This window comes from Oncorhynchus mykiss, chromosome 29, assembly GCF_057628025.1.
Source record: "Oncorhynchus mykiss isolate SJ-2025 chromosome 29, ASM5762802v1, whole genome shotgun sequence".
Lineage (NCBI taxonomy): Eukaryota > Metazoa > Chordata > Actinopteri > Salmoniformes > Salmonidae > Oncorhynchus > Oncorhynchus mykiss.
Genome location: NC_143050.1, coordinates 31,199,781 through 31,271,869, shown reverse-complemented (window position 1 = coordinate 31,271,869; position 72,089 = coordinate 31,199,781). Strand labels below are relative to the sequence as shown.

Sequence of the window (72,089 nt, the reverse complement as noted above, 5' to 3'; positions counted from 1 at the left end):
TACTGTACGTGATTATGTGGGGCTGCTGTTCAGATATGAGCACTCGACATGACGTTGACGTTTCTGGGTATGTCTCACCTGTAACAATAATAATAATAATAATAATGATAATAATGATAATCATATTCTAAAAAATAATATAACAATAACACACATCTGTCAATCAACCAAATTTATTTCTTAAAATCCCTTTTTTGCATCAGCAGTTGTCACAAAGTGTTTTTACAGAGAACCAGTGTCATGTCTTTTCATGAGAGAGAGAGAGAGAGAGAGAGAGAGAGAGAGAGAGAGAGAGAGAGAGAGAGAGAGGGAGAGAGAATCTATTACATAAAGTTATCACAGATGCACACTATGCAACACAGTATATTAATAATTCCCTAAAAATTGGATGTAATTGTCCCTCCTTTTGTTGCAATACAAAACGTTGAAATGTTGTTAAATATTTGTTACTTTGGTATATATTGAGAGATGTAGTAGAGAGAGAGTCATATTACACAATTAAATAATAGATCATCACTCACACACACACAGATATGGCTTCATAGTTGTTCAAAGTTTCTCATCCTTGTTTGATCATAGTTTATCATAGTTTCTAATTATCGTTTCTAATCATAGTTTCTAGTCTGAGAGGTTTGATACAATAAGAGGGTCAAATAGACTGTTTTACAAACAGTATGAAAATAAACAATGGCTACTGTTCAATGGATAAATAAATAGCCTTCCTTTTTTTGAAAACATACAGGTCAAAGAAAACAATTAAGACACATCAGTCTTAAATAATATATATCTATATACAAACATCACATTGAATATTCAACTCCCCTTCAAAAATCTCCATAAGGAAGAAAGAATTCCCAGATGATCTTTTAACTGTTCTGTCTTCATGCTGTTCTGAGCTGATGGCTGTTGGAGAGGGGAGGGGCAGTTGAGTGAGCTGGGGCCTTTTATGGCCCTGCCTCTGGGAGCCTGTCAGCTTGTGACATGATGAGAGAGTGAAAGAGGGCCGACCTGTAAGATATTTTGTGCTACAAACATACTTCTATTTGAAGAGGTTTTTGACCATTCAGGGATCTACTATCAAACAGTCATGAAATCATAAAAAAATGAATGTCTACACTAAAGGCCAAGGTAAACTTTTTTTATTAACATAATTGGTGAAGCAAAGGGAAATTCTATATTGATCTGGGAGAATCTAAAAAAGTTAACAGGGAAAGACCATAGTAACACTGCAAAAAGACTAGAAATCATGGTGAATAACAATCTAACACAGGATGCAGCCGGAATAGCAATAGCCTTCAATTCCTACTTTATTGACTCTGTCAGGGCACTGACACAGAACCCCTCCACTTGTTTCTTGGGCTCAGTGCTAGTAAATGATGCTCATCCTGTCTTCATCATTAGGGAGGTTTCTGAGTCAAAGGTGAACAAGGTGATTAGCTCACTAAAGAACTCTAAAGCCAAAGATGTGTTTGGGCTGGACTCTACCTTTCTTAAAAACTACAAAGAGTCACTCATTGGCCCCATTACTAAGGTCCCCAACACATCTATTGGTCTCGTGGTGTTTCCAAGGGTATGGAAGTCGGCCAAAATAACGGCCATCTTTAAATCGGGCGACCGTGCTGACGTGAGTAACTACAAGCCCATTAGTATACTACCTGTGGTGTCAAAGGTTGTTGAAAAGTGTGTAGCAGAACAACTGATTGCCCACCTCAACAACAGCCCCTTCACATTACACTCCATACAGTTTGGCTTCAGAGCGAAACACTCCACAGAAACAGCTAACTGCTTTCTTCTGGAAAATGTGAAGTCCGAGATGGACAAAGGGTGAGTTGTTGGGGCTGTGTTTCTGGACCTAAGGAAGACTTTTGATACTGTTAACCATGATGTTCTCATCACAAAATTGATCACATTCAACTTTTCCCCCAATGCCTTGAGATGGATGAAATCATACCTTGAAGGCAGAACTCAGTGTGTCAGAGTGAGCAATGAGCTGTCGCCCACTCTTAGCTATGATGTGGGCGTGTCCCAAGGGTCAATACTGAGGCCCCTCCTGTTCATCCTGTACATTAATGATCTGCCTTCTGTCTGTACTGGGTCTGAAGTTCAAATGTATGCAGATGATACAGTGATATATGTGCATGCAAAGAGCAAACAACAAGCTGCACAAGAACTCACTACTGTAATGGTCCAGGTTACAAAGTGGCTCAGTGACTCGTGTTTGCATCTCAATGTGAAAAAAACTGTTTGCATGTTCTTCACAAAGAGGGCAACAGATGCTTCTGAGCCAGATGTCTATGTGTCAGGGGAGAAGCTCCAGGTGGTATCTGATTTTAAGTACCTTGGCATCATACTTGATTCCAACCTCTCTTTTAAAAAGCATGTGAAAAAGGTCATTCAGATAACCAAATTCAACCTAGCTAATTTCCGATTTATACGAAATTGTTTGACTACAGAGGTAGCAAAACTGTACTTCAAATCTATGATACTCCCCTCCCCCACTTAACATATTGCTTGACTAGTTGGGCCCAAGCTTGCTGTACAACATTAAAACCTATTCAGTCTGTCTACAAACTGGCTCTCAAAGTGCTTGATAGGAAGCCCAATAGCCATCATCACTGTTACATCCTCAGAAAGCATGAGCTCCTGAGTTGGGAAATCTTGTGCAAAACACAGACGCATGTCTTGTATTCAAGATCCTAAATGGCCTGGCTCTCCCTCCACTCAGTATTTTTGTTAAACAGAAAACCCAAACATATGGCAGCAGATCCACAAGGTCTGCCATGAGAGGTGACTGTATAGTTCCCTTAAGGAAAAGCACCTTTAGTAAATCTGCTTCTCTGTGAGAGCTTCCCATGTCTGGAATACACTGCCATCAGACACACATAACTGCACCACATATCACACTTTCACAAAATGCATGAAGACATGGCTAAAGGTCAATCAGATTTGTGAACATAATCCCTAGCTGTGTATTGCTGCTTTCCATGTTGTCTCTTGTCTGTAGCTTGTGAGGTGTGGAAACACTGTTGCTTTTATGAATTTTGTATGTTGCTCTGTCTGTATGCTATGTCTTGCTTGTCCTATGTTGCTCTGCGTGTGCTCACTGCTCAATGATTGTCTATATTGTAATTGTTTTTAATAACCTGCCCAGGGACTGAGGTTGAAAATTAGCCGGCTGGCTAAAACCGGCACTTTTACTGAAACGTTGATTAATTCAAAGAATGTGAATTTGGTCATGAAGATATTTTGTGACAAAAGTTACATGCTTGAAAATAAAGATGCTTAAAAGATTTGACATTTTGGAGAGATTTTTGTACACTATAAGGGCTTCTTAGATCCTTGTTAATAAGTGTCTATAAAGATGGATTGGTATGAGATATCTGCTCCATTTTTGGGGCACATGTTGACAAGACGTTGGGGAATCACTGGAGGGGAATATTGACCAACTGAGCATCTCAGTGTACATCTCAATAGGCATTTTGTTACATTTCAGTCTTCTGTGATGTATTTAAAGTGGCATATTAGGTTGTAAACTAAAAAATGAATACATTTACACTATATCTGACATGTGACTGGTGTCTTCTTTGAGGTGTACACTTTTGTTTCACAGTATATTTTTTAAAGACTACCAAGCAACACTCTGTGTGCCCCAGATTTAGCCCACTGCAGTAATAGGTTATTAAGGGGGGGGGGGGGGGGGGGGGGGTTATAATGAATCTGTTTAAGTCATAAGTAAAGGGCCCATCTTAAAGAGTACAATTACCCTTTCAAAAAGAGGGTGGTGTGATTGACTGAGACAGACCCACCCCAGGACAACTCATAACTGTTTTCAAACATTTGTTTGACTCTTCATACTGGTTTATGGACATTTGTTTGACTCTTCAAATGGACATTTGTTTGACTCTTCATACTGGTTTATGGACATTTGTTTGACTCTTCATATGGACATTTGTTTGACTCTTCATACTGGTTTATGGACATTTGTTTGACTCTTCATACTGGTATATGGACATTTGTTTGACTCTTCATACTGGTTTATGGACATTTGTTTGACTCTTCATATGGACATTTGTTTGACTCTTCATACTGGTTTATGGACATTTGTTTGACTCTTCATATGGACATTTATTTGACTCTTCATACTGGTTTATGGACATTTGTTTGACTCTAAAAACTGGTATATGGACATTTGTTTGACTCTTCATATGGACATTTGTTTGACTCTTCATATGGACATTTGTTTGACTCTTCATATGGACATTTGTTTGACTCTTCATACTGGTTTATGGACATTTGTTTGACTCTTCATACTGGTTTATGGACATTTGTTTGACTCTAAAAACTGGTATATGGACATTTGTTTGACTCTTCATATGGACATTTCTTTGACTCTTCATATGGACATTTCTTTGACTCTTCATATGGACATTTCTTTGACTCTTCATATGGACATTTGTTTGACTCTTCATATGGACATTTGTTTGACTCTTCATATGGACATTTGTTTGACTCTTCATATGGACATTTGTTTGACTCTTCATATGGACATTTGTTTGACTCTTCATACGGACATTTGTTTGACTCTTCATATGGACATTTGTTTGACTCTTCATATGGACATTTGTTTGACTCTTCATACTGGTTTATGGACATTTGTTTGACTCTAAAAACTGGTATATGGACATTTGTTTGACTCTTCATATGGACATTTGTTTGACTCTTCATATGGACATTTGTTTGACCCTTCATATGGACATTTGTTTGACTGTTCATATGGACATTTGTTTGACTCTTCATATGGACATTTGTTTGACTCTAAAAACTGGTTTATGGACATTTGTTTGACTCTTCATATGGACATTTGTTTGACTCTTCATATGGACATTTGTTTGACTCTAAAAACTGGTATATGGACATTTGTTTGACTCTTCATACTGGTTTATGGACATTTGTTTGACTCTTCATATGGACATTTGTTTGACTCTTCATATGGACATTTGTTTGACTCTTCATACTGGTTTATGGACATTTGTTTGACTCTTCATATGGACATTTGTTTGACTCTTCATATGGACATTTGTTTGACTCTAAAAACTGGTATATGGACATTTGTTTGACTCTAAAAACTGGTATATGGACATTTGTTTGACCCTTCATATGGACATTTGTTTGACTCTAAAAACTGGTTTATGGACATTTGTTTGACTCTTCATATGGACATTTGTTTGACTCTTCATATGGACATTTGTTTGACTCTTCATATGGACATTTGTTTGACTCTTCATATGGACATTTGTTTGACTCTAAAAACTGGTTTATGGACATTTGTTTGACTCTTCATATGGACATTTGTTTGACTCTTCATATGGACATTTGTTTGACTCTAAAAACTGGTATATGGACATTTGTTTGACTCTTCATATGGACATTTGTTTGACTCTTCATATGGACATTTGTTTGACTCTTCATACTGGTTTATGGACATTTGTTTGACTCTTCATATGGACATTTGTTTGACTCTTCATATGGACATTTGTTTGACTCTTCATATGGACATTTGTTTGACTCTTCATATGAACATTTGTTTGACTCTTCATACTGGTTTATGGACATTTGTTTGACTCTAAAAACTGCTTGTACAAGCACAAGCACACACACACACACACACACACACAATACATACACATGGATTTAGTACTGTAGATATGTGGCCAGGTGCCACAGAAAGGACTTAGGAAAATTGCAATTGGCTCAGAACAGGGCAGCACGCTGGCCCTTGGATGTACACAGAGAGCTAATATTAATAATATGCATGTCAATCTCTCCTGGCGGAAAGTGGAGGAGACATTGACTTCATCACTACTTTTATTTATGAGAGGTATACACATTAAGTAACTGATGCAAGCAGTAAAATTTGATTTAAAAAACAAAAAAAAAGATTAAAAAACACCTTTTTTAACAGCGAAGACTGTGAAGCAACACAAACATTGGCACAGACACACACACACACACACACACACACACACACACACACACACACACACACACACACACACACACACACACACACACACACACACACACACACACAGGGGATCCATAATAAATACAAATACAAATAGGACAAGTCTAACAGTTACTTACAGTGCCTTGCGAAAGTATTCCGCCCCCTTGAACTTTGCGACCTTTTGCCACATTTCAGGCTTCAAACATAAAGATATAAAACTGTATTTTTTTGTGAAGAATCAACAACAAGTGGGACACAATCATGAAGTGGAACGACATTTATTGGATATTTCAAACTTTTTTAACAAATCAAAAACTGAAAAATTGGGCGTGCAAAATTATTCAGCCCCTTTACTTTCAGTGCAGCAAACTCTCTCCAGAAGTTCAGTGAGGATCTCTGAATGATCCAATGTTGACCTAAATGACTAATGATGATAAATACAATCCACCTGTGTGTAATCAAGTCTCCGTATAAATGCACCTCCACTGTGATAGAGCATCATGAAGAACAAGGAACACACCAGGCAGGTCCGAGATACTGTTGTGAAGAAGTTTAAAGCCGGATTTGGATACAAAAAGATTTCCCAAGCTTTAAACATCCCAAGGAGCACTGTGCAAGCGATAATATTGAAATGGAAGGAGTATCAGACCACTGCAAATCTACCAAGACCTGGCCGTCCCTCTAAACTTTCAGCTCATACAAGGAGAAGACTGATCAGAGATGCAGCCAAGAGGCCCATGATCACTCTGGATGAACTGCAGAGATCTACAGCTGAGGTGGGAGACTGTCCATAGGACAACAATCAGTCGTATATTGCACAAATTTGGCCTTTATGGAAGAGTGGCAAGAAGAAAGCCATTTCTTAAAGATATCCATAAAAAGTGTCATTTAAAGTTTGCCACAAACCACCTGGGAGACACACCAAACATGTGGAAGAAGGTGCTCTGGTCAGATGAAACCAAAATTGAACTTTTTGGCAACAATGCAAAACGTTATGTTTGGCGTAAAAGCAACACAGCTGAACACACCACTGTCAAACATGATGGTGGCAGCATCATGGTTTGGGCCTGCTTTTCTTCAGCAGGGACAGGGAAGATGGTTAAAATTGATGGGAAGATGGATGGAGCCAAATACAGGACCATTCTGGAAGAAAACCTGATGGAGTCTGCAAAAGACCTGAGACTGGGACGGAGATTTGTCTTCCAACAAGACAATGATCCAAAACATAAAGCAAAATCTACAATGGAATGGTTCAAAAATAAACATATCCAGGTGTTAGAATGGCCAAGTCAAAGTCCAGACCTGAATCCAATCAAGAATCTGTGGAAAGAACTGAAAACTGCTGTTCACAAATGCTCTCCATCCAACCTCACTGAGCTCGAGCTGTTTTGCAAGGAGGAATGGGAAAAAATGTCAGTCTCTCGATGTGCAAAACTGATAGAGACATACCCCAAGCGACTTACAGCTGTAATCGCAGCAAAAGGTGGCGCTACAAAGTATTAACTTAAGGGGGCTGAATAATTTTGCACGCCCAATTTTTCAGTTTTTGATTTGTTAAAAAAGTTTGAAATATCCAATAAATGTCGTTCCACTTCATGATTGTGTCCCACTTGTTGTTGATTCTTCACAAAAAAATACAGTTTTATATCTTTATGTTTGAAGCCTGAAATGTGGCAAAAGGTCGCAAAGTTCAAGGGGGCCGAATACTTTCGCAAGGCACTGTATATTCAGGCAGACCTACCTGGAAAATACTACTCCATTTCACAAGCTCCCTTAGCATCAGCTCTGTAAGTTCACCACAGAAATTCCCATCTGTTTAAAATTGTCGAACTCAGGCCTCCCCATTCCCTATATAAATTCCCAAATTTCTCAAATGCATCACATCTTCTTTCAGTTCAACAAGGTTACTACACCAATCACCACATACTTTTGTATATATAATGTACTTCGTATCGCTCATTTATTCAAGTATTTCCATTATTTTGGCAGTTACCTGTAGCTTGTATTACAAGCCTTGTAATAATAATGCATGCCTTTGTAAAAGTCATCTTGTTGACATTGTCTCACCAACACAACTTGACAGCTTTGAAGTGACTGGGCCAAAGAATGTCTATAATGTTGACAAGATATTCGAGTTGAAATACATGTCCTCAAAGATTGAAGACACGTGGGAGGTGAGATCAGGTAGGACCATTCTAGCCAATGAGAGGGCAGATAAGCGGGTGCACAACAGTCCATAGAGATAGATAGAGGACTCATCTTTGTATCTGTGACATTAGCGTCTGTGACAGCATAGCGTCTGTGACAGCATGGGCTGCACTGAGGCTATCTCCATTTTAAAGTAGTCAATTTTCTTCTTCTTCATTGGCTGATTACTCCCAACTCATAGGAATCCCCATCCACTTTAAAATGTGTTACATCCATTTTAAACATATTGCTGGTTTCAGAGGATTCAAGCACTGTTAAGGACAACAAACCCAATCAACAAAACAAACCAAAGCCAAGTTGGAGAAGCGGTATCAACGATGGCATCAAACCATCCCCAAGCAAGGAGAGTCGCCTGGAGAGTCGGGAGAGGTTTACAGATATGGATGCTGACTTGTTGAAATCCATCAATGAAAGGCTTGTCAAACTTGATATCTTGGATATACTACGAGAGGACATCAATTAATTATGTGCTAGTCTCAAATTCAGCCAATGTCAGATTGATGATATAAGGAAAGAGAACAATGCGCTGAAAGGTACTGTAGACTCTTCATAGCAAGGTGGAGGTGGTGCAAAGGGAGAACAAACAACAAAGAAACCTTGCTTAATGTACAGTGTCGCTCAATGCGGAACAATCTAATATTCTCAGGGGTACCGGAGAATGACAACAGCAGAGGCTGTGAGGATACTGTCCGAACCTTTATGTCAACTCAACTAAAACTGCCCACTGATGTTGTGCGTAATGCCACTTTCTCCAGAGTCCATAGAATAGGCAAGGCCTCTGGAAATAGGCCACGGGCTATTATTGCATGTTTTGATCAATTTAAGCAAAAGGAAATGACGAAGAACATGGGGAGAGAACTCAGAAACACTGATTTTGGAATGAATGATCACTTCCCCACCGAGATTAATGATCCCATCATGAAGGAAAAGCGTTGCCTGAATCAACGAGTCTCCTTTACATCAACGGGCAACTGTATCGGGACTCTAGAGTAACTCCCTGGCTATGTTAATCCAACTGTATCGGGACTCTAGAGTAACTCCCTGGCTATGTTAATCCAACTGTATCGGGACTCTAGAGTAACTCCCTGGCTATTTTAATCCAACTGTATCGGGACTCTAGAGTAACTCCCTGGCTATTTTAATCCAACTGTATCGGGACTCTAGAGTAACTCCCTGGCTATGTTAATCCAACTGTATCGGGACTCTAGAGTAACTCCGTGGCTATCCAACTGTATCGGGACTCTAGAGTAACTCCCTGGCTATGTTAATCCAACTGTATCGGGACTCTAGAGTAACTCCGTGGCTATGTTAATCCAACTGTATCGGGACTCTAGAGTAACTCCGTGGCTATGTTAATCCAACTGTATCGGGACTCTAGAGTAACTCCCTGGCTATGTTAATCCAACTGTATCGGGACTCTAGAGTAACTCCGTGGCTATGTTAATCCAACTGTTTCGGGACTCTAGAGTAACTCCCTGGCTATGTTAATCCAACTGTATCGGGACTCTAGAGTAACTCCGTAGCTATGTTAATTTAATGTTAAAATCTGAGTTTGTGTTGTAGTGTAGTGAGAAGGGACAGGAATCATAGATATAGTCTACTGAGAAGGGACAGGAATCATGGATATAGTCTACTGGGAAGGGACAGGAATCATGGATATAGTCTACTGAGAAGCGACAGGAATCATGGATATAGTCTACTGAGAAGGGACAGGAATCATGGATATAGTCTACTGAGAAGGGACAGGAATCATGGATATAGTCTACTGGGAAGGGACAGGAATCATGGATATAGTCTACTGAGAAGGGACAGGAATCATAGATATAGTCTACTGAGAAGGGACAGGAATCATGGATATAGTCTACTGAGAAGGGACAGAAATCATAGATATAGTCTACTGAGAAGGGACAGGAATCATGGATATAGTCTACTGAGAAGGGACAGAAATCATAGATATAGTCTACTGAGAAGAGACAGAAATCATGGATATAGTCTACTGAGAAGCGACAGGAATCATAGATATAGTCTACTGAGAAGGGACAGGAATGGGAATGGTGGTGGTGTCGCACTGTACATTCAGAATCACATACCTTTTAAGAGGAGGGATGACCTTAATGTACGTCAAATAGAGGCACTATGGGCTCAAGTACATCTGCCTCACCAGGCACCCATATTGGTAGGATGTGTGTATAGACCTCCTAGCTCTAAGGTGTCATATCTGGATGATTTATGCACTGGGTTTGACCAGGCAACAGATAGTAACATAGATTTATTTACCTTGGGTGATTTTAATGTAAATTGGAAAGATCATAATAATTATAATTCATGATTCAAATAGAATTCAATTAATGAGATTTGCTGAGAGTTGTGGTTTGAAGTGAATGGTTAATGATACTACTAGATCATCAACTAAGTTAGGTCACAGTTCGAACAAATGCATTGATCTGATCTTCTGTAATATACCTTTGCAATGCTTAAAAGCCAGATCAATGCCAGTGGGCTGGACAGACCATAATATTGTGACCATAACCATGAACACCAAGGTTCCAAAGAAACCCCCAAGGATTGTGGTCAAGAGAAATTTCAAAACATTTAATCATGAGCTATTTCTAAATTATTTGGCTGCTGTACCCTGGGAGCTGATTAATCTAGAGGATGATTTAAATCATGCTACAGAATGTTTTATTGATTTGCTCACTGAGGTAATGGACCATCATACACCACTAAGAAAGAGTACAGTTGGGGCCTCCCGGGTGGCGCAGTGGTCTAGGGCACTGCATCACATCGTGCTAGCTGTGCCACCAGAGACTCTGGGTTTGAGCCCAGGCAATCATTTTGCAGATTTTTTTTAACAAAGAAAATGAATTTACTGAGTGATAATGTGAACAGCAATTCTTTCAAACAAGCTATTGTTCAATGGATTGATGATCATATTATGAGCAAAAAAAAACTGCTCTTTTAGTCTACAAATGCTGTCAGTAGAGGTGGTGTTAAACCTATTGAAGTCATTACCCAATGGTAAATCTACAGGTTATGATCTTATGGATAATGTTTCACATCGCTATGCTGCTCCCAGATAGCAGCTCCACTGAAATACATATTTAATTGGTCACTGGAAAAGGGGACATTTGCAAATGCATGGAAGCATGCTAAACTGTGTCCAATCCCGAAAGACAGCAAAGAACCCATTACTCCTGCCAGTAGTCAACCAATTAATCTAATACCTTCACTCAGTAAGATATTGGAGGGTATTGTGAGTAGACAAATATGGGAGTACATGGAAAAGAATGATCTGATTACAGCCAATCAGCATGATTATCGCAAAAACCATTCCACTACCACTGCATTGGTTGACATGACTGGCCAGAGGCTCAATACTATGGATAATGGCAGGTTTGTGGGTGTACTATTTTTAGATTAGAGTGCAGCAGTTGATTTAGTGGATCACGTTGACAAAATTATTGCATTATGGGTTTAAGAAGGCAGCATTGAATTGGGTAGAGTCGTATCTAACTGACAGGAAACAGTTCACCTAAAGTGGGGCAAAAATGTATTTAGTCAGCCACCAATTGTGCAAGTTCTCCCACTTAAAAAGGTGAGAGAGGCCTGTAATTTTCATCATAGGTACACTTCAACTATGACAGACAAAATGAGAAAAAAAATCCAGAAAATCACATTGTAGGATTTTTAATGAATTTATTTGCAAATTATGGAGGAAAATAAGTATTTGGTCAATAACAAAAGTTTATCTCAATACTTTGTTATATACCCTTTGTTGGCAATGACAGAGGTCAAACGTTTTCTGTAAGTCTTCACAAGGTTTTCACACACTGTTGCTGGTATTTTGACCCATTCCTCCATGCAGATCTCCTCTAGAGCAGTGATGTTTTGGGGCTGTTGCTGGGCAACACGGACTTTCAACTCCCTCACAAAGATTTTCTATGGGGTTGAGATCTGGAGACTAGCTAGGCCACTCCAAGACCTTGAAATGCTTCTTACGAATCCACTCCTTTGTTGCCCGGGCTGTGTGTTTGGGATCATTGTCATGCTGAAAGACCCAGCCACGTTTCATCTTCAATGCCCTTGCTGATGGAAGGAGGTTTTCACTCAAAATCTAACGATACATGGCCCCATTCATTCTTTCCTTTACACTGATCAGTCGTCCTGGTCCCTTTGCAGAAAAACAGCCCCAAATCAAGATGTTTCCACCCCCATGCTTCACAGTAGGTATGGTGTTCTTTGGATGCAACTCAGCATTCTTTGTCCTCCAAACACGACGAGATGAGTTTTTACCAAAAAGTTATATTTTGGTTTCATCTGCCCATATGACATTCTCCCAATCATCTTCTGGATAATCCAAATGCTCTCTAGCAAACTTCAGACGGGCCTGGACATGTACTGGCTTAAGCAGGGGGACAAGTCTGGCACTGCAGGATTTGAGTCCCTGGCAGCATAGTGTGTTACTGATGGTAGGCTTTGTTACTTTGGTCCCAGCTCTCTGCAGGTCATTCACTAGGTCCCCCCGTGGGGTTCTGGGATTTTTGCTCACCGTTCCTGTGATCATTTTGATCCCACGAGGTGAGATCTTGCGTGGAGCCCCAGATCGAGGGAGATTATCAGTGGTCTTGTATGTCTTCCATTTCCTAATAATTGCTCCCACAGTTGATTTCTTCCAACCAAGCTGCTTACCTATTACAGATTCAGTCTTCCCAGCCTGGTGCAGGTCTACAATTTTGTTTCTGGTGTCCTTTGACAGCTCTTTGGTCTTGGCCATAGTGGAGTTTGGAGTGTAACTGTTTGAGGTTGTGGTCAGGTGTCTTTTATACTGATAACAAATTCAAACAGGTGCCATTAATACAGGTAACGAGTGGAGGACAAAGGAGCCTCTTAAAGAAGTTACAGGTCTGTGAGAGCCAGAAATCTTGCTTGTTTGTAGGTGATCAAATAGTTATTTTCCACCATAATTTGCAAATAAATTCAATAAAAATCCTACAATGTGATTTTCTGGATTTTTTTTTTCTCATTTAGTTGAAGTGTACCTATGATGAAAATTACAGGCATCTCTCATCTTTTTAAGTGGGAGAACTTGCACAATTGGTGGCTGACTAAATACTTTTTTGCCCCACTGTATATCCATGGGTTGTTTTCTTCCTCTCATGCTTTAGACTGTGGAATTCTGCAGGGTAGCTGCCTTGGGCCACTTCTTTACTTAATATATATACCAACAACCTTCCTTATGCCTTATCTGAAACTCAAGCTACTATATTTGCAGATGATACTACAATTTATACAACAAGACAATCCCTTCAACAGGTACAGAAAGCTCTACAAGTAGATCTAGAAAATATCAGGGAGTGGGTTTGCTAGAACAAACTTGTTGTGAACTAAGAAAACCAAGGTTAAGCTGGTCTGTTCCATCAGGAAAAGACCAACAAAGCATGGGATACAATTATGTATGGGGAAAGGAAAGGGAAAGGGGGATACCTAGTCAGTTGTACAACTGAATGCCTTCAACTAAAATGTGTCTTCCAAATTTATCCCAACCCCTCTGAATCAGAGAAGGGCGGGCTGCCTTAATCGGGGATTACAAATTGAGGAAGTGGCAGAAACCAAACTACTACGGGTGCAGCTACACAGCTGCTTATCATGGTTGTCTCAAATAACTCATCTATGTAAAGAAAAATATTAAAACTGCATGCATGATCAGAAGGATAGTTCAATGTTTATCGGAAAAGATTCTTAAGCAAATGACCCAAGCATTAATTGAGAGTCAGGGGAACTACTGTTCTGTTTTCTGTGGACATGCATCAGCAAGTCAAATTAGGAGGTTGCAGATCGCACAGAACAAAGCAGCAAGGATTGTTTTAATGTGGTTCTTCTGTTGTAGTCATGCTCACTGCTCATTGAATAATGGCACCGGAGGGGATGGCTTCCGTTTTACCGGGCTCCTAACCAACTGTGCTATTTTTGTATATATTTTTTTGCATTTTTTGTAACTCATTTTGTACATAATGTTGCAAGTACCATTGCTACTACCGTCTCTTATGAACGAAAAGAGCTTCTGGACATCAGAACAGCGATTACTCACCTGGAACTGGACGAAGATTTTTTCTTTAATGAGTCCGACACGAAGGATATACTGCTTCCCGGAGACCAGGCCAAAATCCCCATCATTCGCGTGAAGAAAAGACCGAAAAACTGGGTCCACCCCGGGTGCTGTAAGGGAATTCTGCCCTATGTGCACACAAGTGACCACAGGAAACTTCTTTGATCAGAGGTTAATTTGTTTAATAAGGATTGCAAACCGGATTGCCACCCAGAGTTTACACTTACAGTCATTTGCAAGTAACACAGCACAAAAGATGGGGTTTTCCCTTTTCATCCCCTACTGAGGATCACCCCACCCAGGGTTATGTACCTTAAATGTAATACCATATAAGCTCATAATTAATAGTTGCTAATACAAAGATGTCTCTGCTAGGCGGAGTTCAGCTTATTGTTAATGGCAGTTAGTTTCCCAATCCTTCGTCCTTCTATTGCTATCATGTGCTAGCAGAAGTAAGACTGGAACATAGTATCAACAGGAACTGAAAGTATAGCTTCAACACACAGACATCTGACTTTTTGTACAGTTGACATCTTCGTGCACTTACAAAGTCTCTACCACGTATTCTTAATCTCAAGCTAAAGCAAAACATTAATCATTGTACTTTTGTAATTACAGGTGTTCCTGTATTGTACCGATATTATAAAATTCCTTTCAGTGCTTTGTGAGAATTTGTCGGCAAGTGAGCAAACCACCAACCCCCTCTGTATTATTGGCCAACGCGCAATCATAGGAAAACTGGATGATCTACGATTGAGACTATCCTACCAACGGGACATTCAAAACTGTAATATCTTATGTTTCACCGAGCCGTGGCCGAAAGACGACATGGATAATATAGAGCTGGCTGGCTTGTCCGTGTTTCGGCAGGACAGTACAGCTACATCTGGTAAGACGAGGGGTGGGGGTGTGAGTCTATTTGTCAATAACTGCTGGTGCGTGATGTGTAATATTAAAGAAGTCTTGAGGTATTGCTCGCCTGAGGTAAAATACCTCATGATAAGGTGAAGACCACACTATCTACCAAGAGAGTTCACATCTATATTATTCGTAGCCGTCTATTTACCACCACAAACCGATGCTGGCACTAATACGGCACTCAACGAGCTGTATAAGGCCATAAGCAAACAACAAAATGCTCATCCAGAAGCAGCGCTCCTAGTGTCCGGGGACTTTAATACAGGCAAACTTAAATCTGTTTTAACCTACTTTCTACCAGCATGTCACATGTGCAACCAGATTTTTAAAAACTCTAGACCACCTTTACTCCACACACAGAGATGCATACACAGCTCTCTATCACCCTCCATTTGGCAAATCTGACCATAATTCTATCCTCCTGATTCCTGCTTACAACAAAAACTAAAGCAGGAAGTACCAGTGACTCACTCAATACAGAAGTGGTCAGACGATGCGGATGCAACCCTACGGACTGTTTTGCTAGCACAGAATGGAATATGTTCCGGGATTCATCCAATGGCATTGAGGAGTATAGCACCTCAGTCACCAGCCTCATCAATAAGTGTATCGACGACGTCGTCCCCACAGCGACCATTTGTACATTTCCCAACCAGAAGCCATGGATTACAGGCAACATCCGCACCAAGGTAAAGGCTAGAGCTTTCGCTTTCAAGGAGTGGAACACTAATCCGGAATCTTATAAGACATCACACTATGCCCTCAGACGAACCATCAAACAGGCAAAGTGTCAGTACAGGACTAAAAATGAATCCTACTACATCGGCTCTGATGCTCGTCAGATGTGGCAGGGCTTGAAAACTATTACGGACTACAAAGGGAAACACAGCCGCGAGCTGCCCAGTGACACAAGCCTACCAGACGAGCTAAATGCCTTTTATGCGGCAAGCAACACTGAAGCATACATGAGAGCACCAACTGTTCTGGATGACTATGTGATCACGCTCTCTGTAGCCGATGTGAGAAAGACCTTTAAACAGGTCAACATTCACAAGAGAGAGAGAGAGAGAGAGACTGATATAGGTAGTGAGGAGAGACCTTGTTGTATGGTTGCATCTATCTCCACCAAGCTCCAGTAAATCAGATGACAAGCCAAATAACTAAACAAAATAGTACCTATATTTAGGATTATTGTATCAGTTTGCCTACTTCACATTCATGTCTGTATATGACAATTTATTGGATTAAAAGTATGCATGCCGTTTTGTGAAAATGGCTATGACAAATTACATGGTATACATGTGCATTTATTGCTAGCTAAGATATTATTTATATTCTGGCACAATGTCTCATCTCACTAACAATTGCTAAGGTGAACAACAAATTCCACTATTGTGGCTAATCTGTATTGTGACTAGCTTCACATAGATGACTTATCCCATCATAACAACATGCTTCTCCTTATTTTGACTGTAGTTAAGCTAGCTGCGAACTTAGATACCTGTGATTTTTGAGACCTAATTTTGAGACCTATGTGTTAATTGTAGGGGTGCCCATGGGGCTGAGGATAAGAAATGTCCCATGCGAGAGAGGTACGTTGAGGTTTCCAGGGTTAGAGCTGTCATATGCTGAGGCAGTGAAGAAAGTAGAGGAAGATGGGTCAAGGCCAACAAGTGATATATGTTTCAGTAAGATTTGATTTTTAGCATTTATAGCAATAGTTATCAACTGACCTGCAGGGATGGAATGTACGTTGCAGAAAATTGGGGTCGTGGTGGCAGCTGCAGAGAGGTATTTGGTGGTGCGAGACATCAGACGAGTTACAGGGTGTGTTAAGTGGTGGTGTCCCATCCTTTCAGGTTGTTGGTCTGAGGTAGGACAAAATACATTTAAATAGTGGAGTAGGGTGTTGTTATTTTTTATAAGATGTTATTTAAAAAAAAATGTGAGTGTTTGATGGTAGGGTATTTTCAAGCAAAGTATAAGGGAGTTGTACTCCAGTCTAGTAGGTGGCGGTAATGCAAAATGTATTGGATGTCAACCGACGTTAAACCTCGTCGAAGAAGAATACGGCTTATTTTGGGTGGAGTAAAACATCTCGCTTCGCCTCTTCCTCTCTGACAGTGCTCGTGTAAACAGGAAGTACATAGCCAACTGAGAATATAAACACAACTCTGATAGGATGAGTGCACATAACGATAGCCAATTGGAATGAATTACACTGTGCGTAGATCTGACGGCAACAGCAGGGATTGACTAGTGATGTAAATGGGTGGGGTTGGGCAGCCAGGAGGAATAGGTTATTTTTTTTTTTTTCTCAACTGAATCATATGGCTAGCTATGTTGGACGAGAAAGAGAGAAATAGCAAGTCAAGAAAGTTCTAAAGTAAGTTTCCAGCTCCTACATTTCATGAGCTTTATCTTTATGTGATTAGACTTTGTGTGGCTTCGATTGATTGTGACTGTTTCCAACGTTAACCAGCGTTTCTGCTTACTAGTAACGTCAGCCAGGTAACGTAAGCTAGTACATGAACAGTCTATGCATGTCTTCTTGTACACACTAGCGTGCACGTAATAATCGTAATATTTATTGTAGCTAAGTCAAACGCAAATCAGCTAACTAGCTAGCGTCTCGCTTGAAGTTGCCTGGATATTGACTGGGACGTCAAACGTTCAGCCTGCTGACAGAACTTCTAACTTACCTCTTAACGTTACTAGAGGCTCTAGCCCTTGATCATGACTCTCAGTTCCATGATATCTCCCACTCTTTCAGTCCATCAAATTTCCATAACTCCCTCCCCAGGCTCCGGGGCCTGAGAGGGTGGTAATTGTACGTGACCGGTTGGAAAAAGTAATACCCAATTGTTGGGTAGAAGTAAAGATACCTTAATAGAAAATGACTCGAGTGAAAGTCATCCAGTAAAATACTACTTCAGTAAAATTCAAAAAGTGTTTTGTTTTAAATATACTTAAGTATCAAAAGTATAAAACAAATCCCTGATATTAAGCAAACCAGACGCAACCATTCTTGTTTTCTGTAGGAATGTATAGTAAAGTAAAAGTTGTCAAACATATAAAAAGTAGAGTACAGATACCCCTCAAAAAACACTTTAAGATATTTTTACTTAAGTACTTTACGCCTCTTCTCATGCCAGTACATCGTGTAAATCCTTTCCCCCAAAATCCTTCAGTCCCAGGAACCGCTCTGCCACTTCCACAATAACATACATCCTTCTGGACCTCTGCTCCACCTTAGCAGTGCCATTGACCACCATTGCCATAAAAAAAAACACAAATTCCACCTTCACATGCAACATCTCTGGGTCCTTCTGGTGAGAGCCTGCCCGTGGAGAATGCCTACCGACCACCGTGGACTCTTCAGGGCCACTCAATCCCTAAACCTGTCTCACTGCTGCTGTATATGAGATGATCTGATTAATCCTGACACTAGCCACCTCATCTTCCTTCACCCTCGTCGGGCACTCCAAAGATGTCGCTTCATGGTGCCCACCACAATTGCAACACTTCACTTTCTCCTCACTTCTACAATACATTATAATTCACATATCCCAACTTCACCTGGGTAGGGAGGGGCTCCGCTTTAAAAACAAAAGAACAGACCGACATTTCACTTTCGCTCCATTAACCACTCGATTCAACCGACTTGCATCAATCACTCCAAGAATATGTTTAGTCTGTGCAACATCGACTTCCCACGAGATGCCAGATATTACCACCTTGAAGTGCGCCCTGTTCCGAAGAGACACGGGCAAACCTCTCGAATCGGGTGAGATGCAGCACACACGGATCCTCAGAAGTACATAAAACAAGCCTGCCTTGTGATTATCATAGCCTTTACTTTACCCAGCACTCTCTCCACCAGTTTGGATATCTCAAATTAATTCTTCAAGATTGGTAATCCAATCAACTGCACATCATCAACAAACTGTACTCCTACAAGATACGAAGGAACATTCTCAGCGCTGTACTCTACTTTGCTGTTTTCCATTTTCTGTTGTCATATTTTCCTTAATTCTACCGCCATTAGATTCAAGATCCTCAACAGCTTCTGCTTCCGTCGTCATTTTTCTCCTCCCAAAAACAAAAGGTTAAATTGATACACACCTTTTTAGGGTTCGTGTTCCCACAAGGCCATATCTTCATGTTACAGCACATGTTTACGGAAAACAGACGGAACACCTGTTTGAATGAGCTATTTGCGTCTAACACCTGTGAGTAAACGGAAGACGGACACCATAAACATATTGTCTCTGAATAATACTGTCGGCTGCAACGGTGTTAAAACAGTAAACTGCATTTTGCATTTGTGAAATCATTTTGATTGATATGAAAGTAGAGAGATTTATGTTTTTAGAACCGTACCGCAATTGAGAATCGATTCACATTTAGATGGAGTATTTGGCAATTTAGACTTCCAGAGCCAATTCACCTTTAAACACAACATGTAAGGTCCTTGGACTATAAGGAGTAACGTTGGCCCAATAATGGACTAAATCAGTCTAATTTACCTCTAGTCGAGAATACCTGGTTAAATTGTGCTTGGGAGCATTTTTAAACTCTCCATTTTTGACGTTGGAAAAAATAAGATGTCATTCCTGTGAAAATGTGTGTGCTACATTTTACGTTCATATATATTTTGACATATTTGATGATCTTAGCTATAATGCGTTAATTCCCCTATGGTCAGACAAAACGTGAATAGAAACCGCAAATGTCTTGGTAACAGGAAATATGCCTATTTCCATGACACAGTTTTAAAAAGTAATTTTTGACTGACCACATGCTTAAACTTAAACTTAAAAGTTACATATCACAACTTCCATTTGAAATGTTTTGGCGATCAGAGCAGCGTTGAGGGAGTCTTATTTGAGTCAGAAAAGTATGTTCATATGACAAGGATAATGTACAAAACCTTGCAGAGAGCATTTCCAACTGAAATCACTTAGAAAAAAATAGAAACTATCTGAACCATGACTTTAAAAGAACACGAAAAAAAAAAAAAAAGCACACGATGGAGGGAAAGTTGGAGCTTAACTAACAAAATGACAGTTAACAAAAATGTATGATTAATCCAGTATAAACTAATGTTTAGAATTGATTATGAGACAAAATTCACAGATTCTACAGCACAACGGCAGAGTCATGTCTTAAATGTAAAACTAATGATGACTCCAATAATCCATGCTTTCTTGGAATGTCCAAAAGTTATGGACGCGAGCTAGAAAGTTGACTGTCAGAAGTATTACAATGTAAAGCTACTTTGAATCTGTTTGTCTGCATATTTCAAGACATACTAAATGGGGGTTTGGCGAGATACCCAATGGGTTCGATGATTCTCTTCTCATTATTAACACAATGGAAAAATCAAATTGAATATTGAAATAGCATGGGCGACCGAGGAAAAACAAATTGGAACAATTTAAGGCCAAGTGGCAAACAACAATGCAATCACAAAGGATGGGGGTGTGAGCATGCGGGTCTGGGCAAATGAGCTGTACAGCGCCTTCACAAAGTCTTCACACCCCTTGGCTTATTCCACATTTGGTTGTTACAGCCTGAATTCAAAATGGATTAAATATATATTTTGTTCTCAACCATCTATACACAATACCCCATAATGATAAGGTGAAAAGATTTTTTAAAGATTTTTTTTGCTAATTTATTAAAAATAAAACAAATGAATTTACATAACTATTTACACCCCTGAGTCAGTACTTTGTAGAACACCTTTAGCAGTGATTTACAGAGTCTTTCTGGGTAAGTCTCTAGGAGATTTGCACACCTGGATTGTGCAACATTTGTCCATTCTGTTCTTTTCAACATTCTTTATTTCGTTGTTGATCATTGCTAGACAACTGTTGTCAGGTCATAGATTTTCAAGTAGATTTAAGTCAACTGTAACTCAGCCACTCAGGAACATTCACTGTCTTGTTGGTAAGCAACTCCAGTGAAGATTTGGCCTTCCGTTTTAGGTTATTGTCCTGCTGAAAGGTGAATTTCATCTCCCAGTTTATGGTGGAAAGCAGACTGAACCAGGTTTACCTCTAGGATTTTCCCTGTGCTCAGCTCCATTCCATGTATTTTTTATCCTAAAAAAACTCCCAATTCCTTAACGATTACAAGCATACCCATAACATGATGCAGCCACCATCAAGCTTGAAAATATGGAGTTGTGGTACTCAGTAATGTTTGGGGAAAATCCAATACAACACATCACATAACACTTTGTATTCAGGACAAAAAGTGAACTGCTTTGCCACATTTTTTGCAGTATTACTTTTGCAAGCAATATGCAATGTTTTGGAATATATTTATTATGTACAGGCTTTCTTCTTTTCATTCTGTCATTTAGGTTAGTATTGTGGAGTAACTACAATGTTGATCCATCCTCAGTTTTCTCCTTTCACAGCCACTAAACTTGAACTGTTTTAAAGTCACCATTGGCCTCATGTTGAGATCCCTGAGCAAGTTTCCTTCCTCTCTGGTAACTAAGTTAGGAAGGCCACCTGTATCTTTGTAGTGACTGGGTGTATTGATACACCATCCAATGTGTAATGAAACACCATCCAACGTGTAATGAATAACTTCACCATGCTCAAAGGGATATTCTGTGTCAATTTTATTTGTTTTTCTACCCATCTACCAATAGGTGCTCTTCTTTGCCATGCACTGTAAAACCTCCATGGTCTTTGTGGTTGAATCTGTGTTTGAAATTCAGTGCTCGACTGCCAGACCTTACAGATGTGTGTGGGGTACAGAGATGAGATATTGCACACAGAATGAGTCCATGCAATTTACTATGTGACTTGTTACGCACATTTTTAATCCTCAATTTATTTTTGGCTTGCCATAACAAAGAGGTTGAATCCTTATTGACTCAAGACATTTCAGCTTTGGATTTTTTATTAATTTGTAGTAAGAAAAATATTCCACTTTGTCATTATGGGCTAGTGTATGTAGCCCAGTGACAAAGAAATCTGTATTGAATCTATTTTAAATTGCTGTAACACAACAAAATGTGGAAAAAGTCAAGATGTGTGTGAATACTTTCTGAAGGCTCTGTAGTCGTTTGTGTGAGTCTGCAAGTTGATGTTTGTACAGGACCAGTCAAAAGTTTGGACACATCTACTCATTCCAGGGTTTTTCTTTATTTTTTTCTATATTGTAATAATAGTGAAGACATCAACGCTATGAAATAACACCATGTTGTTACCAAAAAAGTGTTAAACAAATCAAAATATTTTAAATTTGAGATTCTTCAAAGTAGCCACCCTTTGCCTTGATGACAGCTCTGCACACTCTTGGCAATGTCTCAACCATCTTTCCTTAATTCATTTGAGCCAATCTGTTGTGTTGTGATGACAAGGTAGGGGTGGTATACAGAAGTTATCCCTATTTGGTTAAATACCAAATCTGTGTTATGGCAAGAACTGCTCAAATAAGCAAAGAGAAACGATAGTCCGTCATTAATTTAAGACATGAAGGTCCGTCAATCCGGAACATTTCAAGAACTTTGAAAGTTTCTTCAAGTGCAGTTGCAAAAACCAAGAACTGGCTCTCATGAGGACTGCCACAGGAAAGGAAGACCCAGAGTTACCTCTGCTGCAGAGGATAAGTTCATTAGAGTTAACTGCACCTCAGATTGCAGCCCAAATAAATGCTTCAGACTTCAAGTAACAGACACATCTCAACATCAATTGTTCAGAGGAGACTGCGTGAATCAGGCCTTCATGTTCGAATTGCTGCAAAGAGACCACTACTAAAGGACACCAATAATAAGAAGAGACTTGTTTGGGCCAAGAAACACGAGCAATGGACATTAGACCGGTGGAAATCTGTCCTTTGGTCTGATGAGTCCAAATGTGAGATTTTTGGTTGCAACCGCCGTGTCTTTGTGAGACGCAGAGTAGGTGAACGGATGATCTCTGCATGTGTGGTTCCCACCGTGAAGCATGGAGGAGGAGGTGTGATGGTGTGGGGGTGCTTTGCTGGTGACACGGTCAGTGATTTATTTAGAATTCAAGGTACACTTAACCAGCATGGCTACCACAGCATTCTGCAGCGACACACCATCCCATCCGGTTTGGGCTTAGTGGGACTATCATTTATTTTTCAACAGGACAATGACCCAGCACACATCCAGCCTGTATAAGGGCTATTTGTTCAAGGAGAGTGATGGAGTGCTGCATCAGGCGACCTGGTCTCCACAATCACCCAACCTTGACTCAATTGAGATTGTTTGGGATGGGTTGGACCGCAGAGTGAATGAAAAGCAGCCAACGAGTGCTCAGCATATGTGGGAACTACTTCCAAACTTTTGGGGAAAAAAGCATTCCAGGTAACACTTTTTTTTGTTGGTTACTACAGTCGTGACCAAACGTTTTGAGAATGACACAAATATACATTTTCACAAAGTCTGCTGCCTCAGTGTCTTGAGATATTTTTGTCAGATGTTACTATGGAATACTGAAGTATAATTACAGGAATTTCATAAGTGTCAAAGGCTTTTATTGACAATTACATGAAGTTGATGCAAAGAGTCAATATTTGCAGTATTGACCCTTCTTTGTCAAGACCTCTGCAATCTGTATTGGCATGCTGTCAATTAACTTCTGGGCCACATTCTGACTGATGGCAGCCCATTCTTGCATAATCAATGCTTGGAGTTTCAGAATTTGTGAGTTTTTGTTTGTCCACCCGCCTCTTGAGGATTGACCACAAGTTCTCAATGGGATTAAGATCTGGGGAGTTTCCTGGCCATGGACCCAAAATATCAATGTTTTGTTCCCCGAGCCACTTATTTATCACTTTTGCCTTATGGCAAGGTGCTCCATCATGCTGGAAAAGGCATTGTTCGTCACCAAACTGTTCCTGGATGGTTGGGAGAAGTTGCTCTCAGAGGATGTGGTGGTACCATTCTTTATTCATGGCTGTGTTCTTAGGCAAAATTGTGCGTGAGCCCACTCCCTTGACTGAGAAACAACCCCACACATGAATGGTCTCAGGATGCTTTACTGTTGGCATGACGCAGGACTGATGGTAGCGCTCACCTTATCTTCTCCGGACAAGTTTCTTTCCAGATGCCCCAAACAATCGGAAAGGGGATTCATCAGAGAAAATTACTAACCCCAGTCCTCAGCCGTCCAATCCCTGTACCTTTTGAAAAATATCAGTCTGTCCCTGATGTTTTCCTGGAGGCAAGTGGCTTCTTTGCTGCCCTTCTTGACATCAGGCCATCCTCCAAAAGTATTCTCCTCACTGTGCGTGCAGATGCACTCACACCTGCCTGCTGCCATTCCTGAGCAAGCTCTGTACTTGTGGTGCCCCGATCCCGCAGCTGAATCGACTTTAGGAGACGGTCCTGGCGCTTGCTGGACTTTCTTGGGCACCCTGAAGCCTTCTTCACAACAATTGAACCGCTCTCCTTGAAGTTCTTGATGATCCGATAAATGATTGATTTAGGTGCAATCTTACTGGCAGCAATATCCTTGCCTGTGAAGCTCTTTTTGTGCAAAGCAATGATGACATCACATGTTTCCTTGCAGGTAACCATGGATGACAGAGGAAGAACAATGATTCCAAGCACCACCCTCCTTTTGAAGCTTCCAGTCTGTTATTCGAACTCAATCAGCATGACCGAGTGATCTCCAGCCTTGTCCTCGTCAACACTCACACCTGTGTTAACGAGAGAATCACTGACATGATGTCAGCTGGTCCTTTCGTGGCAGGGATGAAATGCAGCAGAAATGTTTTTGGGGGGATTCAGTTCATTTGCATGGCAAAGAGGGACTTTGCAATTAATTGCAATTCATCTGATCACTCTTCATAACATTCTGGAGTATATGCAAATTGCCATCATACAAACTGAGGCAGCAGACTTAGAACATTTATACTTGCGTCATTTTCAAAACTTTTAGCCATGACTGTACATGTTGTCTTCAATATTATTCTACAATGTAGAAAATAGTAAAAATAAAGATACACCCTGGAATGAGTAGGTGTGTCCTTTAAATATTATTAAAAAAATAATAATTTTCTGATACAAGACAGAATTCATTGTTCCTTCAATGATGGCAAGTCGTCCAGGTCCTGAGGCAGCAAAGCATCTCCAAAGCATCACACTACCACCGTTGGTATGAAGTGCAGTGTTTGTTCCCTTTATCTAATATTACGTTTTGGTTGAAGATCTGATAACATTCGGTGTCCAAAATATGTAAAAATATAGGCTCAGAAAGGGGCAAATACTTGTTTGCGGCACTTTATCACATTGTACACCAGATAATCTGTAGCTGGAATGTGCGAGCTACTTTAGCAACTTTCTCCATCCCTGCTTTTCTCACCCCATTTTTGTGTGTGTGTGCTTGTGTGCGGTGTGTGTGTGTGTGTGTGTGTGTGTGTGTAGGAATGGGCGGCGAAGAGGATACTGATGACCAGTGCAGTTGGACCAGTGCGTTGAGTCACAATCTCAACGATGACATGTCAGGACTGAAAACGGTATCTTAAGTCCAGCAAATGCCATGTTCTATTACATCATTTATTTTTCAAACACTCCTATCATAATATTGATTCCTGTGTGTGTGTGTGTGTGGGGGGGGGAGGAGGGGGTTACTGGATCTATAAATCTTTGCATTTGTCTGCACTCTACATCAATTATTTATGACTTTGTTTGACTGTTTCTCCACAGTACTTAGCAGGAAAGGTGCCCAGCAGGGAGGATATCAGGGCACGTGTCCAGCAGTTTGTGGAGGAGAGGATGCAGACTACCATGGTACAGAGATCCACTAAGTTTTATGAACGTGAATGTGTACTTAGCTAGGGTGTATTTATTGTCGCACACCTTAGCAAAACGTTTTCACCGCAGCAAATCTTTTTGCAACAGCATACCATTTTTTGTTAGACAAATTCAGTTTGGTCCCTCCCTCTTTCGCTCCGTTAGCTTCTGTTTACCTCCGATCGGTTCTGATGCTTCCTAGTGAGTACACCCGGGTGTATTCACTAGGACGCTAACTGGACGTACCTGATCTTGTCCAATAGAAACTTGTTTACATTGCGGCAAAAAAAATGTCATTTGTGAAACGTTTTGGTACTGTTTGCTATGGTGTGCATGCACTAGTGAATACACCCCAGATAAACTTCTATTTCCATGCGTGCAAAACGTTTTAATAAAGCAGAAAACCTAACATAATAACCATAGTAAAGTCTCTGGCCTTCTGAAAGTACATCCTACATCAACAATGTCTAGTAAAGTCTCTGGCCTTCTGAAAGTAACTCCTACATCAACAATGTCTAGTAAAGTCTCTGGCCTTCTGAAAGTAACTCCTACATCAACAATGTATAGTAAAGTCTCTGGCCTTCTGAAAGTACATCCTACATCAACAATGTCTAGTAAAGTCTCTGGCCTTCTGAAAGTAACTCCTACATCAACAATGTCTAGTAAAGTCTCTGGCCTTCTGAAAGTAAATCCTACATCAACAATGTCTAGTAAAGTCTCTGGCCTTCTGAAAGTAACTCCTACATCAACAATGTCTAGTAAAGTCTCTGGCCTTCTGAAAGTAACTCCTACATCAACAATGTCTAGTAAAGTCTCTGGCCTTCTGAAAGTAACTCCTACATCAACAATGTCTAGTAAAGTCTCTGGCCTTCTGAAAGTACATCCTACATCAACAATGTCTAGTAAAGTCTCTGGCCTTCTGAAAGTAACTCCTACATCAACAATGTCTAGTAAAGTCTCTGGCCTTCTGAAAGTAACTCCTACATCAACAATGTCTAGTAAAGTCTCTGGCCTTCTGAAAGTAACTCCTACATCAACAATGTCTAGTAAAGTCTCTGGCCTTCTGAAAGTAACTCCTACATCAACAATGTCTAGTAAAGTCTCTGGCCTTCTGAAAGTAAATCCTACATCAACAATGTCTAGTAAAGTCTCTGGCCTTCTGAAAGTACATCCTACATCAACAATGTCTAGTAAAGTCTCTGGCCTTCTGAAAGTAAATCCTACATCAACAATGTCTAGTAAAGTCTCTGGCCTTCTGAAAGTAACTCCTACATCAACAATGTCTAGTAAAGTCTCTGGCCTTCTGAAAGTAAATCCTACATCAACAATGTCTAGTAAAGTCTCTGGCCTTCTGAAAGTAACTCCTACATCAACAATGTCTAGTAAAGTCTCTGGCCTTCTGAAAGTAACTCCTACATCAACAATGTCTAGTAAAGTCTCTGGCCTTCTGAAAGTAACTCCTACATCAACAATGTCTAGTAAAGTCTCTGGCCTTCTGAAAGTAACTCCTACATCAACAATGTCTAGTAAAGTCTCTGGCCTTCTGAAAGTAACTCCTACATCAACAATGTCTAGTAAAGTCTCTGGCCTTCTGAAAGTAACTCCTACATCAACAATGTCTAGTAAAGTCTCTGGCCTTCTGAAAGTAACTCCTACATCAACAATGTCTAGTAAAGTCTCTGGCCTTCTGAAAGTAACTCCTACATCAACAATGTCTAGTAAAGTCTCTGGCCTTCTGAAAGTACATCCTACATCAACAATGTCTAGTAAAGCCTCCTTAGGCACCAAGAATAAACAAAAAGAGGAAGGAGGCCTTTGATGTAGCCCCCCCACCTCCCCCTTTGGTCTCTACATGACTTCTTGATCGGACTTCAGTGATCATGTTTGTTGTTGTTAGAATGTTCTGTGGTTCCCAGTGCCTGTGTCTGACACCAAACTAGCCATAGAATATAATAGAACACTGTAATTGAATGGATCTTTATGGTAATAACTTTGTTTTGTTGTCCAGTTGACTGGCGTGCTGATCGGGGCTGTGGTGGCAGTTTCTCTCATTGGCATCGTGGTGCTCTTCCTCTATAGAAGATACAAGCTGGCCAGTGAGTCATCCATCCTCTTCCTCCCCACTTCATGGGACAAACATGAGGGGCAAGGAAACAGTTGATATTAAACTTTGACATTAAAGTAATTAAACACATTTGGTGGCAAATGACAAAGTATAACCACATCGGCATAATAATAGGAAATAATAACGGGACTTATGAATTGGACCTGAACAGAGAAGTCCTATGTTTTACGGGACAGCGTTCATTGTTCATTCGTTGTATGCTCAGTAGCCACTGTTGCACAAGTGCTGTTATCTTTGTTGATAGCATGTTGTTGTGTCTATTCGAAGGTGGACAGCAGGCTGTTCCCCGCTATCGCTTCAGGAAGAGAGACAAGGTGCTCTTCTACGGCCGGAAGATTATGAGGAAGGTTAGTCATTATTGTTCTGTGTTCCAAATGGCACCCTAGTCCCTTTTATAGTGCCACTACTTTTGACCAGGGACCATAGGGATCTTTGAGCGTTAAGGCTAAGAAGTTTGGTTAGGACCCGGGTTTGAATTCCGGCCAGGGGTATCACCTGAATTTGCGACAATACTACTTTTACCTGGGAAAATGGAAGTGATTCTTCCCCAAGTCACTCAGCTCTCTGCCATGCATTACGTATCAGGGCCCATATTCATGTGAACATTTAATACACTTTTTAAATAAGGCTGTAACGTAACAGAATGTGGAAAAAGTCGAGGGGCCTGAATACTTTCCGAATGCACTGTATATATTGACACCCTCGCACTTTTATTAAATAATGATTTATTCTAAAATCAGGTAGATAATAAAAAAAAAAAAACTTTTGGTCACTGTTACAGCTATTGCAGAACCAATTGTATTTTTGTCAACTTAAGTTTACAATTTTAATTAGGAAAATAAAGACAAAGGGCATGTGCAAAATGATTGGCACCCCGTACCTAATATTTTGTTGTACAGCCTTAGGCCAAGAGAACTGTCAACAAGTACTTATTGTTGCTGTCAATGAGCTTGCTGCTTTCTACTGGCAAATTGGCCCAATCTTCTGCAGCAAACTGCTCTGTTTGAGGTGTCCCACCACCTGCTGCTGTTTTCATGTTTCATAACTGCTGTTATGGATGTGATTCAGGTCTGGCCTCTTTGCTGGCCACTCCAGAACATTCCAGGGTGCTTTTGATGTGTATTTGGGGGTCTTTGTCCTGCTGGAAGACCCACAACCTTCATCAGAGGCACCGGTTTGAATCCCGAGTCGACAAGGTGAAAAATCAGTTAATGTGCCTTCTGAGCAAGGCACTTTTTTATTTATTTTATTTAACCAGGAAAAGCTCATTGAGACCCAGAGTCTCTTTTTCAAGGGAGACCTGGCCAAGAAGGCAGCAACAATCAATACATTACAGAAATAAAACATACAACAACATGATCCACCCTAAAAAAAAAAAGCATTTGCACTCCTCTGTAACAGTCTCTCCCATCAATATTTAAAATCATTCAGTGGCACTAACATATATACTGTAGATGGATTGTAGACTATTCCATGCCTCTGGTGCACAAGAAGAGAAGGCAGTCTTGCCTAATACTGTGAATGTCCTGGGGACTATAAGTAGCAACCACCTAGCAGACCGGGTATGGTAACTGCTGGTGGTGAAGGAGACCAGACTACAGCGATAAAGAGGGAATTTACCTAAAAGGGCTTTGTAGATGAACACATACCAATGTATCTTTCTGCGCATATAAAGTGAGGTCCAACCATTTGGTACAAGGTGCAATGGTGGGTGAGTGACTTGGCATTTGTTTATCATGCATCCTTGCTCTTTATTACAGAGTCCAGTCTCTTAACCATAATTGCTCCATGACAAATGAGCACCACAAAGTGCAAGGGGTGACAAAACTGTGTCTTCTGATGATAAGAAATGTCAGTTACATGTTTCCCCACTAGGGGGCAGAGCGAATTAGCATTTTGTGCTTTTGGGAACTCATTCCTTCCTTCATTCCTTCCTTCCTTCCTTCCTTTGTTGTCTCTCTCTCTGTCACTCATAGGTCCAGACCCTTTCCTCAACTCCATCTTCTACCTCGGTGTCCAAGATGCGCCCTCGGAAGAGACCCAAAGTCCTGAGTATAGCTCGCAGGTACCATCTCTACTCAAAACTACCGATCAGGAAGGGTGCACTAGTCTCTGCTATTTAATGTGTTTGTGTTCTAGGATCCTGCGTATCCGTAAGGAGCCCCCTACTCTGCAGCCCAAGGAACCCCCTCCCTCCCTGCTGGAGGCGGACCTGACTGAGTTTGATGTTCAGAACTCCAACCTGCCCTCAGAGGTCCTCTACATGCTCAAAAACGTCCGGTAATCACAACCACACACGCACACACGCGAACACCAGTAGCATTGTGTGTGTGTTCTGTGTCACTCTTTGCTGTCTCCCTCTGTTCTCAGGGTGCTGGGCCACTTTGAAAAGCCTCTGTTCCTGGAGCTGTGTCGTCACATGGTCTTTGTGGAGCTGCAGGAGGGGGAGGGGCTGTTCCGGCCGGGCGACGACGACGACAGCATCTACGTTGTCCAGGATGGACGTCTGGAACTCTGCATCCACGAGAACGTAAGACTGGGCTAGAATACACAATGAAACCTACTGTAGACGAGCTCAGCGCCAGCTAAGTCAATATCAGACTTATTTTTATAAGTTATTCTTTGCACCTAGGGGAACTTATCTTTCTGGACAAAAATTTGACCAACTGGGGACATTTTGTTAAGTTTAGAATTAAGTTTAGGGTTAGATTTGGGGTTAGGAGCTAGGGTTAAAGTTAGGTTTTTGGGTTAGGGTTAGGTGCAGTGAAAATAGGATTTTGAATGAGACTGATTTGTGTGTCCCCACAAGGTTAGTTATCCGTGTGTGTGTGTGTGTGTGTGTGTACAGGATGGCACAGAGCCGGTTGTGAAGGACGTGCTCCCGGGGGACAGTGTCCACAGCCTGCTCAGTATTCTGGACATCATCACCGTGAGTTTACTGTGGTCTTATAGGGCACCTTATTCCCAGAAGTGGTGCACCATACAAGGAATTAGCTGTCATTTGGGACGCGTCCTATGTCTTCCCTCCATCTGACACGTGTCACACCCCGCCTCTGTCCTCCTCACCTCTGGCTTATCCTCTCCATCCATCTCTCCCTCCTCCCCGTCCTGTCCTCCATCCATCCATCTCTCTGCCTTTTGTCTCTTCACTACTGTACCTCTATTCATCTGTTCATGTTTCCCCTTCTCTTTTCAGACATCACTCCTCCTTCCTGTTTTTCTGATTTCACCTCCTCCCCTGTCTCTTTTGTCCTCTCTCTCTCCCCCTCCCTGTGTGATTGGTTGGTTCCTGTGTTCCTCAGGGTTACCCCGCCCCCTATAAGACTGTGTCAGCGCGGGCTGCGTCTCGCTCCACTATCCTGCGTCTGCCCGCCTCAGCCTTCCAGTCTGTGTTTGAGAAGTACCCCGAGACTCTGGTGCGCGTCATTCAGGTACGGCCCCAACCTCAGCCCACTCCCGAACACACTTCAAACAAACAACCCCCCCCCCCCTAATGGCAAGGGCTGCATCCCAAACTCCACATTATTCCCTATTGGCCTGTTTGGGACACACCCAAGGGTGAATACTCTGCCTAACCTGAGTTGAAAGTACACCCTGATTGTTCTGGAGAGGTATCACAGGCATTGTTGTGTAGTGGTGTTTGTTTGTGTTCCAGATAATCATGGTGCGACTCCAGAGAGTGACTTTCCTGGCGTTACATAATTACCTGGGCCTAACCACAGAGCTCTTCAACCCGGTAACACACACACACACATTAAGGCCAGCATCATAACGCTATCCTCCCTGCGGAATCATAAAGCTCAGTGAAAATGAATAACATGGATCCCAAGCCTCTATAAATAACATAAAGGGCAGTAACACTGATGGAAGAGCAACGGCAAGAGGGTTTAAAAGTTATGTCACTCAGACCCTCCCTGACCCAATCTTCTCCAACAGCCACATTATTCTACAGTGGAATTCTGTCATACAGATTGGATTTTCTCTAGTATTCATTCTATTGTTCACCCACCTCATATTGCATTCTCTTTATAGCCAATCAAACATGCATCCAAGGCCACATTTGTTGTGTTATTAGTGAAATGCATGATTAGGTTGATATGGGGTGAATAGTTAATGCAATATTTTGCCTCTTTGATTGACAGGAGCGTCAGGCAGTCCCCTTGGTGGCGGTTGCTGGGGTGATAGAGGGGAGTCCGGGCAGGATCCCACGCAGACCCCACTTTCAGGAGGACCCAGTCTTTGCCCCCACACCTGCACTCGCAGAAACCTCCTCGGACACAGAAGCCGGAAAAGAGAGCCTGTCCAACACCTTTAGGAAGACTCGCTCTATCTCTATGCCCACTGACGGCACAGGTAGGCTTGTCCCCTGCCCAGTGCTGCAACTACACTCACTTGGGACTTCACACGTACACTATGCCCATCAATACCTCTCTCTGCTCAGCAGGGGTGACGGGGATCGACCTGAACATGGCGTACGAGCGAGCCAGAGTCACCATAGACGAGCGCCCCTCCAGCCCTGTCATTTATAAGGTGAGCCCCCTTTTCTCCCTCTGCCTATGGGCCCTGGTCAAAAGTAGTGCACTAAATATGGAATAGGTTGCCATATGGGACGCAGGTCACTGTCAGACCTCTGCCTCACTCATGTCTGAACCCCCTCCCCCTCCCTCTCTCCCCTCACCTTCCTCCAGTCCATCCTGAAGAAGAGTGTGACCATGCAGCACACGCCCTCTGCCGTGTTCCACTATACGGACAGCGGGGGGCGCTCCGACACCGTCCACCCCAGCAAGGTCAGCTCCATCTTTCAGGCTGCCAAGAAAGACCTGCTGGGCATCATCCAGCTGCAGGTGAGATGTTTCGGACCGGGAGTACCATATAGATCTATAGTATATTGTTAAATACACGGAAATATAATTACTAGACATTCCAATGTGAGTCATTCCAGTGTGACGGGTGGATCGGTGGCCGCATGTATTCTATTTCTCACTGTAATGCTCTCCATAGAGGTAGAATAACTAGAACAGTCGTCACCTTTCAAGTCATTCTTCTGTCCATGTGTGGATCGGCGGCCATATGCCGTTCTACATCTATGGAGAGCACCACTGTGAGACGGTACCGAGTGTGTTCCCGGGAACTTAGCTTCCTCTTGCGGCCTCACGTTCTCTCTCGTCAATGTCTGAATCCCTAGCAGTCTCTCACCTTAATCCTGCTGTACCATAATCTCTCCCTCTCTGTCAGGACCCTGGTCTGTTGGAGGGCAGGGTGACTCTGCACCAGGTCAAAGCAGGCTCTGTGGTGGCCAGACAGGGAGACCAGGTCAGAGCACCATACTGTCTGCTTTACTTCATCAACCTGGTTCTCCTCTTTGGTCATACCTATCCACACCGGGGTTCAAATACTATTTGGAAGCATTCCTTTGTCTGTGCTTGATTGAACTTCCATAGCTCAATGGACCAATGGAATAATCCGAACACTGGGGAAATTTACAACATTTCCTCCCCACTGTTGCACTGACGCAATTCCACAAAATGCGCAACATGTATAGCAGAAAAAATTAAATGGGACATTATACAAACAGGTTGTCTCATTAATGTATTTAGCACACAAATTCGCCATATATTCAAAGCACACGCATAATTGACACTGGATTGGACAATCGACTGCACACGAAAACTGAATGCCGTTTTAGAGTTCTCGTCAGAACTGAAAATAAACCGAATGCCGTCTCGTCAGAACTGAAATTTCTATCCCCTTCTGACCCACAAATGAAAGCCCAGACGTGGTCCAACATCACAGAAATGAAAGAGCTGCGGGCGGCAGCGACGTGAGGAGAAGAGGAAACAACCATTGTGCCTAGGAAAGGCGCAGAGACAAACTCTTTAGTTAGGATCAACTGAATGAGGAAAATATTGGAATTAAGTAGGCTAATGCAATTTTAGTAATTTATCAAATTCTGGCTTCTACTGAAACTCCCAAAGTCATATCCAACCGAAAAAGCAATAGTCGTGTGTGTGTGTGTGTGTGGTCACCTAGGTTATCATTTCAGCACTGTTTTGATTGTGATCGCGCTGTTTTGAGACAAGCGCAGGGGACCCGTCTAGATAAATCAATCAATATCAAATTTGTGTTTAGCACTGAATCTCCATTTGGATATTTGGTAACAATTAGGCTGGGAAAATGTTTGCTAAGTTAAGGTGAGTGCTAATGATCATCTTTACTCTTGTTTGCTCATATACAGTTGAAGTCAGAAGTTTGCATACACTTAGGTTGGAGTCATTAAAACTCGTTTTTCAACCACTCCACAAATTTATTATTAACAAACTATAGTTGTGGCAAGTCGGTTAGGACATCTACTTTGTGCATGGCACAACAAATGTTTTTTTCCAACAATTGTTTACAGACAGATTATTTAACTTATAATTCACTATATCACAATTCCAGTGGGTCAGAAGTTTACATACACTGAGTTGACTGTGCCTTTAAACAGCTTGGAAAATTCCAGAAAATGATCATGTTCTCAGAAACTTCTGATAGGCTAATTGACATAATTTGAGTCAATTGGAGGTGTACCTCTGGATGCATTTCAAGGCCTAGCTTCAAACTCAGTGGTCCTTTGCTTGATATCATGGGAAAATCAAAAGAAATCAGCCAAGACCTCAGAAAAACAATTGTAGACCTCCACAAGTCTGGTTCATCCTTGGGAGCAATTTCCAAACGCCTGAAGGTACCACGTTCATCTGTACAAACAATAGTACTCAAGTATAAACACCATGGAACCGCGCAGCCGTCATACCGCTCAGGAAGGCGACGCGTTCTGTCTCCTAGAGATGAACGTACTTTGGTGCGAAAAGTGCAAGTCAATCCCAGAAAAACAGCAAAGGACCTTGTGAAGATGCTGGAGGAAACGGGTACAAAGTATCTATATCCACAGTAAAACGAGTTCAATATCGACGTAACCTGAAAGGCCGCTCAGCAAGGAAGAAGCCCCTGCTCCAAAACCACCATTAAAAAAAGCCAGACTACAGTTTGCAACTGCACATGGGGACCAAGATTGTACTTTTTAGAGAAATGTCCTCTGGTCTGATGAAACAAAAATAGAACTGTTTGGCCATAATGACCATCCCAACCTTGAAGCACGGGGGTGGCAGCTCATGTTGTGAGGGTGCTTTGCTGCAGGAGGGACTGGTTCACTTCACAAAATAGATGGCATTATGTGGATATATTGAAGCAACATCTCAAGACATCAGTCAGGATGTTAAAGCTTGGTCGCAAATGGTTCTTCCAAATGGACAATGACCCCAAGCATACTTCCAAAGTTGTGGCAAAATGGCTTAAGGACAACAAAGTCAAGGTTTTGGAGTGGCCATCACGAATCCCATAGAAAGTTTGTGAGCAGAACTGAAAAGGCGTGTGCGAGCAAGGAGGCCTACAAACCTGACTCTGTTACACCAGCTCTGTCAGGAGTAATGGGCCAAAATACACCCAACTTATTGTGGGAAGCTTGTGGAAGGCTACCCAAAACGTTTGACCCAAGTTAAATAATTTAAAGGCAATGCTACCAAATACTAATTGAGTGTATGTAAACTTCTGACCCAATGCGAATGTGATGAAAGAAATAAAAGCTGAAATAAATCATTCTCTCTACTATTATTCTGACATTTCACATTCTTAAAAAAAGTGGTGATCCTAACTGAGCTAAAATGGGGAATTTTTACTAGGATTAAATGCCAGGAATTGTGAAAACTGAGTTCAAATGTATTTGGCTAAAGTGTATGTAAACTTCCGACTTCAACTGTATTAGCTGATTTTGCTAGCATGTTATACAAGTAGATTTTTCTCTTCAGCCTAGTCCTATTCCTGACCAAAAGCCTTTGACTTGTCTGATAATCAGTGTGATTTTGTTTCTCTGAATCTGTCTGTATATTTGGTTAATTGACCTCTGGCTGGACAAGTGAAAGTGAAAGCTCATTTATTTGTTTTCTCATCTATCTCTGATCAGAAACCTTGAGCGTGCAATAATGTAGCCTAAATCAAGTGTATTATTGACGCAAGTAGTAGCCTTATATAGAGCCTAGGCTATTTCCCTGTCGTCCCAATCCCACTGAAACCCCAAATCCTGACTCCTGTCTCGCATGAAAATTCCTAACTTTATTCTGTAATCCATAGGTTGCATGATCGAAGCAGGTCTCTCGCCTATATATGTCAAAATACCGCTATGACATTTCCCCTGCTTCTCTGCACTCGTATCACTGCCCATATGAGAGCCTACTTAGAGAATGTGTGATCAACACACTGTATGAAGGTCGATATGGATATATATTTTTTAAGAATTGGTCCCCGTTAAGAGATTAATATTTAAACAATTTTTGAGGAACATCGTCACGCTCCGAATTTATGAACATCCTGTTTCGCAATTCACAACAATGTCATTGGCGATCAAAGTTACACTCATGACCAAATATCAGTTTCACTTGCTGTGAAATCTGGACATAGAGGAGCAGCCAAGTCGACAATGTGGCCCAGCGGTAATCTTATTTTGGGAGAACCCTAGCATAGTGAACATTTTCTTGGTTTTTAAATTGGCACTTCCAATTTTCCGGTATAAATATGAATTATTCCCAGGATAGGAACTTGGTTGATTTCCTGGAAAGTATTCATCCCAGTGTGTTTTGCAGGAGGTGAGTGTGCAGTTTGTGATCTTGGGCCTGCTGCATGTGTACCAGCGGATGATTGACCGAGAGGAGGACACATGTCTGTTTGTGACCCACCCCGGGGAGCTGGTGGGCCAGCTGGCTGTACTGACCGGCGAGCCCCTCATCTTCACTGTCCGAGCCCACCGAGACTGCAGCTTCCTCTCCATTTCCAAGACCCACTTCTACGAGTGAGGCACTGGGAATACACACTGTCGTGCACATGTATTTCATATGCATACATGCATGCACACTCTGACATTTACGTGTGTATGTGTGTGTGTGTGTCCCATCGCTCAGGATCATGCGCGCAGAACCCACAGTGGTGCTGAACGTAGCTCACACGGTCGTTCGGAGGATGTCGTCCTTCGTCAGGCAGATAGACTTTGCTCTGGACTGGATGGCTGTGGAGGCCGGCCGGGCAGTCTACAGGTAGGTAAACCCCTCTGTCCACACCGATGTCTATCACGCTCCATTCAGCTTGACTGCCTTCACTGATCTACAGTATTTCCATCTACAATGAATCCCCAGTCTTAAAGGGATACGGCGAGATTTCAAGATTTGAGGTTGTTTTTCTACGTACCATTTCTATGTATCTGCAGGTTTGGAGATTATTTGAAGTTAGCATATCTTTATTTTAGCGCAATTGCTGGAAGTCTCCCGGTACATTAGCCAGCTCCTCCTCAAAAGCAGGGGAATAAGACTTAACTACTCCAAAGCTGGGTGGTTGGTCATTTATAGTCTCACAAAGTAGTCGTTATTTGTGTCATCTTTTTAATTTGACTGATGATAATAAGAAACGAGATTCTATCCACTTCCTTGTTCCCTGTCGCATAGAGATGGCAGCGCATCTGTCCCATTATTGCGTCTGTTAGCGCACGGGACTTCAATCATCTCCAAACGGCACCCGGAGACATAAAAATGGATTCCGTGAGTTCGTCTGACTCTGGGCAAGGAGAGAAAAAAGACTGAAATCACGCAATATCCCTTTTAACCTCAAACATGATAATGAAAGTCAAGACATTACTACAATCCAATTCAGGAAGCGTGAATTTGTCTGGCTACAGTTGAAACAATCCTCTCTCTCTCTCTCAGACAGGGGGATAAGTCAGACAGCACCTTCATAGTTCTGAGTGGCCGTCTGCGCTCCGTCATCATGAAGGAGGACGGCAAGAAGGAGCTGACCGGAGAGTACGGCCGCGGTGACCTCATCGGCGTGGTAAGGGGTCAAATGACAGGTGGCACAATGGGTGGTACCATTTTAAAAACGCAGCCGCCGTAGCATAAACAATGCCGGGCTTTTAAAGAATTCATTGTTTTTTATTGATTGTAGATGTAAGCAAACCCATTTAGACACCGACACGGTTTTATGCAAGGTCATGAGTACGCCCCACCGTGACATGGCTATTCACAACATCTCAGAGGTGTGTGTGTGTGTCACTCACTCACTCACTCACTCCAGAGAGGATTTATCTCTGTTTGGTAACCCCTCTCCCTTTAATTCACTGCATTACGCTCCCATTGGCTGACGTGGATTTGCATTGCTGTGGCGATGCCTATGCTGCTAAGAATACCTGCCTGAGGCGAATCGTCCGATGCCATGGTTACCGGCTCCAGACGGTAGCCGTAGTTACGGTGTCCGTGAGGACAGAGTCAGGAGAGCGTGGAATGCGAGGATACAGAATTAGACCATGTGTGTACCGGCAGCACAGTGTTATTACAGAGAGAGAGATCAATCGGTTTGTTATGACAGGTCACTGCCTGGCTGGCTTGTTGACGCTGATGAAAATGGACACGAGAATCACCGGGGCTTAAAAAGTCTGGCTCTCCATGCTTTTCTTGGTCCGTTCCTCTGATCACTCATTTTTTTATGTTAAATAGTTATTTACATTTTCTGCACCAGTAAGTGCTTTTTAAAGAACTAAATATGTTCCTATTTGTAGGGCTAAGATCACTTCAACTCCATATGAAAACAAGGAATGTGCAATGATTATTAAATCAATTGCAAGAGTGTTAAGGGGTAAGTTTGGTGCATAGTTCCTGTATAATGATTGAGGGATGATTCGCAGTGTTGACCAATGGGAGCCTCTGGTGGTTGTTGTGTCCCCGTCCAGGTGGAGGCCCTGACCCATCAGAACAGAGCCACCACGGTGCATGCAGTACGTGACTCCGAGCTGGCCAAACTACCAGAGGGAGCACTCGGCTACATTAAGAGGAAGTTCCCACAGGTATGTAGGTCAACTGGCTTCATAGACTTAGATAGACGACTCTAATACCCAAAAACATGTTTTAACATCGGCAGCGCCATTGAGGACTTTCACCATTTGTGTAGGTAACTGGGTGGGAAGGATCATATCATTCCATCAAGGTCATCCGGAGGGATCAGCCAATCAATTGTGAGTAGGGCTGTTGCGGTGACTGTATTACCGCCACACCGGCGGTCACGAGTCATGAAGGCAGTCAAATTCTACGTGACCATTTAGTCACGGTAATTAGGCTTCTCCAAGCTCTGATGCTGCTGATGGTCATTAGTAGACTACCAAACTTGATAACTGCCTGGTACTCAGCACTCTATTGTCCCTCTAATCACTGACATCCATGCAAATAGTTCGAAAATCTAATCAAACACTTCATGAGCTCATGCTGCGCAACATTTCTATAGGCTATGCAGTTGCATGAGAAAACAGAGTGATGGCCTCTATTAAAAAGAGGAGGATTTCTATAGCTTTCTATAGGCTAGGCCTACTATATTTATTTGTCAACTTTCCTAATGTTAAGCACATTGTTTATCTTTACAACCGGAGTAGCCTTTTGTTAAGAAGCCTTTTGGACTTGGACCTGGCGCTCCGGTACCGTTTGATGTGCGGTAACAGAGAACAGTCTATGACTAGGGTGGCTGGAGCTTTTGACAATTTTTAGGGCTTTTCTCTGACATCGCCTGGTATAGAGGTTCTGGATGGTAGTAAGCTTGGCCCTAGTGATGTACTGGGCCGTAAGCACTACCCTCTGTAGTGCCTTGCGGTCTGAGGCCGAGCAGTTGCCATTCCAGGCAGTGATGCAACCAGTCAGGCTCTCAATGGTGCAGCTGTGGGACCTTTTGAGGATCATAGGACCCATGCCAAATCTTTTCAGTCTCCTGTGGGGGAATAAGCTTTGTTTTCACGACTGTCTTGGTGTGTTTGGACCATGACAGTTTGTTGTTGTTTTTGACACCAAGGAACTTGAGGCTCTCAACCTGCTCTACTACAGCCCCACTACTGTATATAGACTTTCTTTTTTTTCTACTGTCATTGACTTGTTTAATGTGTTTTTGGCTTGTTTACTCCATGTGTAACTCTGTGTTGTTGTCTGTGTCACACTGCTTTGCTTTATCTTGGCCAGGTCACAGTTGTAACTGAGAACTTGTTCTCAACTAGCCTACCTGGTTAAATAAAGGTGTTCTCAACTAGCCTACCTGGTTAAATAAAGGTGTTCTCAACTAGCCTACCTGGTTAAATAAAGGTGTTCTCAACTAGCCTACCTGGTTAAATAAAGGTGTTCTCAACTAGCCTACCTGGTTAAATAAAGGTGAACTAAATTAAAAAAAAGGAAAAGCCCCGTCGATGAGAATGGGGGCGTGCTCAGGACCCCTTTTCCTGTAGTCCACAATCATCTCCTTTGTCTTTTTCACATTGAGGGAGAGGTTGTCCTGGCACCACACGGCCAGGTCTCTGACCTCCTCCCTATAGGCTGTCTCATCGTTCGGTGATCACTGTTGTGCAGACTTAAAATGTATTAAAAATCAAAACATATAGTCCGTTTGTAGAACAACAAGTTACATGAATAACTCTAAATTTAGCATATAGAATACCTATTTCTTTGTTAACCGCTCAACACAGAATAGCCGCATGTGTATACAATTGTATTCTTCATACTATTAAAATAATGCCACGGAATCCTAAGCAAATCTTGTCTGCTAAATGAACTAGTGTAGCCCACAGCCATGTGGCATAGCCAGATCAGGGCCTGACATAAGGACAACTCAGAGTATGCTATTCTGTTCTTCTGAAATAGATGACATTTTCTTCATATAATGTTTCTTTAGACCTGTCTATAATAAATCATGGATTTATTGTGAAGGTATAGGCTATATTACATGGATTTATTAGACTTTTTCCAAATGTAGATGTTCCAAAGGTCTGCATCAGTGGCTTGTAGGTTAGATGTGGAAGCCAGGAGATGCTAAATATGTTTGTTAATTAACGGTCAATTACCGTGAGGCAGACAGTTATTTGCTTGACAATCACCGGCTGACGAAAATTCGTGACCACCACAGCCCTACTTATGAGCAAACGTTCCATAACTGCAGGTGGCGGTAAATCACCAACCTTGGGTTTTATACCTGCTCAAACAACCCACTCCAGGTGGCAGTATGCACCCTTTCAGTTTGTTTACCAACTCATAGAAGTAGAAGAATACATGGACTACTTTAAAATAGAGATGGCCTCTATGGTGCTGCCCGTGCTTTCACAGATGCCATGATGGGACAGATACAAAGATGAGAAGTCTAACTTGGTCTATGACTGGCTTTCACTCCCTCACACACACTTCGCATTCACACACACACGACACTCCACACACACACACACACGCTGACGCTCTCTTTCTCTTGTTTTAGGTAGTCACGAGGTTGATTCACCTTCTTGGCCAGAAGATCCTTCAGCAGGTCAATGGCCCTCTGACAGGTGTGTAGGCGTGTGTGTGTGTGTGTTTACAGGCACCTTTTGTACCCAGAAGGATCTAACCCCTCATTTACCTGCTATGTGTAATATATCTTTATGATAATGTGGCTCTCTCCATCCATGGCTGTGTGTTTGTCCTCCTCCCAGCCCGGAGCCTGGCCCTGCACACCCCAGGCAGTAAGTGGGATGCAGGGAACCCGGCGTCCAACCTGTCCACTGTCACCGTGCTGCCTGTGTCTGAGGAGGTACCCCTCACAGCCTTCACACTGGAGCTGCAGCACGCACTCATCGCCATTGGTAACCACACACACATTCCACCTCTGTCTTCATCATGTCAGTTCAAGGCTGTCTAGACAGTGCAGTTCAGCAGTGCTGCCCTTCTATAGATTTCTCATCTATATAGATAGGGGGGGTGACATTGTGTTTATGCCCGGGTGCTGTTTCCTATGATCTAATATTCTGCTGAGGCTGAATTAATGATCTCCATTCATGGGGACCTTGAATTGGCCGTCCTCCCTCCTCAGTAGAATGAGCTGTGTTCCGGTGGCCAGGTCATCTCTTAGAAAGCTTTAGGGCCTGGGGAATGATATGAGTTAGTACAGTTGGACTATGACTGTGTCTTTTTAATTTTGTATTATCTTTAATTCTGCATTGTTGGAAAAGGACCCGTAAGTAAGCATTTCACTGTTAGTCGACCCCTGTTGTTTACGAAGCATGTGACAACTACAATGTGATTTGATTTAGGTATGCCCTTTCCACAGACCTGACCTAAATTGTCCTTCTTCATAGGCCCCACACTTCTACTGACCAGCGACAGCATCAAGCAGCGCCTGGGAGCGGCCGCACTGGACAGGTGAGCTTGACTGAACGGGGTTGTGTGCATCTTGAACTACCCACATGCATTATAAAAGGTTCCTTATATTTGTTAAAGAAGTAAATCATTGTCTCTCTCTCGCTTCACCCTCCTGTCTGGTCTGGTCGGTGTCTCTCTCTCGCTTCACCCTCCTGTCTGGTCTGGTCGGTGTCTCTCTCTCGCTTCACCCTCCTGTCTGGTCTGGTCGGTGTCTCTCTCTCGCTTCACCCTCCTGTCTGGTCTGGTCGGTGTCTCTCTCTCGCTTCACCCTCCTGTCTGGTCTGGTCGGTGTCTCTCTCTCGCTCTGTGTCAGTGTTCATGAGTATCGTCTGTCCAGTTGGCTGGGCCAGCAGGAGGACATCCACCGCATCGTGCTCTACCAGACAGACTACACCCTGACCCCCTGGACCCAGCGATGTATCCGCCAGGCCGACTGCATCATCATTGTGGGACTGGGGGAGCAAGACCCCGCTGTGGGGGAGGTACGGGGGGAACCAGGAGGGACTGGGGGCTCTGGGAGGGGAACTGATTTTGGGAAATGGAATTCTACGGAGCCATCCTATGAGTCTGTCACTTGTAACACATTTGGACTGTTACAGAATCATTTATGTGCTTCCACAGAGGGTGTAGCAATACGTTTGCGTGCGTGACCACACGTACAACATTTTGCCTAGCCTTTGAATATTTTCAGTGGCAGCAAATGCTTCAGAAGCAGAGGAAATAGGCCCCTCTCCTGGGGTGTAATCCTTAGTGCAAACAGTTGCAATCAAAACAAGAGTTTCTATTGGACAAATTCTGGTAGGTTGCTCACCGTTCTGTTTGACTGACGGAGGGACGGACAAAACAGACCGGGACCTCCCATGTTTGTTGCAAAACTAGCATTAGGTTTTGGAGAGGTTAGCTAGCTTAGCGTGTTAGCATGATGCTTAGGGAGAGGTTAGCTAGCTTAGTGTATTTCCATGGCGCTTGGGGAGAGGTTAGCCAGCTTAGCGTGTTAGCATGATGTTTAGGGAGAGGTTAGCTAGCTTAGCGTGTTAGCATGATGTTTAGGGAGAGGTTAGCTAGCTTAGCGTGTTAGCAGGCCACTGTGTTTGATGTGGGATTAGGGTCAGTGCAGATCCTTGGGTTCTTTAGTCATGCCTGGCTCTTGGTGGCAGGGTCGACCTCGCTGACCTCTTATCCCTGATATGATATCCATTTTCTAAGATAAAGAGAGGAATACCAACCAGTCACAGACTCAAGTGGCTTGATACTATTGTGTAAGAAACTCCTCTCCTCTCAGTATGCAGTACATGCCTGTTTAATTCTGGACAAACTATGTCCTACTTCTCCTTGGCCAACCTCTAGTTGACCCCTGGCCTTTGACCCTGTAGTTGGAGCGGATGCTGGAGGGCAGTGCGGTGAGGGCCCAGAAGCAACTGGTGTTGTTACACAGGGAGGACGGCCCCCCGCCCCAGGGCACTGTGGAGTGGCTCAACATGAGGAGCTGGATCTCCAGACACCTGCACCTCTCCTGCCCACGCAGGGTCTTCTCCAAGAGAAGCCTGCCCAAACTGGTACACACACACACACACACACCTGATCTTCCAAAACTGGTACACACACACACCTGATCTTCCAAAACTGGTACACACACACACCTGATCTTCCAAAACTGGTATACACACACACACACACCTGATCTTCCAAAACGGGTACACACACACACACCTGATCTTCCCAAACTGGTTCACACACACTCACCTGATCTTCCCAAACTGGTACACACACACACACACACACACCTGATCTTCCCAAACTGGTACACACACACACACACCTGATCTTCCCAAACTGGTACACACACACACACACACCTGATCTTCCAAAACTGGTACACACACACACACACCTGATCTTCCAAAACTGGTACACACACACACACCTGATCTTCCAAAACTGGTACACATACACACACCTGATCTTCCAAAACGGGTACACACACACACACCTGATCTTCCAAAACTGGTACACACACACACACCTGATCTTCCAAAACTGGTACACACACACACACACACCTGATCTTCCAAAACTGGTACACACACACACACCTGATCTTCCCAAACTGGTGCACACACACACACACACACCTGATCTTCCCAAACTGCACACGCCACCCATGATAAGGATGTGACAAATATAACATTTTTTTCTTTAATGTTTAAACTGCCGTTTTTAATCGGTTTTCCGTTAAAACAATAAGAAGATGAATAGAATTCCACGGGAATTCACAAGGCTGCTGCCAGCTACAGTTTGGGTCTTTTTCAGAAGGTTAAGCATTGCACCTGTACTGTCATTACTGTACCTCAATTCCACCTCTCAAAGTTTCCATTTCCTTCTCATTTAACCTTCTCATTTCAATATTGCCATATAGGCCTTCGCTGCTGTCGCTTGCCTTCCTCTGCCATTTTTCCAACTGTTAACGATGATGTCATAGTGGTGAAGAGTCGACTCCAAAATAATTGATTCCTCGACTCCTTGCACGTCGACTCCCGGTATCGACTCCCATTGAGTGTCAAGATTTGTTTCCTCTAAGAATTGACTCCTAAGATTCAGTATTTTTGGAGACTGATTTGTTGCCGTATCTGCGCATGTGTATTGGCTCGCGCCGTGCTGTTCACGGAGTGGTGGCCAGGGCGCCAAAACAGCGGCGAAGATGAGCATCGCGCTTCAACGCTCTTAGTTTTTTCGAAAATGCTGTTTACTTTCTGCATCGACGTAACACAACTAAAAAATAATTATTCTTAACCTTAAGCTTCCCGATTTTTATTTTTTTTGTGTATTTTTTTTGTATTATTTTGTTTTATAAATGTTCACGCCCCTTAACTCATAACTAAGGAAGGAATTGCCTCACAACCCCACAGTTATTTCCAGTGTCCCACCATTTGAATAAATAGTGTTTTAATATCTGCTGTGTATTGCTCTCCTCTCCAGATTGAGATGTATCAGCGTGTGTTCCAGAAGCCGGCTGACCGCCACTCTGACTTCTCCCGACTGGCCAGGGTCCTGACCGGGAACGCCATCGCCCTCATACTGGGGGGAGGAGGGGCCAGGTACGCCCCAATGACCCCTGATCTCTATCTCTAGGTCACTGATGTCACTAGGCCCCATTTATAGTCATTTCTATGGAGCCGTGTAGGGGGGGAGTGTTGTCTTTCCTAATGCATGAAACACTCAAAGCAGACTGCTTCCACTTTTCTGCCAAATGTAACATCTTGCTCATTTCCTTTTCTCTTCTTCTCCTGTCTTTCTCTCTCTTCTCCTTCCGTTTGTCCTGTTTTTGTGTTGTGTTCAGGAGATGTTTCAAGGTTGGTTCCTCTTGTCTCTCTCTCGCTCTTATCTCGTGCCTGTTAAATGCTTTGTACTAATATTTGTCTTGTTCCCCTTGGGGAATTCGGGACTCGCATGAAGCACGCGTTAAATGAAAGGTCATTTCCTTTTTCATGCCCCTTTCTCTCTACTCTTATTCTAACCTTGAACTTTAGTATGAGAATAGCATGCTATTCACCCACTATTCCTCTGGGGTGGAGATGGTATAAATGAAGGTGTGTCCACAGATACGCCATATTCTGACCTTGACTTAATCCCCTAATAATTCCACCCTCTTTTCACACGAGGAAACCATGAATAAAGTTTCAGCCACCCTACCGGTTCCAAGTGGAAAAAGCATCTGCTTTATTTTTCACGATTTTTTTTAGAGTCTCAATGCAACTGTAATTTAGACATTTTATAAGAGCTGGGTAAATTAGTCATCTGTTTGGAGATTGTAAACACACGCGTGGCAGATCATTTCCCCTTATGATCCCTGAAGGCGGAACCATACCAGCAAACTGACAGTCCTTTTCCACAGTGAAATAGGCTATATATAGCTGTGCCGTTATTCAGATATTTTATTGTATGCCCTTATAATTTGCCGAGATAACATCTGTTTTATTTGACCGTTTCGAGCATGTGAAATATTAGCCACGACATCGGGAGCCACCGTTCCGTGACATGCATTTAGAACTGTCACTTTAGGGTTTCCTTCAGTTTGTACCTTACATCTTGCGTCATTCCATTCCAATGTACCTTTCTGTCCTCTGTCACATCAGTGTAGTTGTTCCTGAGGGTCTCTAGCGTTAGTGGATCACATTAGGCTAATGTTGTGCGATGATTTGGGACATGTAGCCTGTTTTGAATCGTTATGGCACTCAGACCCCACGTTAGCAGTTTAAAGCTGGAGCCTGGCGCACGGTTCATGATGACTGGACCGTTGTCGTACAGTTCCATGATTATGGTACATTTATAGGACTATTGTTCAACTCATATTGTAAACTTTTCTTTTTCCTTTTTTTCTACCTTCCAATATTTCATGCATTGATCTAGAATATGGCAACTTTCAGGTTGAAGCAAACCACTGTATTTTTTATTCCTCAATATATTTTGTGCGTAAAGGCTCTTAACTCGATACGTTCCTAACCTTTAAATGTGCCTAAATAATCTCCAAGATCAGAGTGTTTTTAAATCTACCAGTTGGTGCTGAAATGGAGACCAATATACATACATTTAGATGGCGTTCTTTGATTGATCCCTATAATCTGAACCCGTTCTCTCAATGTCTTCTAGTGAGTCTGTCAACAAACCCATATTACAGCACACCGTATTTAAAGGGACAGCTTAACATAAATGCACTGAAAGCCCTATTGCATGCAATCTCCACGAGCAAATGTGTTGTCCAGCGAGTGGGAGGATTTTTTTTAATTTAAATGTTTATATTTTTTATTTTTACCCCGTTTTCTCCCCAATTTCGTGGTATCCAATTGTTGTAGTAGCTAGTATCTTGTCTCATCGCTACAACTCCCGTACGGGCTCGGGAGAGACGAAGGTTGAAAGTCATGCGTCCTCCGATACACAACCCAACCTAGCCGCACTGCTTCTTAACACAGCGCGCATCCAACCCGGAAGCCAGCCGCACCAATGTTAAGGAGGAAACACTGTGCACCTGGCAACCTTGGTTAGTGCGCACTCCGCCCGGCCCGCCACAGGAGTCGCTGGTGCGCAATGAGACAAGGACATCCCTACCGACCAAGCCCTCCCTAATCCGGACGACGCTAGGCCAATTGTGCGTCGCCCCACGGACCTCCCGGTCGCGGCCGGTTACGACTGAGCCTGGGCACGAGTGGGAGGATTTTCAGTGGTTGAATTAAATGTATTCAGTGGTTGAATTAAATGTATTCAGTGGTTGAATTAAATGTATTCAGCGCGCGCAAGGGAACCACGCCTGCAAAGCCCGTTTACATACCTGCATAAGGTAAGCCTGAATACCAACTACTGGGAAGTGTGTAGGATAGGGCGTTGACATACTGTATGTGGTAGTGTTAAACAAGTTGGCTACTTGGCATTTACAATCCCTAACAGTACACGTTATGTTGTGTGAAACCATTTCCAACAACCTGCAATGCAATCTGTTAGTACACCTGCCAAATACAGGGAACACTGCAGAGACGGGTTAGCCATCAGAACCACAAACATGACGATGGAAGCCAAGACATTACCTCAATCTACATTCCGATACGTTTTAATGAGGGAGCATGTGTGTGTGTGTGTGTGGAGTCGTGAGCATATTTCCAATGTCTCTCGCTCCTCTTCCTCTCATCCTCTCTCTCCCGTTCCTCTCTCAGGGGCTGTTCTCAGGTGGGTATCATGCATGCTCTGAGTGAGGCAGGGATCCCTGTGGACCTGGTGGGAGGTGTTTCCATCGGCTCCCTGATGGGGGCGCTGTACGCAGAGGACCGCAGTCACTGCCGCATGAGGATGAGGGCACGAGAGTGGGCTATGGTGAGAGGAATTCTCCACGGCTAGTGTCTTTCGCAACGCATCTTTCCCCGATTCCTCGCGTCCTCTGTCGTTTCACGCTGACAATTTAGTCATTTAGTAGTCGCTCTGACTTTTTTCGGGTTGTGCCTGATTTTTTATTTTTTTTCGTCTCCGGGATTCGAACCAGAAACCTTTTTGGTTACTGGCCAAACGCTCTTAACCGCTAGGCTACCTGCCGCCCCACCTAACCTGGGCAGTCAGTCTGTTATTCTCTCCTTCTCAAAATGCATTAGGAGGAACAAGAGTCCAAGGGGAAGGACATTGTATCTTTTTTGTCCAAAATGCCTTGAGAAGGAGGCAAGGAGAGAGGATGCGAGGAATCCAGAAAAGACCAAATCGAGGAATATTAACTTGATCTTCAGGGAGGGTAGCCTAGTGGTTAGAGCGTTGGGCTAGTAACTGGAAGGTTGCAAGTTCAAATCCCCGAGCTGACAAGGTACCAATCTGTCGTTCTGCCTCTGAACAGGCACTGTTCCTAGGCCGTCATTGAAAATAAGAATTTGTTCTTAACTGACTTGCCTGGTTAAATAAAGGTAAATAAATAAAGAAAGTGTTTAAATGTTGTCCAGGCCGGTCAACCTTGAAGAAACATGATTTTGACCTCTCTACCTCTCATTTGACTTGGTCAAATGAAGGTGAAAGTAAACGTGTTCTCATGGATTTGTTGGGGGTTCTTCTTGGTGGTGTGTTGCAGGGAATGACGTTGGTGTTCAAGAAGGTGTTGGACCTGACCTACCCCATCACTTCAATGTTCTCTGGCGCTGCCTTCAACTCCAGCATTTACACAGTGTTCAAGGGCAAGCAGATAGAGGTGAGGAACGGATAGAGGTGAGGTGAGGAACGGATAGAGGTGAGGTGAGGAACGGATAGAGGTGAGGTGAGGAACGGATAGAGGTGAGGCGAGGGACGGATAGAGGCGAGGGACGGATAGAGGCGAGGAACGGCGCAGTCGGAGTTAGTCGGTCTTGCGTCTCTCTTGTAAAAAAGGCATTTTTCATCATAATGGGATCACCTGTGTAAACAAAGAGTAGATTAAATACATTTTTTTAAATTGCCTGTCGTACACGGCCTGAAAGATTGAACTTATTATACTAATAAGAAAAGGAGCCTGCTTTGAAACGCGTTGGCAATAAATATAATTGAAGGGAATTAAGCCTCCGCCCTGAACCTTCTTTTACAGGTGCAATATTGACATAACCATTTAATGACAAGTGGTGCTGTTGTTTGTTCAGGACCTGTGGATCCCCTATTTCAACATCACCACTGACATCACTGCCTCCACCATGAGAGTGCACACAGACGGTTCGTCCTCAAGTCTCTCTCTCTACCGCTCTCTCTCTACCGCTCTCTCTCTCTCTACCTCTCTCTCTCTCTACCGCTCTCGCTCTCTACCTCTCTCGCTCTCTACTCTACCTCTCTCTCTACCGCTCTCTCTCTCTCTACCTCTCTCTCTCTCTACCGCTCTCGCTCTCTCGCTCTCTACCTCTCTCGCTCTCTACTCTACCTCTCTCTCTCGCTCTCTACTCTACCTCGCTCTCTACCTCTACCTCTCTCTCTCTCGCTCTCTACCTCTCTCTCTCGCTCTCTACCTCTCTCTCTCGCTATCTTCCTCTTTCTCTCGCTATCTTCCTCTCTCTCTCGCTATCTTCCTCTCTCTCTCGCTATCTTCCTCTCTCTCTCGCTATCTTCCTCTCTCTCTCGCTATCTTCCTCTCTCTCTCGCTATCTACCTCTCTCTCTCGCTATCTTCCTCTCTCTACCGCTCTCTCTACCGCACTCTATACCTCTCGCTCTCTACCTCTCTCTCTCTACCGCTCACTACCTCTCGCTCTCTCTCTCGCTCTCTCTCTCGCTCTCTCTCTCGCTCTCTCTCTCGCCTTCTCTCTCGCTCTGTCTCTACTGCTCTCTCTCGCTCTCGACTGCTCTCTCTCGCTCTCTCTCTACTGCTCTCTCCCTCTCTCTACCACTCTCTCTACCACTCTCTCTACCACTCTCTCTCTACCACTCTCTCAATCTCTTTCAATCTCTCTCGCTCTCTACCTCTCTCTCGCTCTCTACCTCTCTCTCGCTCTCTACCTCTCTCTCGCTCTCTACCTCTCTCTCGCTCTCTACCTCTCTCTCGCTCTCTACCTCTCTCTCGCTCTCTACCTCTCTCTCGCTCTCTCTCTACTGCTCTCTCTCGCTCTCGACTGCTCTCTACATCTCTCGCTATCGCTCTCTCTCTCTACCTCTCTCTCGCTCTCTACCGCGCTCTATACCTCTCGCTCTCTACCTCTCTCTCTCTACCGCTCACTACCTCTCGCTCTCTCTCTCGCTCTCTCTCTCGCTCTCTCTCGCTCTCTCTCTCGCTCTCTCTCTCGCTCTCTCTCTCGCTCTCTCGCTCGCTCTCTCTCTCTCGCTCGCTCTCTCGCTCTCTCTCGCTCTCTCTCTACTGCTCTCTCTCGCTCTCGACTGCTCTCTCTCGCTCTCTCTCTACTGCTCTCTCCTTCTCTCTACCACTCTCTCTCTCTACCACTCTCTTAATCTCTTTCAATCCCTCTCTCGCTCTCCACCTCCTCTCTCGCTATCTTCCTCTCTCTCGCTATCTTCCTCTCTCTCTCGCTATCTACCTCTCTCTCTCGCTATCTTCCTCTCTCTACCGCTCTCTCTACCGCACTCTATACCTCTCGCTCTCTACCTCTCTCTCTCTCTACCGCTCACTACCTCTCGCTCTCTCTCTCGCTCTCTCTCTCGCTCTCTACCGCTCTCTCTCGCTCTCTCTCTACTGCTCTCTCTCGCTCTCGACTGCTCTCTCTCGCTCTCTCTCTACCGCTCTCTCCCTCTCTCTACCACTCTCTCAATCTCTTTCAATCTCTCTCTCGCTCTCTACCTCTCTCTCGCTCTCTACCTCTCTCTCGCTCTCTACCTCTCTCTTGCTCTCTACCTCTCTCTCGCTCTCTACCTCTCTCTCGCTTTCTACCTCTCTTTTGCTCTCTACCGCGCTCTATACCTCTCGCTCTCTACCGCTCTCTACCGCTCTCTCTCGCTCTCTCTACTGCTCTCTCTCGCTCTCGACTGCTCTCTCTCGCTCTCTCTCTACTGCTCTCTCCCTCTCTTTACCACTCTCTCTCTCTACCACTCTCTCAATCTCTTTCAATCTCTCTCTCGCTCTCTACCTCTCTCTCGCTCTCTACCTCTCTCTCGCTCTCTACCTCTCTCTCGCTCTCTACCTCTCTCTCGCTCTCTACCTCTCTCTCGCTCTCTACCTCTCTCTCGCTCTCTACCTCTCTCTCGCTCTCTACCTCTCTCGCTCTCTACCCCTCTCTCTCTACCTCTCTCTCGCTCTCTACCTCGCTCTCTACCTCTCTCTCTCTAACCCTCTTTCCTTCTCTGTTTTAACTGATTGAATTGTGAAGAAGGCAGCTGTTCCTCTTATGTGTGCCTCCATGTGTTTAATTGTACCTGTCTCAGGCTCTCTGTGGAGGTATGTGCGTGCCAGCATGTCTCTCTCTGGCTACCTGCCCCCTCTATGTGACCCTAAAGACGGACACCTACTGATGGACGGAGGCTACATCAACAACCTACCAGGTCAGCAACACACACACACACACACACTGCAGTGGCAAGATAAGACAAGGTGGGGATAGGCTTCTCTCCTGCTCAGCGATGTACCACTAACAATTATTATTTGGTGGGTGCTTCTATTTGTCCGATGTACATGTTCAAGTGTGTAAAAAGTGAAACTCCTCGATGTTCATTGTCACCTTAAGCCCTAAACCCGCGTCTCCGCCCCTCTCCCAGCGGACGTGGCTCGCTCCATGGGTGCCAAGGTGGTGATCGCCATAGACGTGGGCAGCCAGGACGAGACCAACCTCACCAACTACGGCGATTCGCTCTCCGGCTGGTGGCTGCTATGGAAACGCCTCAACCCACTGGCAGAGAAAGTCAAGGTGAGCCTCTCTCACAGCACTGTATAGGACTACAGCCTCAGGTGTTAACCGAAAGCTTTGGTGTGATGATATGGCATTCATGTCATGTCCGACTTTGCAATTTATTGTTATGAAATGGTATTGGTTTCATATCGGAGTGAAAATGTGTTGTCGTTCACTGAGAATATTTCTGCAGTTTTTCACGAACTGTGAATGTGTGGAGTTACTTTGTGTCTCCAAAATGGTACCCTCTTCCCTATTTAGTGCTCTAATTTTGCTCTGGTCAAAATGTGTGCACTATATAAGGATTAGGGTGCCACTTTGGACACACTAGGCACTGGAGGTATGTGCACAGTTGTCACCCTGCTGTGCTAAGTGTTGTGGCATTTGACCCTTGACCCCTGTAGGTGTTGAACATGGCAGAGATTCAGACGCGGCTGGCATACGTGTGCTGTGTGCGTCAGCTGGAGTCGGTGAAGAGCAGTGACTACTGCGAGTACATCAGGCCTCCCATAGACCGTTACCGTACACTGGAGTTTGGCAAGTTTGACGAGATCGCTGTGAGTCTCCCTCTCTCTTTCTTTGACCTGGGCAGCCAGTCTGTTATTCTCTCTCTCTCTCTCTCTCTCTTTTACCTGGGCAGTCAGTCTTTTATTCCCTCTCTCTCTCTCTCTCTTATTATTTCTGTGTCTTTGACCTGGGCAGTCAGTCTGTTATTCTCTCTCTCTTTGACCTGGGCAGTCAGTCTGTTATTCTCTCTCTCTCTCTTTGACCTGGGCAGCCAGTCTGTTTTTCTCCCTCTCTTTGACCTGGGCAGCCAGTCTGTTATTCTCTCTCTGTGTCTTTGACCTGGGCAGTCAGTCTGTTATTCTCTCTGTGTCTTTGACCTGGGCAGTCAGTCTGTTATTCTCTCTCTGTGTCTTTGACCTGGGCAGCCAGTCTGTTATTCTCTCTCTGTGTCTTTGACCTGGGCAGCCAGTCTGTTATTCTCTCTGTGTCTTTGACCTGGGCAGCCAGTCTGTTATTCTCTCTCTGTGTCTTTGACCTGGGCAGTCAGTCTGTTATTCTCTCTCTCTCTCTTTGACCTGGGCAGTCAGTCTGTTATTCTCTCTCTGTCTTTGACCTGGGCAGCCAGTCTGTTATTCTCTCTCTCTCTCTTTGACCTGGGCAGCCAGTCTAATTCTCTCTCTGTGTCTTTGACCTGGGCAGTCAGTCTGTTATTCTCTCTGTGTCTTTGACCTGGGCAGTCAGTCTGTTATTCTCTCTCTCTCTTTGACCTGGGCAGCCAGTCTGTTATTCTCTCTCTGTATCTTTGACCTGGGCAGCCAGTCTGTTATTCTCTCTCTGTGTCTTTGACCTGGGCAGTCAGTCTGTTATTCTCTCTGTGTCTTTGACCTGGGCAGTCAGTATGTTATTCTCTCTGTGTCTTTGACCTGGGCAGTCAGTCTGTTATTCTCTCTCTCTCTCTTTGACCTGGGCAGTCAGTCTGTTATTCTCTCTGTGTCTTTGACCTGGGCAGTCAGTCTGTTATTCTCTCTGTGTCTTTGACCTGGGCAGTCAGTCTGTTATTCTCTCTCTCTCTTTGACCTGGGCAGTCAGTCTGTTATTCTCTCTGTGTCTTTGACCTGGGCAGTCAGTCTGTTATTCTCTCTGTGTCTTTCACCTGGGCAGTCAGTCTGTTATTCTCTCTGTGTCTTTGACCTGGGCAGCCAGTCTGTTATTCTCTCTCTCTCTCTTTGACCTGGGCAGTCAGTCTGTTATTCTCTCTGTGTCTTTGACCTGGGCAGTCAGTCTGTTATTCTCTCTGTGTCTTTGACCTGGGCAGTCAGTCTGTTATTCTCTCTGTGTCTTTGACCTGGGCAGCCAGTCTGTTATTCTCTCTCTCTCTCTTTGACCTGGGCAGCCAGTCTGTAATTCTCTCTCTGTGTCTTTGACCTGGGCAGTCCGTCTGTTATTCTCTCTGTGTCTTTGACCTGGGCAGCCAGTCTGTTATTCTCTCTGTGTCTTTGACCTGGGCAGCCAGTCTGTTATTCTCTCTTTGACCTGGGCAGTCAGTCTGTTATTCTCTCTGTGTCTTTGACCTGGGCAGTCAGTCTGTTATTCTCTCTGTGTCTTTGACCTGGGCAGTCAGTCTGTTATTCTCTCTGTGTCTTTGACCTGGGCAGTCAGTCTGTTATTCTCTCTGTGTCTTTGACCTGGGCAGCCAGTCTGTTATTCTCTCTGTGTCTTTGACCTGGGCAGTCAGTCTGTTATTCTCTCTCTCTCTCTTTGACTTGGGCAGCCAGTCTGTAATTCTCTCTCTGTGTCTTTGACCTGGGCAGCCAGTCTGTTATTCTCTCTCTGTCTTTGACCTGGGCAGCCAGTCTGTTGTTCTCTCTGTGTCTTTGACCTGGGCAGTCAGTCTGTTATTCTCTCTGTGTCTTTGACCTGGGCAGTCAGTCTGTTATTCTCTCTGTGTCTTTGACCTGGGCAGCCAGTCTGTTATTCTCTCTGTGTCTTTGACCTGGATAGTCAGTCTGTTATTCTCTCTGTGTCTTTGACCTGGGCAGTCAGTCTGTTATTCTCTCTGTGTCTTTGACCTGGGCAGTCAGTCTGTTATTCTCTCTGTGTCTTTGACCTGGGCAGCCGGTCTGTTATTCTCTCTGTGTCTTTGACCTGGGCAGTCAGTCTGTTATTCTCTCTGTGTCTTTGACCTGGGCAGTCAGTCTGTTATTCTCTCTCTCTCTTTGACCTGGGCAGCCAGTCTGTTATTCTCTCTGTGTCTTTGACCTGGGCAGTCAGTCTGTTATTCTCTCTCTCTCTCTCTTTGACCTGGGCAGTCAGTCTGTTATTCTCTCTCTCTCTCTTTGACCTGGGCAGCCAGTCTGTTATTGTCTCTGTGTCTTTGACCTGGGCAGTCAGTCTGTTATTCTCTCTGTGTCTTTGACCTGGGCAGCCAGTCTGTTATTCTCTCTGTGTCTTTGACCTGGGCAGCCAGTCTGTTATTCTCTCTGTGTCTTTGACCTGGGCAGCCAGTCTGTTATTCTCTCTGTGTCTTTGACCTGGGCAGTCAGTCTGTTATTCTCTCTGTGTCTTTGACCTGGGCAGCCGGTCTGTTATTCTCTCTGTGTCTTTGACCTGGGCAGTCAGTCTGTTATTCTCTCTGTGTCTTTGACCTGGGCAGTCAGTCTGTTATTCTCTCTCTCTCTTTGACCTGGGCAGCCAGTCTGTTATTCTCTCTGTGTCTTTGACCTGGGCAGTCAGTCTGTTATTCTCTCTCTCTCTCTCTTTGACCTGGGCAGTCAGTCTGTTATTCTCTCTCTCTCTCTTTGACCTGGGCAGCCAGTCTGTTATTGTCTCTGTGTCTTTGACCTGGGCAGTCAGTCTGTTATTCTCTCTGTGTCTTTGACCTGGGCAGCCAGTCTGTTATTCTCTCTGTGTCTTTGACCTGGGCAGCCAGTCTGTTATTCTCTCTGTGTCTTTGACCTGGGCAGCCAGTCTGTTATTCTCTCTCTCTCTCTCTTTGACCTGTGCAGTCAGTCTGTTATTCTCTCTCTCTCTCTGACCTGGGCAGTCAGTCTGTTATTGTCTCTCTCTCTTTGACCTGGGCAGTCAGTCTGTTATTCTCTCTGTGTCTTTGACCTGGGCAGTCAGTCTGTTATTCTCTCTGTGTCTTTGACCTGGGCAGTCAGTCTGTTATTCTCTCTTGCTTCCTCTCGTTTTCCCATGACCCCCTCTTACTCTAGACCTCACCTCTTCACACTTCACTATTTGTCTCTCTTGCCTCCTCCATCTTCAGTCAAAAGTGTGAGAAGGTTTTCAAGGATTGCCTGAGACCCCCCACCCCCCCATTAGCTACATTACATTCAGCCTTGTGTGTGTGTGTGTGTGTGTGTGTAGGAGGTGGGCTACCAGCACGGCAAGACGGTGTTTGACGTGTGGAGTCGCAGTGGAGTGGTGGAGAAGATGCTGAAGGACCGTCATCAGGAAGAGTTTCACAACACGCACAGCAACAACAACGTGAGGGAGGGAGGGTCAGGGAGTGACTAGATCATCACATGTTTAAATGTTCAGGAGAGAATTCCAGGACCACGGAGCTCAGTAACTAAAACTGTTCTAATTCTTGGTACTGTTAAAAGCAAATGAGAACGGGACCGTAATTGATATTTATTTGCTGACCTGATTAAAGAAGAACAGGTATAGATAGTGTCATTTTACCCAATGTGGCCTTATAAACCAGTGTTTATCCCACGCGAGGTCGATGACGACCAGCCAACGGCGCTGTAGAGATCACAGTGATGTGTTTAGACGTTTTTCATTGGTAATGAACCTGAGGGCCTCATGCTATGCTGAGTCAAGTGCTCTCAGGGTTGTGGTTGAGGCCTGCATATATATACAGGGCCTTTTGTTACATTACAGCCTTATTCTAAAATTGATTAAATAGTTTTTGTTTCGTCATCAATCTACGCACAATACCCCGTAATGCCATCACAATACCCCGTAATGCCATCACAATACCCCATAATGACATCACAATACCCCATAATGACATCACAATACCCCATAATGACATCACAGTACCCCATAATGCCATCACAATACCCCACAATGACATCACAATACCCCGTAATGCCATCACAATACCCCATAATGACATCACAATACCCCATAATGACATCACAATACCCCATAATGCCATCACAATACCCCATAATGCCATCACAATACCCCACAATGACATCACAATACCCCGTAATGCCATCACAATACCCCATAATGACATCACAATACCCCATAATAACATCACAATACCCCATAATGACATCACAATACCCCATAATGCCATCACAATACTCCATAATGCCATCACAATACCCCATAATGACATCACAATACCCCATAATGCCATCACAATACCCCATAATGACAAAGCAAAAACTTGTTTTATTTATTTTTGTTTTTTATTTATAAAAATGTGATGTAATTCAGACCTTTTACTCAGTACTTTGTTGAAGCACCTTTGGCAGCGATTACAGCCTTGAGTCTTCTTGGGTATGATGATACAAGCTTGGCACACCTGCATTTGAGGAGTTTCTCCCATTCTTCTCTGCAGATCTTCTCAAGCTCTGTCAGGTTGGATGGGGAGCATCACTGCGCAGCTATTTTCAGGTCTTTCCAGAGATGTTCGATTGGGTTCAAGTCTGGGTTCAAGCCCACTTGTCCCAAAGCCACTCCTGTCTTCACCCCAGTCTGAGGTCCTGACGTCTCTGGAGCAGATTATCAAGGATATCTCTGTACTTTGCTCCGTTCATCTTTCCCTCAATCCTGACTAGTCTCCCAGTCCCTACCGCTGAAGAACATCCCCACAGCATGATGCTGCCTCCACCATGCTTCACCGTAGGGATGGTGCCAGGTTTCCTCCAGATGTGATGCTTGGCATTCAGCCCAAATAAATCAATCTTGGTTACATCAGACCAGAGAATCTTGTTTCTCATGGTCTGAAAGTCTTTAGGGGACTTTTGGCAAACTCCAAGCGCCACTCTACCATAAAGGCCTGACTGGTGGAGTGCTGCAGAGATGGCTGTCCTTCTAGAAGGTTCTCCCATCTCCACAGAGGAACTCTGGAGCTCTGTCAGATTGACCATCGGGTTCTTGGTCACCTCTCTGACCAAGGCCCTTCTCCCCCAATTGCTCAGTGTGGCCAGACGGCCAGCTCTAGGAAGAGACTTGGTGGTTCCAAACTTCTTCCAGATGGAGGCCACTGTGTTCTTCGGGACCTTCAATGCTGCAGAAATGTTTTGGCACTCTTCACCAGATCTGTGCCTCGACACAATCCTGTCTCGGCGCTCTACGGACATTTCCTTCAACCTCATGACTTGGTTTTTGCTCTGACATGCACTGTCAACCCTGGGACCTTATATAGACAGATGTGAGCCCTTCCAAATCATGTCCAATCAACTGAATTTACCACAAGTAAACTGCAATCAAGTTGTAAAAACATCTCAAGGATGATCTGCGGAAACAGGATGCACATGAGCTTAATTTTGAGTCTGATAGCAAAGGGTCTGAATACTTATGTAAAGAAGGTATTTCTGATTTTGCTTTGTCATTATGGGGTATTGTGTGTAGATTGAGGATTGTTTTATTTAATCCATTGTAGAATTAGGCTGTAACGTAACAAAATGTGGAAAAAGTCAAGGGGGCTGAATACTTTCCGAATGCACTCTGTAACTGGCGCAGCGGTCTAAGGCACTCATCTCATCGCAGCGGTCACTGCATCTCAGTGCTAGAGGCATCACTACAGACCCTGGTTCGATTCCAGGTTGTATCACAACAAGCCATGATTGGGAGTCCAGAGGGCGGCGCACAATTGTCCCATCGTCCTGGTTAGGATTTGGCCCGGGGTAGGCTGCCATTGTAAATAAGAATTTGTTCTTAACTGAATTTCCTGGTTAAATAAAGGTTAAATTAAATCTAAAGCCACCAGTAATGTACATCGTACCAGCTCCTTCCTGGCCTCCAGAGAAATAGAAGCCTTATGCCGTTAATAAAAATACCATGCATTTTGTTTACCCGAATTCAGAACCAGCTTCAAATCATACAGTTTCTGTTGTATTGTGTTAAGTGCTCTTTGGGCATTTTGAAAAGCTGAAGATAAACTACTACCACTTGAATGAAGAACAGTATTATCTGCATAAAAATGTACATCCGCTATTTCAATATGATCCCCAATGTTGTTGATATACAAAATGAACAACAGTGGGCCCAAAATAGAACCTTGCGGAGCACCTGAACACAACTCTGTAGACTCAGATTTACAACAACCCACCATTACACATTGTGTATGATTTGATAGGTAATTTATAAACCAATCTAGAGCATGACTAGTAATTCACAGGGGGCTGGCTCATGTAGACCTATTAACCTTTTCAAATAAACTGCCTGCATCTAGAAAGTTCTGATTTAAGGCTTTCAGAATAGAGGTTCTCTCAGATACAATCTGTGTGTCTACCAACAATTGTTTGGGAAGCTGTGTATCTTTTTAAAGCTTTCGCTACTTGCCAAAATGTGGCGGGATTATTTAAATTATCCAAAGTAGATTTAAGGTAGTGGTCTGCTTTCAGTTTTCGGGTCGTAGCCACACCCAGATTTCAAAGACGTTTAAAAGCCATCCAATCATCTGCCGAACCAGACCCTCTTGCTTTAGCCCACATAGCATTTAATACCCTTATGATTTGAGCAGGTTCATCAGTAAACCAAAGGTTCTCTCTGCCCGTAATCCTGAATTTTTTTAAGGGGCCTATTGCATACATCCTGGAATGTGTTGTGGAAGGAAGAAAAGGCTAGTTCAACATCAGGGATTAATTCCATTCCATTCAATGCTAAATACAAATGTAAAAAACCTTGAATATCGAACCGCTTCCAGTTTTCTTTTCGTAACGACAGGTGGCTTAGGAATTTTACCATCTCTCACACAGGCAATAGCACAGTGATCACTTATGTCATTTGCAACAAAACAAAGAGTCACAAATCATGTAGTCCAACAGCAGATCAGTAAAAAGTGTGCGATGTAGGTGAGAGAGAGAGAGGCAGGGGCAACTGTACCAGACAGAGAGAGACAGACCAGGGCAGGCTGGAAGCAGCAGGTATCAGGAGGAGGTTGAAGAGGTCCTCAGCAGACAGCCAGGGCGACAATAGATGATCAAATAACTGTTGGTCGGAAAAACAAAACCACGACGGCGATACAATCGCTAACCAGAACAGTAATAAAATCCAGACCAGAATGGATGGTCATGACTAGATAATGTACAAATGTGTATTTTAATGCTATTATTCTGAATGATTTCTGTATGGGGCCTCTAGTGTATGATACCAGTGTGCTGTCTGTCCTATGTGTTCTGCAGGGACCTGTGACCTGTCCCAACGCCTCCTTCACTGACCTGGCAGAGATCGTGTCCCGCATTGAGCTGGCCAAACCAGCTCTGGTCGACGGTGAGACTGGCAGATGATCTGATCTGCATATAGAGCAGCAGAGTGCTGTGGAGGTCAAACAAGCATTATAAGTTGTAGGCCTATCACAACGAGACACATGACCTCTGGGAACAAGAGAGGGGAAAAGCTGTAACTGTGTTATTTTAACTGGAAAAGGGCATTTTTTTATTGTAAGCTGGAAAGAGCCTGCGAGCCAATAGCTGTTGACCTTCCTGTTACCATCACAGCTGGAGCAATTGAATATTTATGTTTCTAATGCCGCTCTGCTAGCTTTTCACCCCCCCTCCCCTCTCTGTCATGGGTTTGGCACTCTGCCTCCTGCTCTTCCTGGGGAAGATAAGCTCATTTTCTATCTTGTCTTTCTCCTTGCTTGTTGTTGACTATTGTTTGGGCTCTGTGAATGCAGCCACACTCACTTAGCAGATACATTTGTTTTGGTTAAATGATGATTTAATATGCAGCTATGACAGTTCCTATGACACACCCCTCCTTCCTCTTTCATCACCCCTGTCCACTCTCTTCTTCACCACCTTTCTCTTTGTGCACCTTTCCATCTCTCTCTTTCCACCCTGCCACGCTTCCCTCTCCATGACCCTTCCCTATCTCAGAGGAGTCCGACTACCCCACAGACTATGAGGAGGAGGCAGTGGAGAGTGCCTACTCAGACTTTGAGCTGTCCAATCACTACAGCGAACACACCACCGAGGGGGAGGAGACTGCGGACACGGTGCGGTGAAGGGTTTACATTTTTACATTTTGAGTCATTTAGCAGACGCTATTATCCAGAGTGACTTATAGTTTACAGTCTGAAGTTTGTGTCCTTTTTTTGTACTAGTTCCCCGTGGGAATCGAACCCACAACCTGGCGTTGCAAGCACCCTGCTCTACCAACTGAGCCACACATTGTTGAATGTTGATGCTTTTTCTTAACTCGATAGTGCGTGCCAGTGTAAAATAAGAGGACATATTAGGACCTGTGCCGTCTTATCATTTTCTCTCTCCTTTTGAGACTTTTAAGCCTGAGATTAGCCTAATGACATATCAGCTAGTCACTGTGTCCTCCTCATCCTCAGGATGAAGAACTGCTGGACATGGGGAGAAGACGTCGCCCTCCTCCCCCGGGATACAGCGACATGAGCCCCCTCTCCTCCCCCCACCCCCCGCCTACAGCCCCACCCCTTGGAGGAAACTGAGGGGAACCCCACCGCTGAGCGAAGACCATGCTAAGAGTCACTGAACCCACAGTCTGGAAGCGCAAGGAACTGACTCTCTGGCTGCCTGTCCCTCCAGCACTAGCGCTAACACAGTGCCTTACAGACCCACAACAAATACAGGACCAACTATTTTCAACAGTCAATGCATAATCATATTCCTGTCTGAGTCTGTCTGACTAGCCACCTGGAGATGGTGGAGATTGATTGTTTGTGTCCCGTGTTCTTCCCTCTTAATATAAATCACTGTAGTTTAATGGGACACAAGCTGGGCGGTGGTGAAGATGCGGCAGTCTCTTCTGAAATGGCTGCCTTCTGGTGTTTGGAGCTCACACCTTCTGTACGCCTCCCGTCAGCCTCGGTGTCTGAGGTCCTAGATTGCGATAAAACGAGAAGAAAGAGGATCCTTTCCGAGTCACGGGTATGGGGCGCAGTTCGACGTGCACAGTGTGACGGGACACACAGGAGAAGCAGCGGTAGCATCTGTTTATTCTTCTCATCTGTTTTCTGGCTTCAATCAATTAGATGAAGGGGTGGTTAAATGCAGACCACATTGTTAATGCTATATAGCATTTATCTATGTACAGGCACATCCAAGACCGCTAGACAATTGACCAGTGTAACACAGTTGATTTGACTAATGAATTATTAACCTTTACTTACCTCTAGAGCTAACTTTATAGATGTACTGGCACAACATTAAGCAAATCAATGCAATGTATTATTCTTTTTTTTACGTGTGTTTATCAGTGCAGTGCCTTTAACCCAGCTGATATTGACGCACCGGTAGCCTTTCATTGTGTTGTAGATCTTAGAAAGTCCCTTTTGCTACAGTCCCCTGAGGTTGTACGGCCTGCGTCCTGATTGGCACCCTATTCCTTTTACAGTGCACTACTTTAGACCAGGGCCCGTAGGGCTCGGATCAGAGGTAATGCGTTGTATAAGGGGATAGGATTGGGAGTCAACCTGTCTAAATGCAGAAGAGACGCTGTGTGTGTGTGTGTGTGTGTGTGTGTGTGTCAGTAACAGGAGGCTTGTTTATAAAATGCATGCATATGTTCAGTGAATGGAACAAAGCTTTTTGTGAACCCTTACTGAACTAAACTGGCCAACTTGACCTTTTTAACACATTTCAAGCTATTTAATTGTGCCTTTGGTGACTGACAATCACTTGCTGATTAGTTCAACTTGAATGTTGAGCACAGTTTGCCAATGACCCTGTTAAACAATGAAGGACTCGTGTACTATTTAGGTGTTGCTTGTGTGTGAATGTTATTTGTACCACCAAATTGATGTTTTTGATAATCCATTGTATAACACTGCTCACTAATAATAAACCACTATTGGTTAGCTGAGTCTCTTTACATTTGTGTTTGTCTATTTCCCCAGTTTTGTACTGAGGGGATTTGTTAAAAGGATGTTTTTTTTCTCACTATGAAATCGTTGCTGGGAAACAATTGAGTGCCTTACTGCGGTTGTTTTCAATTCAAATGGTCCAAAAAAAGGGCTTTTTAGCGAGATCAATTTTTCAGCAATCATTTTTCTAGGACTCTGGGAGTGGTCTGAGTGGGGAGGGGAAAACTAGCTTTTAAAGCCGCAATATGTACCTTTTTCGGAAACCCAAACAAATTCACATATTAATGTGTGTTAGATCGATCATTCTCATTTAAAGCAAGTCTAAGAAGCGGTAGATCTGTTCTATGTGAGCTATTTCTATGCTTCCCGTTCTTAAGTTTGTTTTCGTGTCTTGTGGTTTTGTACAACGGCTTCGAACAGCTGAAAATACTATATTTTTGGTTATAGTAAAGATATTTCATAGTGGTTTAGATGGTACAATGATTCTTTACCTGCTTGTTTTATCACAAACTACACTGAACAAAAATAGAAACGCAACATGCAACAATTTTGAAGATTTTACCGAGTTACAATTCATAAGGAAATAAGTCAATTGAAATACATTCATTAGGCCCTAATCTATGGATTTCACAGGACTGAGAATCTGTTTGTCACAGATACAGGACATGCTCATTGAACATCTCATTCCAAAATCATGGGCATTAATATGGAGTTGGTCCCCCCTTTAATGCTATAACAGCCTCCACTCTTCTGGGAAGGCTTTCCACCAGATGTTGTAACATTTCTGCAGGAACTTGCTTCCACTCAGCCATAAGTGAGATTGGGTGAGATTGGGCACTGATGTTGGGCGATTAGGCATAGCACGCAGTCGTAGTTCCAATTTACCCAAAAGGTTTGATGGGGTTGAGGTCAGGGCTCTGTGAAGGCCAGTCAAGTTCTTCCACCGATCTCGACAAACCATTTATGTGTGGACCTCGATTTGTGCATGGGGGCATTGTCATGCTGAAACAGGAAAGTTCTTTCCCCAAACTGTTGCCAAGTTGAAAGCACAGAACTGCTGGAATGTCATTGTATGCTGTAGCCTTAATATTTCCCTTCACTGGAACTAGGGGGCCTAGCCCAAACCGCACCCGACCATTATTCCTCCTCCACCAAATTTTACAGTTGACACTATGTATTCGTGCGGGTAGTGTTCTGGCATCCGCCAAATCCAGATCTGTCCATCGGACTGCCAGATGGTGAAGTGCGATTCATCACTCCAGAGAATGCTGTGGGGCTGCTTGGCCATGGAAACCCATTACATGAAGCTCCCGATGAACAGTTATTGTGCTGACGTTGCTTCCAGAGGCAGTTTGTAACTCGGTAGGGAGTGTTGCAGACGATTGTACGCACTACACCCTTCAGCACTCGGCGGTCCCGTTCTTGTGTGGCCTACCACTTCGCGGCAGAGCCATTGTTGCTCCTAGACATTTTTACTTTACAATAATAACAGTCACTCTAGCAGGGCAGAACTTTACAAACTGACTTGTTGGAAAGATGGCATCCTATGATGGTGCCACATTGAAAATCACTGAGCTCTTCAGTAAGGCCATTCTACTGCCAATGTTTGACTATGGAGATTGCATGGCTGTGTGTTGATTTTATACACCTGTCAGGAACAGGTGTGGCTGAAATAGCTGAATCCACTAATTTGAAGAGGTGTCCACATACTTTTGTATATATAGTGTACCAACAAAAAAAAACCTAGGGGCGTGGATCAGAAAACCAGTCAGTATCTGGTGTGACCACCATTTGCCTCATGCAGTGCAACACATCTTCTTTACATAGATTTGATCAGGCTGATGATTGTGGCCTGTGGAATGTTGTCCCACTCCTCTTCAATGGCTGTGTGAAGTTGCTGAATATTGGCGGGAACTGGAACACGCTGTCATACACATCGATCCAGAGCATCCCAAACATGCTCAATGGGTGACATCTGGTGAGTATGCAGCACATGGAAGAACTGGGACATTTTCAGCTTCCAGTAATTGTGTACAGATACTTGCGACATGGGGCCGTGCATTATCATGCGGAAATATGAGGTGATGTTGGTGGATGAATAAAACGATAATGGGCCTCATGATCTCATCACGGTATCTCTGTGCATTCAAATTATCATCGATAAAATGCAATTGTGTTCGATGTCTGTAGCTTATGTCTGCCCATACCATAACCTCACCGCCACCATGGGGCACTCTGTTCACAACGTTGACAAAAGCAAACCGCTCACCGACATAACACCATACACGCTGTTTGCCATCAGCCCGGTACAGTTGAAACCGGGATTCATCCAGTGGCAATCGAAGGTTACGACGCTGAACTGCAGTCAGGTCAAGACCCTGGTGAGGACCTCAAGCACAGAGGCGAGCTTCCCTGAGACAGTTTCTGACAGTTTGCGCAGAAATTATTTGGTTGTGCAAACCCACATTTTCATCAGCTGTCTGGGTAGCTGGTCTCAAATGATCCCGCAGGTAGAGAAGGCGGCTGTGGAGGTTCTGGGTTGGCGTGGTTACACATGGTCTGCGGTTGTGAGGCTGGTTGGATGTTCTGCAAAACTCTCTAAAATGACATTGGAGGCGAATTATGGTAGAGAAATTAACATTAAATTCTCTGGCAACAGCTCTGGTGGACAATCCTGCAGTCAGCATGGCAATGACACGCTCCCTCAAAACTTGAGTATTCTGACCCCTTGACTTCTTCCACATGGATAAAATACTTTTTCCCCCACATCAATCTACACAAAGTAGCCCATAATGACAAAGCAAAAACAAAATTCTTTGCAAATGTATATTTTTAAAAAACAAGGCCCCACAGTTGACAGTGCAAGTCAGAGCAAAATCAAGCCATGAGGTTGAATGAATTGTTTGTAGAGCTCCAAGACAGGATTGTGTCGAGGCGCAGATCTGGTGAAGGGTACCAACACATTTCTGCAGCATTTAATGTCCCCAAAAACACAGTGGCCTCCATCATTCTTAAATGGGAGAAGTTTGGAACCACCAAGACTCTTCCTAGGCTGGCAGCCCGGCCAAACTGAGCAATTGGCAGAGAAGGGCCTTGGTCAGAGAGGTGACCAAGAACCCGATGGTCACTCTGACAGAGCTCCAGAGTTCCTCTGTGGAGATGGGAGAACCTTCCAGAAGGACAACCATCACTGCAGCATTCCACCGATCAGACCTTTATGGTAGAGTGGCCAGACGGAAGCCACTCCTCAGTAACATGCACATGACAGCCCGCTTGTAGTTTGCCAAAAGGCCCGTAAAGGACTCTCAGACCACGAGAAACAAGATTCTCTGGTCTGATGAAACCAAGATTGAATCTTTGGCCTGAATGCCAAGCGTCACGTTTATAGGAAACCTGGCACCATCCCTATGGTGAAGCATGGTGGTGGCAGCATGATGGGGGGGCTGTTTTTCAGCAGCAGGGACTGGGATACTACTCAGGATCGAGGGAAAGATGAACAGAACAAATTTTAGAGAGATCCTTAATGAAAACCTGCTCCAGAGCGCTCAGGACATCAGACGGGCGAAGATTCACCTTTCAACAGGACAACAACCCACAACCAAGAAAACGCGGGAGTGGCTTTTAGGAGAAGTCTCTGAATGTCCTTGAGTGGCCCAGCCAGAGCCCGGTTGGGCCACTCAATAAACTGTTTTTGCTTTGTCATTATGGGGTATTGTGTGTAGATTGATAAAGGGGGAAAAAACAATTGAATACATTTTAGAACAAGGCTGTAACATAACAAAATGTGGAAAAAGTCCAGGGGTTTGAATACTTTCCGAATGCCCTGTATATAATATTCTGTTGTGTGACACAACTGCACATTTTAGAGTGTAATTTTATAGCCCCCATCACAAGATGCACCTGTGTAATGATCATGCTGTTTAATCAGCTTCTTGATGTGCCACACCTGTCAGGTGGATGGCTTATCTTGGCCAAGGAGAAATGCTCACGAACAGGAATGTAAACACATTTTTTCACAACATTTGCAAGAAATCAGCTTTTAGTGCATATGTAAAATTTCTGGGATCTTTTATTTCAGCTCATGAAACATGGGACCAACATGTTCAGTGTATTAGAATGTTAGTACGCATGAAATGACAAAGCGATTTCTGCATAGTGCATCTTTAATTTTAGCAACCAATCGTATTGATGTGTGTAATGAGTTTTTCCCACTCGCCATCTCCCCAAGGGACAGTGGACCTTGGTCAGCTGGTAAGGATCTGTGAGGGAATTTGGGTCAGAGAGAGGGGGATGGAGATAAGCAGCACAATTAGACCCAACCAAATCATGAGAAAACAAAAAGATAACTACTTGACACATTGGAAAGAATTAACAAAAAAACAGAGCAAACTAGAATGCTATTTGGCCCTAAACAGAGAGTACACAGTGGCAGAATACCTGACCACTGTGACTGACCCAAACTTAAGAAAAGCTTTGACTATGTACAGACTCAGTGAGCGTAGCCTTGCTATTGAGAAAGGCCGCCGTAGGCAAACATGGCTCTCAAGAGAAGACAGGCTATGTGCTCACTGCCCACAAAATTAGGAGGAAACTGAGCTGCACTTCCTAACCTCCTGCCCAATGTATGACCATATTAGAGAGACATATTTCCCTCAGATAACACAGATCCACAAAGAATTCGAAAACAAATCCAATTTTGATAAACTCCCATATCTACTGGGTGAAATTCCACAGTGCCATCACAGCAGCAAGATTTGTGACCTGTTGCCACAAGAAAAGGGCAACCAGTGAAGAACAAACACCATTGTAAATACAACCCATATTTATGCTTATTTATTTTCCCTTGTGTACTTTAACCATTTGAACATTGTTAATACACTGCTCAAAAAATAAAGGGAACACTTAAACAACACAATATAACTCCAAGTCAATCACACTTCTGTGAAATCAAACTGTCCACTTAGGAAGCAACACTGATTGACAAATTTCACATGCTGTTGTGCAAATGGAATAGACAACAGGTGGAAATTATAGGCAATTAACAAGACACCCCCAATTAAGGAGTGGTTCTGCAGGTGGTGACCACAGACCACTTCTCAGTTCCTATGCTTCCTGGCTGATGTTTTGGTCACTTTTGAATGCTGGCGGTGCTTTCACTCTAGTGGTAGCATGAGACGGAGTCTACAACCCACAAGTGGCTCAGGTAGTGCAGCTCATCCAGGATGGAACATCAATGCGAGCTGTGGCAAGAAGGTTTGCTGTGTCTGTCAGCGTAGTGTCCAGAGCATGGAGGCGCTACCAGGAGACAGGCCAGTACATCAGGAGACGTGGAGGAGGCCGTAGGAGGGCAACAACCCAGCAGCAGGACCTCTACCTCAGCATTTGTGCAAGGAGGAGCAGGAGGAGCACTGCCAGAGCCCTGCAAAATGACCTCCAGCAGGCCACAAATGTGCATGTGTCTGCTCAAACGGTCAGAAACAGACTCCATTAGGGTGGTATGAGGGCCCGACGTCCACAGGTGGGGGTTGTGCTTACAGCCCAACACCGTGCAGGATGTTTGGCATTTGCCAGAGAACACCAAGATTGGCAAATTCGCCACTGGCGCCCTGTGCTCTTCACAGATGAAAGCAGGTTCACACTGAGCACATGTGACAGAGTCTGGAGACGCCGTGGAGAACGTTCTGCTGCCTGCAACATTCTCCAGCATGACCGGTTTGGCTGTTGTCAGTCATGGTGTGGGGTGGCATTTCTTTCATGTGCTCGCCAGAGGTAGCCTGACTGCCATTAGGTACCGAGATGAGATCCTCAGACTCCCTGTGAGACCATATGCTGGTGCGGTTGGCCCTGGGTTCCTCCTAATGCAAGACAATACTAGATCTCATGTGGCTGGAGTGTGTCAGCAGTTCCTGCAAGAGGAAGGCATTGATGCTATGGACTGGCCCGCCCGTTCCACAGACCTGAATCCAATTGAGCACATCTGGGACATCATGTCTCGCTGTCCAGGAGTTGGCGGATGCTTTAGTCCAGGTCTGGGAGGAGATCCCTCAGGAGACCATCCGCCACCTCATCAGGAGCATGCCCAGGCGTTGTAGGGAGGTCATGCAGGCACGTGGAGGCCACACACACTACTGAGCCTCATTTTGACTTGTTTTAAGGACATTACATCAAAGTTGGTACAGCCTGTAGTGTGGTTTTCCACTTTGAGTGTGACTCCAAATCCAGACCTCCATGGGTTGATAAATTTGATTTCCATTGATAATTTTTGTGTGATTTTGTTGTCAGCACATTCAACTATGTAAAGAAAAAGGTATTTAATAAGAATATGTCATTCATTCAGATCTAGTGTTATTTTATTGTTCCCTTTATTTTTTTTGAGCAGTGTATATACTGTATATAATATGACATTTGTAATGTCTTTATTGTTTTGAAACTTCTGTATGTGTAATGTTTACTGTTAATATTTATTGTTTATTTCACTTTTGTATATTATCTACCTCACTTGCTTTGGCAATGTTAACACATGTTTCCCATGCCAATAAAGCCCCTTGAATTTAATTGATAAAAGAAATGGAGAGCAAGCAGACTGTGTGCTTTTAACAGGATCTACTGTACATGACAGAGGAAAGAAATGAGAAGGTGAAACGTGAAAGGGACGTGAGAGAGAGTGATCATGATAGAGGAAGTCCAGTACTGAATGTCTTCGACAGGACACACAGACGGATGGGCCGTTATGGGAATATGTGGGCTGAGGGGTCGTTTTTTACTGAGGCTAGGTTAATTTATGGAAAGTCATTCTTCATGGTCATACGTCTGTCTGTCTGTCTGTCTGTCTGTCTGTCTGTCTGTCTCTCTCTGTCTCTCTCTCTGTCTCTCTGTCTCTCTGTCTCTCTGTCTCTCTCTCTGACCAGTTCATCTGGGACACAGATGACTTAAACAGGTAAGTGGGTCACTTTCAACGCTTCAGGTATTTGAATACCTCATTCTGACACATGAATACAAATAGAAACACATGGACGCTCAACTTCCTCAATTACACAAACACTCACTTACAGTACATATAGTATGTCCTTATGTTTACTTGCCGGTAAACTCCCACACACTTCCTTTTACTCACATAGTCGTCTATGCCCCACGCTCTCTTCAGTTGAGACATCATTCTTTCCTCATTTAATCACTGCAATTGTCTGTGTAATTGTTTTTATCTGTTCTTTGCCCCACTAAATCTTCACAGGACTTTAAATGGAAGAAAATCAATTTCCTAACAAAATTAGTTTTGATTAAACTTTTCTGTGTGCGTGAGCGCTTGCCCGTGCGTTTTTTTTTTTTTTGGCACACTGGCTCAGTGGAGGATTAGATGTGTCATTTCCACTATTGCAGACTGGCCTCGTCTCCTCAAGGAGCTGTGAGTGAAATAGAGCCAAGCCCCATAGTTAAGGTCGGCCTGGACGAGTCACCTCATCTCGTCTGTGTGAACTGAACATTGTCCTCCGACAGTTCATCTGCCAATCATCTGCCAATCAGCCGGCAGTAAGACTCTCTCTCCCAGTGTATGCCCAAAATAGCACCTTATTCCCTATATAGTTCACCACTTTTGACAAGGGCCCATACGTAAGGAATAGGGTGCTATTTGGGACACATCTAATAGTGTCTATGTCCGTCTGTGTTAGTGATAACATGACACCAATATCCCTTCACCTGAAAGGCACCAGGAGGAATCGGTGTTCTGAGAGAATGTGTGTATTGATGGGTAAGTTTGCCTTAAGACAGAATCCATTCATCCATAATAGTACCTGGTTCTGTAGACGGGTGTAGCTTGTTCTGCCGTTGTTGAGGTTCTCATTTGTCTGCAGTGTTCAATGCTTTTCTAGTAGATGACAATGTGGATTAGATTAGTGGCCAGCGGCCATGTTCTGTATATGACTTACTTCTTTCTGGCATTATGATCAGTGCCCACTGCCGCACAGGCCAAATCACTGTAAGATGTGTTACCACCAGCAGCCTGCTCTGTCTACTCTGCGGTTTACCATGCTGCAGGTCATTCAGAATGACCTTAATCTTTGTGTTTGTGAATTAAGTTTTCTATCTGGGTCATGTCTGGATGCAGGTGTGTTCATTTAAATATATACAGTGGGGCAAAAAAGTATTTAGTCAGTCACCAATTGTGCAAGTTCTCCCACTTAAAAATATGAGAGAGGCCTGTAATTTTCATCATAGGTACACTTCAACTATGACAGACAAAATGAGAAGAAAAAAATCCAGAAAATCACATTGTAGGATTTTTTATGAATTTATTTGCAAATTATGGTGGAAAATAAGTATTTGGTCAATAACAAAAGTTTATCTCAATACTTTGTTATATACCCTTTGTTGGCAATGACCGAGGTCAAACGTTTTCTGTAAGTCTTCACAAGGTTTTCACACACTGTTGCTGGTATTTTGGCCCATTCCTCCATGCAGATCTCCTCTAGAGCAGTGATGTTTTGGGGCTGTTGCTGGGCAGCACGGACTTTCAACTCCCTCCAAAGATTTTCTATGGGGTTGAGATCTGGAGACTGGCTAGGCCACTCCAGGCCCTTGAAATGCTTCTTACGAAGCCACTCCTTCGTTGCCCGAGCGGTGTGTTTGGGATCATTGTCATGCTGAAAGACCCAGCCGTTTCATCTTCAATGCCCTTGCTGATGGTAGGCTTTGTTACTTTGGTCCCAGCAAATTACAGGCCTCTCATCTTTTTAAGTGGGAGAACTTGCACAATTGGTGGCTGACTAAATACTTTTTTGCCCCACTGTATATATATATATTACTATAGGCTTAAATAGGCAGGATACACAGTTCAAGAATGGGATGTTTTTCTGTATTTTTAACATTAAGTTTTAAGATCACTCTATTGGTAAATTGCATACAAGGTTCAAACAAAATTTGACTTCCGCTTTTAACCCAACCCCTCCGAAAGACACACATACACAGATTCCTTTGGAGAGGTGCGGGGGGCAGCCAAATTGCCCACTGGGCACACACTGGTTGAATCGACGTTGTTTTCAAGTGGAATAGACGTTGAATTGACATCTGTGTCCTGACGGTGGGTGCCCGGGGTGCTGTTGTTGTGGTGGCTTAAGTGCCTTGCTCAAGGGCACACGGGCAGGCAATGGTATCCCGGATTTGATACCAGCAACCATACAGCTGCCAGCTCACTTCCCAACAGATTTTCCCGGCCGGACCCGGGATTTGAACTGGCAGCCCTCCGGTTGCTGGCACACTGCTAGGCGATCATTTTCTCTCTCAAATATATGCAGCCCATACCTTCCTAGTTTTGTTTTAACAACCTTCTTTACC

General features: G+C 43.7%; 1 protein-coding gene across 6 annotated transcripts; it reads left to right on the top strand.

Annotated features, from left to right (window-relative positions):
• Positions 1 to 17,301: 17,301 nt before the first annotated feature.
• On the top strand, positions 17,302 to 62,753 carry LOC110509336 (patatin-like phospholipase domain-containing protein 7). Of its 6 annotated transcripts, none has more exons than XM_090227025.1 (36): positions 17,494 to 17,625; positions 23,380 to 23,598; positions 25,663 to 25,754; positions 25,945 to 26,028; positions 28,040 to 28,127; positions 28,424 to 28,503; positions 30,133 to 30,221; positions 30,296 to 30,436; positions 30,527 to 30,686; positions 31,005 to 31,085; positions 31,459 to 31,587; positions 31,812 to 31,892; positions 32,299 to 32,509; positions 32,601 to 32,686; positions 32,845 to 33,000; positions 33,392 to 33,469; positions 36,829 to 37,034; positions 37,144 to 37,275; positions 37,939 to 38,062; positions 38,958 to 39,071; positions 41,501 to 41,567; positions 41,712 to 41,861; positions 42,354 to 42,417; positions 42,731 to 42,899; positions 43,791 to 43,973; positions 45,394 to 45,512; positions 48,120 to 48,276; positions 49,010 to 49,126; positions 49,548 to 49,617; positions 51,765 to 51,881; positions 52,095 to 52,243; positions 52,630 to 52,782; positions 56,102 to 56,221; positions 60,106 to 60,193; positions 60,802 to 60,920; positions 61,266 to 62,753. In XM_090227025.1, exons 2-36 carry the CDS (start codon positions 23,526 to 23,528, stop codon positions 61,383 to 61,385), a joined length of 4,167 nt encoding a protein of 1,388 aa, XP_090083151.1. In that variant the 5' UTR covers positions 17,494 to 17,625; positions 23,380 to 23,525; the 3' UTR covers positions 61,386 to 62,753. The 6 variants fall into 6 exon arrangements, with proteins under 6 accessions (XP_036823178.1, XP_036823177.1, XP_090083151.1 ...); XM_090227024.1 differs by having other exon boundaries at positions 17,515 to 17,625; positions 32,598 to 32,686; XM_036967283.2 differs by lacking the exon at positions 23,380 to 23,598 and having other exon boundaries at positions 17,302 to 17,625.
• The last annotated feature ends 9,336 nt before the right edge of the window (positions 62,754 to 72,089 follow it).

Bases quoted from the DNA above. Each gene is read 5' to 3' on its own strand.
- LOC110509336 (XM_090227024.1), top strand. From the start codon at position 23,526: ATGAAAAGCAGCCAACGAGTGCTCAGCATATGTGGGAACTACTTCCAA. The intron at 30,687-31,004 runs GTAAGACTGGGC...GTGTGTGTACAG, and splicing joins AACTCTGCATCCACGAGAAC to GATGGCACAGAGCCGGTTGT. The intron at 33,001-33,391 runs GTGAGATGTTTC...CCTCTCTGTCAG, and splicing joins TGGGCATCATCCAGCTGCAG to GACCCTGGTCTGTTGGAGGG.